The sequence below is a fragment of the Rhyacophila brunnea genome, unplaced genomic scaffold (assembly GCF_057557595.1).
Source record: "Rhyacophila brunnea isolate RB1 unplaced genomic scaffold, BYU_Rbru_1.0 scaffold_16, whole genome shotgun sequence".
Classification (NCBI taxonomy): Eukaryota; Metazoa; Arthropoda; class Insecta; order Trichoptera; family Rhyacophilidae; genus Rhyacophila; species Rhyacophila brunnea.
This window is the reverse complement of record NW_028232816.1, coordinates 11,568,402-11,640,490: the sequence shown is the minus strand read 5'-3', so window position 1 is coordinate 11,640,490 and position 72,089 is coordinate 11,568,402. Positions and strand designations below refer to the sequence as shown.

The 72,089-nt window shown below is 35.7% G+C and overlaps 3 protein-coding genes across 4 annotated transcripts; 1 reads left to right on the top strand and 2 right to left on the bottom strand.

The window, feature by feature from the left end:
• Window positions 1–12,618: 12,618 nt before the first annotated feature.
• puml (pummelig) lies at window positions 12,619–26,629 on the bottom strand. 2 transcript variants are annotated; one of them, XM_085943655.1, is made up of 7 exons: window positions 26,495–26,629; window positions 22,398–22,477; window positions 18,910–19,116; window positions 17,884–18,058; window positions 16,771–17,043; window positions 16,378–16,567; window positions 12,619–13,533 (listed from the first exon to the last, which is right to left on the bottom strand). In XM_085943655.1, the coding sequence occupies exons 1-7, from the start codon at window positions 26,530–26,532 to the stop codon at window positions 13,336–13,338; spliced, it is 1,161 nt and encodes a 386-aa protein (XP_085799781.1). In that variant the 5' UTR covers window positions 26,533–26,629; the 3' UTR covers window positions 12,619–13,335. The 2 variants fall into 2 exon arrangements, with proteins under 2 accessions (XP_085799781.1, XP_085799782.1); XM_085943656.1 differs by lacking the exon at window positions 26,495–26,629 and adding an exon at window positions 25,805–26,174.
• Window positions 26,630–27,082: 453 nt separating this feature from the next.
• On the top strand, window positions 27,083–56,371 carry LOC147074380 (BBSome complex member BBS2-like). The gene is made up of 11 exons (XM_085943654.1): window positions 27,083–27,380; window positions 28,448–28,631; window positions 40,083–40,312; window positions 43,396–43,578; window positions 46,029–46,251; window positions 46,627–46,886; window positions 47,777–47,959; window positions 48,599–48,997; window positions 49,933–50,096; window positions 52,396–52,544; window positions 56,240–56,371. The coding sequence occupies exons 1-11, from the start codon at window positions 27,264–27,266 to the stop codon at window positions 56,338–56,340; spliced, it is 2,193 nt and encodes a 730-aa protein (XP_085799780.1). The 5' UTR covers window positions 27,083–27,263; the 3' UTR covers window positions 56,341–56,371.
• Orc1 (origin recognition complex subunit 1) lies at window positions 55,530–69,583 on the bottom strand. Its single transcript, XM_085943652.1, has 10 exons — window positions 69,253–69,583; window positions 67,537–67,780; window positions 66,156–67,161; window positions 65,295–65,424; window positions 63,999–64,180; window positions 62,520–62,617; window positions 61,957–62,117; window positions 61,295–61,399; window positions 60,249–60,471; window positions 55,530–56,751 (listed from the first exon to the last, which is right to left on the bottom strand). Exons 1-10 carry the CDS (start codon window positions 69,357–69,359, stop codon window positions 56,509–56,511), a joined length of 2,499 nt encoding a protein of 832 aa, XP_085799778.1. The 5' UTR covers window positions 69,360–69,583; the 3' UTR covers window positions 55,530–56,508.
• Window positions 69,584–72,089: the final 2,506 nt, after the last annotated feature.

Sequence of the window (72,089 nt, the reverse complement as noted above, 5' to 3'; positions counted from 1 at the left end):
CGCGGAATGGCCGCGAATATTAAAAATCGGATTTAATATGAAAAATTAATTACGCGGGATCGTGATTATAATCGGATCGATGATTGCCCTACGTGTTGCTATGCTTTGTGATTGCACATACGTACAAATGGGAGCTTTCGCAACAGGCCTATGAGCATATGTTAACAATTATTGTGCCGTGTACGTGCGACGCGTAGCGACATCGAACTATATACCTTAATATTACGTACATCTTAACTACCTTAATTATTATATACCTTCAACGCCCATCCATAGTCCCCCTTTATTACTTGGTTATCCTTTGCATTACATATTTTTACATTTACCTATTTACATTACAATTTATATTACATATTTACCTTACATCCCAAATTATATTTTATATCCAATTAATTTAACCTTATTCCATATTACCTATATTTACATGGTCTGTGACCGACTTAACCATCCACAGTTCACTCTGAGAAGTCGTGGGACCTGTCAGAGCAAACCGCGGGACTTATATATATGAAATATTTTGTTCGGCTTTGCCAAGGGTCGTCATCATTCCATCGGTGGCACATGGACTACCAGGGTCAGACCGAGCGGCTGGGGAGCACTACTCCTTATGGGAGCGCCCCCCTCAGGGGCAGAAAAACCTGTCGGTGACACTCATCTAATACCATCCAAGTGCTACGCACCGCCTGCATCTTTGAAGACATCGCTCAACTTTTCATTGTTATTCATACGTGTATCACTTACTTCGCGAACTATGAACAATACTCCGTTCGTGCGCAAAGCGATTACGATCCAAACACATCTATGATCCAAACAGATTTTCAGTTTGCACAGGATTACAATGAGGTCATTATATACTTCTTAAACCGTGGTTGAATGTTGCCGTAATGACGTTTTGTGTAGAATTTTTTACACACTTTTAGATCGGCGCATGAAATTAGGACTCTAGAAACAAAAACGCCAGTTTCTGTTTTATAACAATGTTGGCGAGTTAATTTTTAACAATTTCACATTTAAGCTTTAATGAATCGCCAAACTTTTACGAAAATACAAACTACCGCATTTATTTCTAAACCACTCAAATACATTCAATAAACAAAAAAACACATCAGCGGTTATTTATTTGGCTGAAGCATTGTTTTCCCAGAGCGTAAAGTCGTAAACCGTGACATTTATTTTTCTTTATTGATATTAAATCATTTGAACTGTTTAAAAACTCTTTTTAAGAAATTTAATAAATAAACAAAGACATATTTATTGTTGTTTTTATTTAATAAAACGCAATTTTTTTATAGTACTTATTCCACTTTAATTAATATATTAGGACCGGTTTCGTCCGCCTCAGTGGGACATTTTCAACTTGTCCCACTGAGGCGGACGAAACCGGTCCTAATATATTAATTAAAGTGGAATAAGTACTATAAAAAAATTGCGTTTTATTAAATAAAAACAACAATACAATGCAGTTCCACCATGAATTGACAGTTAACAAAATAAAAGAAAAAAAAGACATATTTAATTTACCTTCTGAGAAGTTTAACGTTTCGGTCTTTTTACACTAAGATATTATCTTAGCTTATTGACACGGCAGCCTTCGGTGATTAGGGTGATCATGGAGAGACGCTTTACGACCTTTACGTGGCTAGGACAAGTGTTCCTGATGCCGCCAAAGAGTGTGACACTGCGTACCCTTATGGCACAGCCTCAAGGGTTCCGTTGCCATGGCCGGCCCTCCCTCACCCTGCAGCGGTGCTACAAAAGCGACCTACGTGCTGCAGGTCTGACATGGCGGGAGGCGCAAGAGTTGGCGTTGAACCGAGGGAAGTGGCGTGAACTTGTGCTTGCCCTATGCTCCAATGCTGGGTATAGAAGGTAAACCATTGCGCACTACCAGAAAATGCTATTCTGAAGACCACCGGCCGCCACTGGTTGTGGTACTGAGAAGTACTCAGGTGGGGGAGCGGAATAAACGATAGACTCGTATGGCAGGTAATAGATAGGCAGATAATTATCAGCAGGTAATACGTCATTGCAAAACTAGGTAGGTAATAAACAATAAATTCAATATTTGCGGTAATGAGAGTAATAGCTAGGAAAATAATTTCACTAAACTATTATAATATAGCGAAATAGGGGTAATGCTGTGGTACCTATGCATCCCGGTGAAAAGCCTAAAACAATTGAAAATATACATTTTTAGTCGATGGGTGATTTTATAACTAAGTAATTAATTATTTATTCTGAAATAAACCGAACATAGCGAATACCGCATGTTATTATTACCTATTAAATTAGGTATAAATTAGGTACACTGTTGTATGCTAAAATTGCTTCGCATCTGTGTTGGTATTATTTGTGTGTATGCATTAAGCCCTGTAATAAAACCTTACTTAGAACCGCCTGCAATTATTACCTTATCACCAATTGGTTATCCGTGCAGTTTAGGGGCATAAAAGGCGGAGTTTCTATTGTTAAAGACAGTTGCTGGTTATAAACATACCATAAACTCATTCTTTGCAATCGTCTACAGTGTGTTCATATAGTGATTGTTATCGAAACGATACGCATACTGAATTATAATGTCCCGTTTAATTAGTCATACTATTAATGCCCAAACGAAGGAAGTTATATATAATATATATACATAAGTAAAAAATAAAAACCAAATGTGTAGTGAAAGTAGTGTTGTGACAGAAGTTTCGAATGCATCAGGAGTTGGTTTAAGAACGGTTTGGCGTGTTTTAAGAGAAAAACAAAAAACAGGGACCTTTTCGAGTCCTAAAAAATGGGTAGTTAAAAATAAAAAAAATAATATTGATGACTTTGATAAATCTGTAATTCGACGGTGTATTCATGACTTTCATAAAAATCATAAAACTGTTGCAACACTGAAAAACATTCATGCCGTGTTGAAAGAAGATATTAATTTTAAGGGTGGAATTATGTCATTAAGGAAAGTTATGAAAGATATAGGATTTAGATGGAGAAAAACAGAAGACAATCGGAAGCTGCTCATGGAAAAAAGTGTCATTGTTTTCAAAAGAATTTAATATTTAAGAAAAATCAAAGAATATCGTGTTCAGGGGAAATCTATTATATTTACGGATGAAACTTACATACATTCCACACATACCACATCATATTCTTATTCTGACGGATCGAGTTCTGGTTTTAAGAAGCCGATTTCAAAAGGTACTCGCTTAATAATAATCCATGCTGGCGGTGAAAATGGATTTGTGCCAAATGCTTTATTAAAATTTAAATCCAATTTAAAAAGTGGCGATTATCATGACGAGATGAACTACAGTAATTATGAAAAGTGGTTAAGTGAAATGTTAATTCCTAACCTACCACCTGAATCTGTTGTTGTTATAGATAATGCATCATATCACAATAAACTGTTGAACCCAGCACCAACATCAAATAAAAAGAAGGGTGAAATAATTCAGTGGCTACAGGATAATAATATACCTTTCTCATCGACGATGATCAAACCGGAGCTTTACAACTCTCTAAATCTCGGCATGTAAAATACAAAATAGATGCTATTTTAAATCAGCACGGGCATTCTGTACTGAGATTACCTCCTTATCACCCAGAGTTAAATCCCATAGAGAACATAATATGGTCTGTTGTTAAAGGTTATGTAGGAAAGAACAATATTGAAATGACAATGGCATCTGTAGATAGATTGGTGGCAGAAGCCTGCAATTAATTGCCTATAGAGCAGTGGCAAAATGTCTGCGGTCATGTGGAAAAAAAAGAATGCAGTTTTTTGGAATACGACATAAGAACGGATGAATTGACCAGTGAGATTATAATCCACACCGCAGATACCTCTGACGAAGACGATATGGATACGCACACAGACAGTGACTCAAATGGTTGACATCAACGAATACCTTCAATAAATTATGTTCTTCCTACTATTTATATTACTTTCACAGCGTATCATATTGTGTACTTATAGTTGAAAATGCCATTTTTAATTGTTCTCCGAAGTCGTAATGACTGTATGTATAATTAAATGACATTGCCAACAAAAGTATGTCTGCGGTATTATAATTGTCTTTAATTGTTTAGTTCTCTATACATTTATAACTAATCTGTTAAATAACGATAATGATATCGTTAAGGCTAATTCATAAATTCCAAAACATTGTATATTCCCAATCCTAACTAAATAATAATAATACACGATTAAATTATGTTCTTCATATTATTTATTTTACTTTAAAAGCATTATACTTATAGTTAAAAATGCCATTTGTAATTGTTCTCCGAAGTCCTAATGATTGTATGTATAATTAAATGACATTGCCAACAAAACTATGTCTTTACGGTATTATAATTGTCTTTAATTGCTTAGTTCTCTATAAATTTATAACTAATCTGTTAAATAATGATATCGTTAAGGCTAATTTATAAATTCCAAACCATTGTATATTCCTAATCCCAACTAAATAAATAATAAAACACAATGTTTTCATTGAATTGTAACTATCGGTATAAGTAAATAATATATAGGTACCTATGTTCTAATGTACGCATTTTTATTACATATTTTATTAAAACAATAAGTCATAAAAATATGCTTATTTACCGTAATTCTTCATGCACACCCTGTGTCAATACTACCAAAGAACACCAACACAACTGCAAATCGTTTTTAGCATACAACAGTGCCGATGTAGAACGAAACACCTATAATTAGGATCCTTCATACAACATAATTAGGTATTTATATAAGTAGTAAAAGTAATTATTAACATTTATCTTGTAAATAAATATAACATTTGAGGTTCGTACTTTTTGACCACTCAGTACTCCGTCGGTCGTGCCGCATTACGCAATGGTCTTAAATCCCGAATATCCGCTATTCTGAGAGCGCTAAAAATTTCCCGAATATCCAGAGTGAGTACTTGTAAATAAAACGCATTTTCTGTGAATTTAATGATTTATACCAGTATATTATTCTTGGAATCTATTCTTAGATAATGTCGCAATCATTTATAGTGTAGAGAGAATGATTGATACATCTACTGATATTAAAATATACGACAATGAAGTTTGTTTTTCGTCTCCTGTAAAATTGACATTTGGTCTATTCGGGAAACAAATCCTATAGCGACGAGTTGTTCGACCTTGACTCTTTTCAGTTTAATTTAGTGTTTTGAAGTGTTTCCATCTAAAAGTAGTCATAAGATCCCTGCCGGCGATGCAAACATATAATTCATTGTAAAAATATACAAACAGTTAAATTAAACTTGTCGGAACTAATATTCGTTGGAATGTTTACTTTTTGAGTGCAAGTATAAAGTTTTTTAAGTCATACTTGTAATTTTGCTATTATACTTACAATTGGGCGTGTGTCTTTAGTCTTCATTAAAAAGCATGGCGGCAAAACCGTCATGACCCAAAGATGTTGAAACACCTTCTTATATAGGCTATACAGTCGAAATTAAAATTCCATGACCTGTTTAATATCAGCAGTAGCATATTAAGAAAAATAAATAAAAAAAATGACAATTTAACAAAAATATATTTTTTATTAGCCATTGTAAACGTACAAAGATTAACACTATAATTACAAAAACATGTTGATCACAATAAAATTCATTGTTAGATATTATGAATATTCAAAAATCTTATTTAGTTTATTTTCACTATTCAATTAGGTACATTGTTGCTATTTTGTTATTAATTATGGTAAATAATGTTAAATATTATGTCAACTCAATGACTGATGAACAAAGGGACGTTTACTGTGCTATTGAAGTGTGACTATCGACACAAGTCATAATCGGACAAGAATGTACCTAAGTGTAAATTGTCTTATTGTAAATCTTTTGTTACACTCCCCCTTTTATTCTTCAGTAATTGAATAGAAAACATTTTAAGGATTTCCTTTACACTCTATAAGAATATTGTACGTCCAAACAGGCTATTATTGTTTCATTCAATTATGTAACACTCAACAATTTCACCTTCAATTTTTAATTGATTCAAATCTTTCTAATACAATTTTCTCAAAACATACAACATCGTGTACACCAGTGGTTCTCATGTGCACCAGCGTTTTACAGAATATTTCAAAAATTTATTTATAAAATTATGAAACTGGTTATGAACACATGACCTGTCTTAAATTTCTTTCCACGCTCAAATGATCCATAATGTGTTTTTGTGATGAGATCATGTGTGAATTAGTCCGTTTCTGAGAATAAAATCAATTCAAAGAATTGGCAAGAATTGCTTTATTTATATCGATTTTTTCCTACTACTGTATACTGTGAAAGATCATTCAGTGTAATGCACTTCATAAAAAATAAATATCGAAGCCAGTTGACAGAAACAGCCATGCGGCTTGCATTGAGAAATTATTATATTGAGGCATTTCCAATTGCATTATTTTTAAATAAATAGATATGTACTAAAATGTTCAAATGTCTTTAATTAAATGGACTTGTCTATAAATAAATTAATTGATCCATTTTTTTAGTACCTACTTAATAAAATTTAGCTTTATTTTTTCAATCACAACAAAAGTGAAATTTGGTGCGGCCACCAGACGTTTTCATAGAACTGTCAATGTCAATTGTGCGGCCACAGTTGAATTCCACATGAGAACCACTGGTGTACACTAACCCATTGATGCATCTTCCATTTTAAGCACCAGCCGGTTGCCGGTTTGAACTTCACAGCTGGATCAAATCCAAATCCTCTCTTTTCAATGTGTGTTTAGACCTAATTCGTTGAGAGAATGGTTGCCATTTACAATTAAATATTTAAAAAATCTTTGATCAATTCAAAATAATATTAAAATTAAAATCGCATATTTGTGTATAATTTTGTCATAAAAAAACTCGATACACTTAAATTCGATTCTAAAAGTTAAAAAATATATATTTCTCAATTTCATTTTTTTTTTACTTATTGCTACACTGAAATATTTCTCCAGAAGTCATTCAAAATGATATCATTAAAACAAAATATTTTACCTATCTATTAATCGTAATAGATTTTTGGATTGCCATCGATTGCGGATACTTCATCCTTCTTTCCTCCAAGAGATAATGTTTGTTATGTCAAATCTACCCAGTGACGTCCCTGGACAAAATGCTGCCCCATTTTTAAATACAGTATTTTTTATCATTCTTTCATGAATTCAGTAATTCAATATATAAAAAAATGTGTTGAATAGATACACTACTACAAAATATATACCACTAAAACATACAAAATTAAATTAATAAATATTTTTTCCCCTAAAGTGGGTATTTTTTTAACGTCGGTAATACAGTGACTTCTTAGATGTAATTTTTGCGATATATTAATTTGCTCCGTCTTGAGGAATTAAGGATGTTCCGTGTCGCTTTACTTCATCACAAAACTTGGCAACATTTGTAGTAATAATATTTTTAGCCTGAGATTGTAAAAGTTTAAGCATTATTAAATCGATAATCGATATAATGACAGCACGACGCTTCGATACAGACTAAAATCGCGGATCAAGAGTGGTAGGTGGAATGCTCTGTAAGAGGGGGGTGCATCTTTAGTTTCGACTGCCAATGTAACTTCCGTGCACACTGGTTAATGAGTCAGACTGTAATTATTTGCAAATCTGCACGTATCGTTTCTGGTCACCAAGAACTTCGAAGGGAAACAGAAGTAAACTAGAAATCACAAACCCGACAAAAAGACCTGTTAAACCTTTTATGTTAAGATGTTTTCGGTATTACTAAGTTTAGGTAGCTATTTCTATAAATACCAAATGAATCTTCTCATTTGCCGCCGCTAAGTGACGCTCAATCTGCCTACCCCCAAGGGACGTCACTGAATCTACCCCTACGCCTCGATTGATATCGTCAGGTTAAAAATGTCATGGCTTCCGCACTTTCTGCAAAATACAATAACCGATCAGGTATCTCTGGTCATCGCAACTGACACAGTACACCGTCACCCCCCTTTCTTTACTCTGAGCAACATTTGCTTTCAGGCAGTGGTGTGCAGTCCATAGATGCTGTAGATTCGAAGCATCCCTAAAAATAATTGATAAAGTACTACATAATACTATTATGCAGGCATTCATTGGGCGATTGTATGGTTAAATTTACTAAAAAAAATCTTTTGAAGGTTCCATATCATTGATATTACGTAAATATTTTTAGAATATATCAGACCTACTGACACTGCAATGTCAAACATAACAATTCAGTTAACTACAAATCCTAAGTAGATAATATTATTAGAGACAAAATAGTAGATAACTACTATAAATATGCATTATCGTCACCGTTCAGGCAAAAGTCACCAACCCTAAAAACATAGTTTTGAGATATAGCAATTTGAAAGTTTGAAAATGCAGGAAAAATCAGATTTTAATGTTTTTAAGGTTTTATCTACATTAAATTATTTTCTCATGTCTTCTTAATAATTTCTTTAAGGTACTTTTACTTTTTGATGCTAATTAAAACATCTGGAAGGTTTTAAAGGAGGCAAGGTAGCTCAAATTATGGTTTGCTTGTTAATAATCTGAACAATGTTAGCCAAAAGAAGCATCAGTAAAACTCACCATCCATAGTATAGTGACTTTTGCTTGTATATTTATCACGAAGGATTTTTTTTTTATAGAGTCAATAATGTCTATTCACCTATAATGACTTTTGCTTGTTAAGATTTTATCGAAAGTCATTTAGTGAAAAACAAATAATTCGGATTTAAGCAAAATTTTACTAACTAATGTACGGAGGTGAGTTTTGCATCCTAAAGAACATAATTTTACGCTTCGGGTGACATACTCAACTCAAAACTGCCATTTTCAGGGTTGGTGACTTTTGCCTGAACGGTGACGATATATTACATTCAAAAACATCCCTACAAGCGAGTCACCGCACATCACTGCTCTCAGCTAATTCACGAAACACAGAGAGCAACGTTCGCATTCATACCTAGTAGTACACTTCGATACATTTATCTCTTGAAAAACGTTAAGGCTATACTTCAGTTGAGGCATGGCCTAAAAAGATCGTAGCTAGGCGATGCGCGGATTGTGCAAATGACGTGTGCCGAACGAAATATAATTTGTCATAGAAATCCAACATGTGTCCATTTAATGTTATGTTTATTGTTATATTACTAATAATAATAGTATATTCATTGACATGTTTTCTTTTTTTAGTCATCATTACACAATTTAAGAATATTTTCATCCGACGCCATGACAAAACAAATGTGCGGATACCTCGACGGTCAGTCTCCGATTGGCGAATAGTGAGAAATTTCATCGCACTTACTGTTGAAAATTATTTGCCGTTTCACTGAAGTACGCTCTTAAGGGGGGACATGCTCGTCGAAGGTCAAAATTGAGTTTTTATTGTATTTTCAAACCATGATCCTGGACACTCCTTAAACGTTGTAGATAATCTATTTATATAATTTTGAAGCCTTATTTTCCTTTATAATTATTTTAAACATTTGATGACTGCATAAAGTATTTTTGTTACATAAAATAGTATTCTTTTAAACCTCTCGCTCTAATGTTTTAGAATATAGTCATATTTCGGTACATAACTGTGCAGTGGTGTTATGATTTTTTACATTTATTAATTTTTAAACGCATTTATAAAACCATTAGTATAATTTATTACGAGATAATTTTTGTAAAATATTCACGATAAAAAATTATATTGATAATCTCTGTGATCCCAAATTTGACAAGAATTAGGCATTTTATTATTCAAAAAATCGGCAAGATTAATACATTTGAAGATGATTCTAAAGATATTTATTATAAGCTATGTTTTTGACCATTCAAGTGTGATAAACATCTTATGAATAATGATTGCTTTATAATAATTATTGACCTAAGAATAAGGTAGTGTTTTTTTGAAATACGCCATTTCTTTTGTCATTCCCCAGTGGTTAAGCTACAACATACGGCCGTAGCCATAAATTGACAAACTATAATTAAAGTAGGGAGTAAAATTATGTTAACGCGCGTGTTTGAACATGTACCTAACCGATTTTTTTTAAATTTTTTTTTAAACGGTACATGTTCAAACACGCGCGTCAATATCATTTTACTCCCTACTTTAATTATAGTTTGTCAATTTATGGCTACGGCCGTATGTTGTAGCTTAACCACTGGGGAATGACAAAAGAAATGGCGTATTTCAAAAAAACACTACCTTATTCTTAGGTCAATAATTATTATAAAGCAATCATTATTCATAAGATGTTTATCACACTTGAATGGTCAAAAACATAGCTTAGTGCCCATGCGCACTTGCGGCAGGCCGCCTCGCGGCTAGCCGCATGTCGTTTTTTGTATGCAAAGAGCCTACACCATACGCACTTATGCGGTTACCGCAGCGGTTGTCATGCACACCGCGGAGAGCTACGCACTTGGCGTTATAATAAGTATCTATAGAATGTCTTCAAATGTGTTAATCTTGCCGATTTTTTGAATAATAAAATGCCTAATTCTTGTCAAATTTGGGATCACAGAGATTATCAATATAATTTTTTATCGTGAATATTTTACAAAAATTATCTCGTAATAAATTATACTAATGGTTTTATAAATGCGTTTAAAAATTAATAAATGTAAAAAATCTTAACACCACTGCACAGTTATGTACCGAAATATGACTATATTCTAAAACATTAGAGCGAGAGGTTTAAAAGAATACTATTTTATGTAACAAAAATACTTTATGCAGTCATAAAATGTTTAAAATAACTATAAAGGATAATAAGGCTTCAAAATTATATAAATAGATTATCTACAACGTTTAAGGAGTGTCCAGGATCATGGTTTGAAAATACAATAAAAACTCAATTTTGACCTACGACGAGCACGTGGGCCGTTAAGGAAAGAAGGAGAAAGCACATGTGATGACAACCCGACCCGATAAATAGCCGTGAAAGTTTCAAAAAACCAACTTATTTGATAAAATAAATTAAATTTATATTAGGGTCTGGTCCCACACTTTCTAAATTAAACGGTGGGAATTGTACAAATCGATTTTCGTAATTCATTGTTAGGTTTAACAATTATTCATGCTTAAATTGTAAAATATTTCAATTTGTTCCTTCTGATTACAATAAATAATACAGAATAGACAATCATTCGACCACAGAGAAAAGAACAGTTCCTCAAGCATATTTTTAGTTTTTTTTCTCTTTGAATCCATTTGGAAATGGAATATTTTGGTTTTCAGTGGATGTTCAAAAAGATATTGATTTTAAAACAAAAAAACATCAACAACTAAAATTTATCGATTTGAATAATGGGGGGGGGGTAGTGAGTAAACAAACTGCATACATACTAATGAATCACAACCATGGCTATTACAATCCATCAAAAATTATAAATAAAAAACATTACAATAAATCTTCAGATATTTAAACCTTGTATATTATTATGCTTATTTAATATTATTAAAAACTAAATCAATAACAAATCTTAGATCATAGTTGCCAGTGCGCAAATGTTTCTTCCCTAAAAATATATTTGTAATAAATTATTTTTGAACAAAATGTTGCCGGCAACTATTACTACACTATGCATAGTCTCTCCGTGAGGCTTTCATCGTATCAATAAAATAATAATTTCACTAAATAAATCACACATTTTGTCAAAACATGTAAAAGTACAATCATTATTAAGTTAATATCACCAAATAAATAAACATCAGTGCGCCATGTGGAGTACAATAGGAATTAGAGATATTTGGCTTTAATTTTGTTGAGAGATTCTTCAGCTATCGTAATATATTTTTGGGTTTCCACCGTGTGTACTTCTTCCTTCGTGATGATATCATCTCTTGGTAATGGCCTCTGCAACGATCCCGAAACATCGAGGAAAGAAGGAAGAAGTACACACGGTGGAAACCCAAAAAAATCTATTACGATAAAAAACAACCGTGAAAGCCTCAAACATTAAATGATTCTTCAGCTTATTAAAATTCACCACTTCTATTTCAGCGCATTTAAAAGTTATTTTATACAGCATGTGTTTCATGTATATAGTAAGCTTTATCAAGAGTAACATCTGTAATTCACCTATGACTAGTTGTGCGTGGCACCAAATAACGTGACTATTGAATTTTTGTTAGTTTTGGGATCAAAGTCAAAATAAATTCATGGTGGATTGTCGAGAGATGGGAAATCACGGGAGGTGGCACTTCGCAAAGAGAGCTCTGGCTTTACGAGTAACCGGGTGATGTGATCCAGGAAGACCGCTAAATACCATTCACAGGCTGTATACAGCGGAATTACGGGGTGCCGGCATGACCTGGGAAGACGCAAAAAGAAAACTGGCGAGCGACAGAGATTCGTAGCGGCCTCACGTGGTGTCCATATGCTACAACTGATGAGCGGACACGGAGTAAGAATTGTTGTGGTATAGTCGTGATTATTGGCGGTAGCAAAAGTAGAAATATGTACATACACAAGTAACAAAAGAATTGCTGATCATAGGTGTAATGTATAATAATGGTAGTGGAATATAGGGGTTTTAAGTTCTGATCAAATTGAGGTGCATGTAGCTTACTATCACGTGACGTCACAGTAAGCTGCCGCTACGGGGAAAAAGTATGTAATGTTGTTTTTCTTGATGTTTAAAATGTTATCAGACTGATGTTCCCATCCCGTAGCACATTTTGAACCTTTAAACGAACATTGTCAGTTCGAAATCCGAAATGACCAGAACAATGAGGTCACTTCAGGTTGAAGTACACTGCATCGACACCTGCATAACTCAATGAACGTTGTTATCATCTTCTACATGCCTACACTTTTCGACTGTCATGTCAAAATCAGGTTTTTTTGTTTTTAGCGGTTGGCACCATGTATTTTCTATAAGAATGTTGTCTATGGATGTCATATTGCACGCACGCGCACGTTGAAACTGTTAAAATTAATTGAAATTACCATGAATAATTAATATTAATTCAAATTATAGTTGGCACTCTTCATCAGTGTCATTCTTCAGTGAATTTACAGAGATGGTGATAGTTCAAAATATTCTGCAAAATGACGAAACCATAGATTAAATTTGTCGCCGCGACAGTAGGCGACATGCACCTCAATTTGATTCGCACTTTAATACCAAAACATTATATTTTAGTCTATGGTATGTGATGCAAAAGAATGCTTGAAATGAGACGGGGGTAATTTTTAGTTCCAAACAGCCTGCCTACCCATGTCTATGCATTCCACTGGCCATCAGAGTAATAATGTTTATCTTAGCCGCTGAGTAAGTGGCCACATAAACATGAAATGCAGACGTAATCATTATTTGGTGATACGGTCAATAGGTATAATTGTGGACTATCTATTCGCTACAGCGGGGGCTACAGTCGGGGGCGTGGGGGCTCTCTTGTCCCTGTCACACTCCTGGTCGGACTCCGTGTGCTCGATGCTCCTCCCGGTGAGGAATTTGTCGGCGTATTCACACGCATCCAGCACGTGCTTGTTGAAGATCTCAGGTTTATCTAGATACACGTGGTGACCTGCGCCGTTTATGATCTGGAAATTACAAAGAAAAAAACTATATTAAATTCACTCACACAACGGTAAGGTGGCAATGATTAATAAAAGGAAAAAAGGTATAACTGTCATATCATCTGCAATCTACACGCATCACAGTCAAATGGCCTAGTCATGCTGCAGTCGACATTGAAGCCTCCGGGCCAACCCGATAGTTGGAAGACATTCTACATAACAGTGGCGAAGGGTGGAGATAGGCTGTTAAGATTTTACATTAATAGTGCATACTAATGTTTTTCAGTCAAACATTTTTGTTTTCATTGAACTTTAATGTGTAGATAGTGTTTGTTAGTTTTTAAAATTAAATTAAACCCTGCCTATTCCAAGCCATAGATGATAGTAAAAAAATATTCGTTTATCTATAAGATGTCTAAAATTATGCCATTAAACCATACACAATTTTTGATATTTTATAGATTGAAGAATATCTTTTTTTTATAGATTATGGTTTGTTTTAGGCACGACTTAACCCCACCATCTGTAATGTATTCTTTATTCAACGAAAACAAATAAGTATGACTGACAAAATTTAGTGTGCATTATTTATGTTGAATCTTAACAGCCTACCTCCACCCCTCGCCACTGCTACATAGCATCTAGCAGCTAGCTTACTAGTATACAATACATAAGGTGCAATTGAAAATCATCTTCTTCTTCTTCTTCCACGGCGCTACATCCCGGGGTGGGATTTGGCCTCCTTCACAACCGCTCTCCACTCACTCCGGTCTCTCGCCACACTTCTCCAGTTACCGGGTCTTACTATATGAAGCCAGTCCACTTCTACGGCGTCAGCCCATCTCCTTCTTGGACGGCCTCTGGGTCTCTTCCGTTGGGGTAGCCACTTTGTCATGATCCTTGGCGCTCTAACTTCAGGCATTCAGGCAATTGAAAATACAATATTATATTAATAATTCAAGAGTATATGTATTTATAATCTGGAGATAATTCTCTACTGTAACAAAATTTATATAAACTGTAATTTTCATTGAATAATAGTGAAAATTGTTTACTAATACCTAAATAATTAAAATGAATATAGAAATAATTGCACCTAGACTAGCTTAAAATTATATTGATTGATTTTTTAATTTCTAAAACTAAGAAATTCCATTGAAAACGAAAATTAGATGATTTTTTCTGTCTCAACGAGGCGAGATGATCACGAAAAGACACTTAACATGGCTGGGAGATGTGTTCCGGATGCTGCCAGAGAACCATGGTAACGGAAACCTTTCGGCACGGCCGACCCTCCCTCACCCTGAAGTGGTGCCACAAAAGCGAGAGTTGGCAATGGACGAATGGAAATGGTGCAAACTCATGGTATGCATTGGGGCATGAGTTTGGGCGTGACAGGGTGACTGGGTATTAGATAGATGGACTCTGGATGGAGTTTAATCCTTACTTGCATGCATCGTGAATCGATATCGGTAATGTGAATAGTATTTTTAGTAATGTTCAATATCTTCAATGGTCATCAGTACATTTATAGAAATGTAATAATTTCAGATCATTTTAAATTAATTTTATTACGACATAGTAGTTGTAATCATTCCAAAGTCCAGCATTACTAAAAATACAATAATTTAATCTAGGTAGTTTACAAAAATAAATTATTTATTTTCAAGTGGTATTATGACAGCTGATAAATAATGATATCGCAAAGAATTACCGATTTACTTAGTCACATTTCCACTTTCTATCAAAATACGGAAGTCAATAATGTGAAGGTCGATGGATTTCATCGATAAGATAAACAGTTAATTTATAATTTTGAAAAGTTTTTCTATGCATTGCCGAAATGTATATTGAGTTAATCCAATATAGATACCTCTCTTCGTATCTGTTAATGAGGATGGGAATCACACCATCTGCAATTGTTAATTGGACCGCTCCATCTGGAAGTTTCATGATCTCCTTCCTTTGATACCACCACACCAGTGTTCACTTTCGTGGCTACTCGGATCTCATCTAACAATGTGGCCGAAGAATTGAAGAACACATCTCTCAAAGGTAAACGAGACGCATTCTTTCTCGCATCAAATTCTCTGTGAGACCAGATTTCGACACAGTATTGAAACATTACATTGAAAATATCAGAAATTCAACTAGCGGTTTCTACCTAATATACCTGATTAAATTTAGTTGCATGCCGAGGACAAGTTTGTCAGTTCGATAGATATTAAGTAATATTTATATGTATAAAGTATTTATACAATGAACCATCATTATTTAGTAATCGACTAGTAATTTAACAATCACGTAAAATTGTAAATAACTATACTTTAGTAAGAAAAACATCAACGAAAAGTCATCATTGTCATTTTTAATTAAAATAATGCGCTCAATGTTACTTCTAATGCAAATATAATTTGTTATATAGAAACCGATACAAGCAGATAAACATTCAAGGTTTACTATCATTCGTACAGTGCGCGGTAACAGTAGGCTACGGCCTACATTTCCGATACAGTCTGTATGGGAAGAGTGCACATGCAGTATACTGCATGTTACAATGTGCGTTGACCGGATGCAGCTATCTGCGGCATTCACAACAATCCACAGTTGCGACAAGCCACTAACTTCCAAACATACCATATCTCGTCGCTTCACTGGCAAAACTTCCCGCGGCTTCCTCATAACAGGTTGCGTTTTGATTCTAGTAATGAACGCCTGAACACGATGTGCAACTAAAACATATCGGTGAGACGTTAAATTTTGAGTCGTTGACGCAACTTGACATGCACTCGAATGGTTATCGAGTAAGTGTAGTCTTGTATTAATTTAATTGCTTTCAGGTAAATTATTTAAAAAGTGATATTTCACCTGAACGTTGACATAAGAGGTGGCAGGTCGATTGCTCCGCATGGTCTCTGCTGAGAGGGTCTCCACCCAGGAGCGGGACCCGAAGATGAAAGTGATAGGGATATCCCCTCGCAACTTGTCCATTCGCCTGATGATAGGATGCTTGGCCCACCCGAAGCCGTGCATCATTGTGTGGAATGCACTTTCGCCGCTGCCGGAAAATAAATCGATTATCAATTGCACCGCAGAAAAGATCTAGTTAAAGAATGACGATTTTTCTTATTTTTCATATCATGAGAACCTATAATATATTTATTCAATGTGAGAACATGTAAAAACAAGTAGAAAGCAATTAAAACAACGTACCATATACAATAAAAAAAATAAGTTGCAATCGGTATCAGATATAAGTACCTAGGCGTCTGCGAGTTGCACTGATGGATGTACTGTGGGATAATAGCCTCCGCTTCGGGCACCTTGGGAGCGAACTTGCGGACGAGGTCGGGCCGCGCCTTCTCCACCACCCACTGGCCGAAGGGGCCGGCGGCCCGGAGAGCCCACAGGGGGTTGAGCGGTTGCACGATCGTGACCACCGCACGCACCCACAGCGGTAGATGGTAGCGCTCTGACACATTGGCTGGACGATCCGGGAAGCCCCACGGGTCTGCCAGGATCAGGTGCTTCACTCTGAAAAAGCATAACCGTCCATCGTCACTAGGAAAACCTCTACGGTGCTACGACAAGAGCTCGTCATTATGTAGTAATTTGATGTCATATGCCATCATCAGAGCGTACTGGTAAAAATTTATCATAAAATATGTACTTTCCTATATTTAATTTCATGCAGTATGTTCCAACACCTAGCAGTCAAAAGCAATAAATTAAAAAGATTCAATTGTGTTTCGCAAATATTTATCATAATTAAGACATGTTGATCGGCAAATTTGTATTCATTTGAATATACAGTACGATTGGAAAATAAAACTGCAATTAACTACTCATTTATGCTTGAAACACAAAAACATCATTTGCCACAAATAAATTATTATGACATTAATTATAGCTAAGACATAATTAGTAATTTAAATATAAATAATTTGAATTTTGATCATTTTTGTCATTCCAGATTTCGGCTAATGTGCTTTACTAATTTAGCCACCTACACCCATCTAATTGAGAGAAAATTAACTAACATGGAACTGAAATGTTTATAAAATTATGTAAACATTGGCGATTGGCTTTTTATGGTTTGAATCAAGACACCGATGCCATGTTGTGTGAATCTCGATTACTAGCCGACGTCTGGATCTCTCAAAATTTCAGTCGTAACGTAATAGCACTTGGTAATAATTTAATAAACTATTTTTTTGTTCAAGAAATAATTCACGAACTTTAAGAATGTAACATTGTTTATTGAACCAAGATTAATTATGTACGTTCAATAAACAATGTATATTCTTAAATCTCGTAAATTATTTGATGAATAAAAAAAATTGTCAATCAAAGATTGAATGGTAGAAATTGTACCTGTCGGGGTACTGTATGGAGTAGGAAGCGGCGAGGAAACCTCCCATGCTGTGGCCGAGAAGAATGAACTTGTCGATGTTCATCTCCTGGCGCCATTCCTCTACCGAATTGATGAGCTGCAACTCAACCAACTTTGCGTCCGTGCTGAATAACGGACGTGAGCTCCGCCCAAAACCTAACAATTAATTATACAATTAGGTGACGTTATACCTACATCTCTCATTAACTAGGTTATCAATGGATAGAAACAAATTTCATGAACGCGTCTAAAATGCATCTATGTACTTAGATATCCGGTATTCTTTATATTTGCATGCCACCAAAATTTGCAAAAGACAGAGAATAGACACAGTGAGGTGCTTGAGGTGACTTTTTAGTTTAATGGGAGACCAAGATTAATAGGCAACGAGCTGGATATTCATGACAGTTTTTCTTCGGTCTGCTTGCTCTGGTCTTTTCGCCACATCACCTGCAGGAAGGTTCGACGGCTTGGAAAAATTCATGGTATTTGGTCAGATCAGGTCAGCGAATATTAGGAAAAGTAATTACAAATAAGGGGCTTGACGATTATTATCATTAGTACGTTGTATATACTGTCATAATCAACAGCTGGCGTTGATTCTTTACTGGATGAAGGCCTCCCCTAAATCCTACAGCTATTCTTGGTACCTAGTTCTTCAGTGCAACGTACTTTAGTCTAATTTGACGATTTTGCTGGTTTTAAGGCAGTCACAGTTCACTGACTGTATTTACCCACTCGCCAAGAACATGTCTGGTTCATTATTCTTCCATCACATCGCGTACTATTGTCCATCTTCTTATCCACTGCATTATTTTGCAATATACTCAACATGCACGGCTCCATACCGAATTGAGCTACTCTTCATTTTTGTATTTCTCTCGCATTAAGGGTTCCTGCTTCACATCTTGGTTCAACAATCTGTCATACAGTTCTCTATCTATCTACTCGACATGCCGGAGTAGATCTAATAAATGATCTCTAATGAAATAAGTTTTGATATTCACCTAGTAAATCGATGGCGTAGACAGGTCTATTGGCGGCGAGGGAGTCGAGGTTCATGACCCACATGGCGACGCCCGCTCCCAGCCCGTGCAGCAAAAGTAGGGGCATCTTGGGAGACTCCTCATTCAGAGAGATGGTCCAGATCTTGTCTGCGTTGCCCACTACGGGGCCAATGTCCACGTACCATCCTCTGTACGCCGTTTTCAAACCTGACAATTACAATCAATGTTGAAGTTATTTATTTAAAATGTAAACTGGTAATTCATGTTTATATTTTTTACATCATACCATCTTTTGAAGGTCGTATAGTATTGACATAAAATTCATGTCTAAATAAAACACGGTTCTTGTCGGTTTACACGTCTTTACAGGAAGCCAGCAGCAAACAAATTTTGAAAATAGCCGATATACTCGATTATTTGTTACGTTAGGTTTTCATTCTTGAATTCATGAATTTTGCCAAAATAAGCTATGAAAATTGAATTAATGTTCATATTGAATGTAATAAAATTGGAGACCTTATAGTATACGGTCATCTCTTTCTGATAAAAAAGCCACAGCAAACTGTGCCACGATGAAATGTAACCCTTTTGAACAAGGTTTCGGTTGAAACAAACTCCCGCAGAACCTGGATGGGAATCACTGATCTAAATACGGCCACAGTATTAATGGCATATTAGTACAAGTTTTCCATTGTACAAAGGAAGGGGTTGGATTAACCCGTATCTAGGTTCATTTCTCATAATCATCAAGTTTATTTGCACATATTCAATAGATTTTTAAATTACTTAATAACTTTCGATATGTGATTTTATCACTCATCATCTATGTATAAACGAGACCATTATGACAATTAGTTATAATATACATATGACTTACTATAGTTTGTGATTTATTTCATCTATATATTATAAATAATGAATAAATAATGATGGTTCATTATATAGAAAAGCTGTATTGCATTGCATGCATTGTATTATTAATTTAAATAAGAATGCAAATTTTATGGTACTGATTCCACTGTTATTAAATAGCTGGACCGGTTTCGTCCGCCTTAGAGGAACATTTTCAACCCTTTTAAATACATATACAAATAATTCCATAATGTTAAATGATAAACAGTTAACTTAGACGATATTCTTAGTAACCGAGATTTTATTCAACCCCTTTGGTATGCATTCAGTTTGTGACGAATCGTTGACTCATAATTTTATTATTACGTGAATATGGCGTGCCGTGACAAAGCGAACGGTTGTACTTTGACACGGGATTTACAAAAAAAAGATTAACAGGTGAATCAATGAAAGTATTCAGGGCACTGATAAAATGAAATAAAACAAACAAAGAATGCGTCGACCGACCCATTGAATCTATAATAAGCGAGGAAAAATCAGCAAAGATCAGACACTGAGACATGACTAATTCAATATTTGACACAAAGAGATAAGAGTTCTCAGTCGTTACACAAACAAATGAATAATGCTTTAGAGTCAAACTGATTGTGGATTGATGAACTTTTAAATATCCTGCCTATGACAACATACTTATAAGTGTCCAACACTTCAGATTGCAATCCTTTATTTAGTAATAATGTTAATACGGTCTTATCAAGTCGGTATATTCATGATACTTAACAATATCCTGTATCTGTAGTGCATTTGCGTGTGCATAGTGTATGAAAATCAAGATCTTAAAAATAATTCCAATGGAATACAGTGGAACCCCGATCTACCGTTCTTGCATAAATTGTTTTCCCGCACGGATCGTTCATTTTTGAAAGTCCCGCCAAACACCCATAAGAACAACGCATCAACCGTTCCTCGATTTATCGTTTTCCTCGATCTATCGTCTAAATATTATGGTCCCGTCACAAATATTGTCCCGATTGACCGTTTTTGCTGAATATTTTTCATTTTGCTTTCGTAAAATTATTTATGATACATACTATTACAGACGTTTCAGTCGCGTCGCTTTGTTTGCACAGGTCGGCCGACACTCAGGCTTGCCTCGCATCTCGTATCATGAATTTTTATAAGTCGCAACTAAACTGCCCCCCATGAAGAAAACTAGAACTCTAGCTGAGAAACTGAAAATAATTCAAGACGTCGAATAAAACAAGGAGAAAAACGAGTTTTTTTTTTAAAAAAAAAATTGTATATTCCGCATATATCGTTTTTTTTCTAGGGTCCCTTGAAAATCGTAGAATCGGGGTAACTAAATTAATTAGAATTTAAATTAATGTAGTCGTTTCTATTGTATTATAGATCTACTAGTGCAGTGGTGACAAACATATGACACGTAGGGGAATTCTGGTGAAGAAATTGTATAATCTTGTAATGAATCTATCACTGGCATTCAGGACATCCTGGCATTACCATAACACCGAAAACAGCTGTAAAAGTAATGGAAAGAAGCCAATTTACAATAATTAAAAAAGTTCTCGAAAGTTTAAAATGCTTTTTCAAATATTTTTTTTAGTTTTCTGGCAACCAAACATAAAAAGGTTTACAACCACTAGGTACTTCTTTGTGACAATAGCCTCAATCCAAAGTACTAACTTCGGTTTGCTTGCTTGCTAGCCTTTCGGTAATAAATTTTATTTTTGCACTAATCTTGGGATCAACGTCTGTTAATCAAGCTGTCAAACATCTAGAAAAGGTTAGTGGTTTTCACTTGATTTTGTGTAGCATACAAAATTATAATATTTATAAATAATGTGATTTTCTCGAAACGTGTATGTTTTAGGCCTTCCGCTCACGAGAATACTCAAAAAAGACGTGACTGAAACTAAAATTCCAGCCAGTATCTAGCTAATGTACTTCAATGGCGGCTCATCGACGGCAAGACTGGAATCTCTCAGTTTCAAAACGTTCGCGACCGAAACCGAAGAGACGCGACATGTTAGTTTCCCAGTCTCTCAGTTTCAAAACAGTGGTACCAATATCAGTAGATTCGATGAAAAATCATATTTTCTTACGAAAATTGGTAGCACTGAACTGAACTGAACAAGCAATAACAAGTCAAGACGTCAAAAGTAAAAAATGGGCGAACCGGTTTTTAATTTAAAATATGTGGCAGATGTTGAGAAATACTCTGGCCTGTATAATTACAGGCTGCCAGAATAATCCCGTAAAGATATTAAGTACGGAAAAAACTTAAAATGAAGTAGGAAAGACAATGGGTTTGACAGTTTGAGGTTATGAGATTACTATTGTAAGTGGATTTCAGTAGCGCTGTGTGGGAAGCATCAGTCATCGGTCAGTTTATGAGTTCCATCAGCAACCAGTTTGTCGGATTTTAGTTTCTCCGTGAGCGAAAGGCCTTACTACACTACTACAATACTGCCAATGGGTCTCATGAGCTGTTGTAGTGTTAAAAAGAAAAAAAATGTATGTTATTTACTTATAAGAAATAGATATGTTCGAAAAACGTGCTGGGACTGTTGACGGGATGCACAAAGTAACTATATAATAATGTTTTACCAACGTACATGAGAGAATCTTCTTTTCAGCAGCTCGCAACATGACGGTGGAAGTCGCTGACCAGCTCATCCAGCTTGGTAACCATCCACTGGAAAATCAACAATCATTTATAATAATAACATGACATTATGTATTTGCCGAATGGACTACATTTCTACTGAATTGAGACAGTTTCTACTTAAATATCATGTCAATCGAGTAGCCTTGAATTATTGTTTTTTCTATTTCAATAATTGTTCTTAAGAGGACGTTCTACAGAATTGGCCTTATAATATATTGGCAGAATAGGATTTTTTAACATGTGGTCCATAATATCTGGTCTACTAGTTAATATAAAAAGGTCATGTCAAAGTTGTTTGTGTTAATAAATTTGCTCTGTGACTGATCGGACTCATATTTCACATTTATTTCATCAGGGCTGTCGAAGACATAAATCATAATATATATTTATAATTTTAAATTTTTATTTATAATATATATTATTTAAGTTTTGTGCATCTAATGCCGGGTCCACACTGGCAACAAGTTAATTTTCTGGCAACCTCGTTAGATTTTACGATAATTATTGTAAAATTTCTTAAGCAATTATGGTAAGTATCGTAAAATTTAATGAGGTTGCCAGCAACTTGTTGCCAGTGTGGAAATGGCTTAATATCCACTGTGGTTCACGTAGTGGCATGGACCTGGGGTTAGCTAATTCAGGAAGTCAACACCAATGATAGAATTTTTTTCCAGTTTTGGTTGCATTATATTCCAAAACTCTTCTGTAAAAATCGTTTCCGAGTTTATAAATGGAAATTTCTCGGTGTACATAGTAAACAAACCTACGAATAAAAAAAGACAAAAAGGAACATACTGATTCATCGCAGTAAAATCTGGTAATCATATTCGCCATTTTGAAAAGCGACGATTTTGCGTAAACAAATATCACGTGGTCTGTACGTGTGCGGCAAACTTCGAATGTGTTTGTAATTTTGTGCAAAGTGCGAATGTAATGTTTTCAAATAATTGATATGGATTAATTATACCATCGTATTATTTTCTCGAAATCATAAACATACTATAATAGTATTTGAGTATCAACCTATGTTCAATTTGAATTGGGTTACAATAATAATATACCCGTATATATATCAATAGTATGTTTGCTACAAAATCCACCCAAGTTACCAGTACGTACTTGCACAGGTTTGATTAAAAACCATGATGAAATTAACATTTAAAAAATATGAATGCTTAATATTATTTTGACAGCCCTGTTTTCTGATCGGCTTCATCTCGCAGGTGTTCATAAAATAATAATAATTCTCTGCGCAGCAGAAATTATCAGTAATAATAATAATATTTCTTGAAATAAAATCTCCGATGATTAGTGATTTTTGCGAAAAGATCGATTTAAATATTTGAAAGGCGGGCTCTTCAGCGGGCCCTTAAGAAGTTAAAGGTTTATTAGCAGGTAAATGAGGAATAAAGGAGAGGTAAAGAGAAGTGAAAATGAAAATTTTTTCAATCAGATCAAAAATCTAAATTAAAAACACATTTAACATTATCTAACATTCATACCATGTTATACATACCTTACTAGGGAATGAAAACAGGAACAGTAATTCAGTTATTACTGTGATTAAAAAACTGTGCTCTTCACTGACGACATTTATGACCCAAACACATTACCATCACGTCACGTGTTGTCACATTGAGATAGAGATAGGTACGTTGATCAAAGTTGAAAGAAGTGAATCTCTATCTCAGCATGACAGCACATGACTTGATGGTGATGTGTTCGGACCTTTACATACTTAGGTACCTATCTGTCTCGTGATCTGTAAATGCATAAAGCAGTCTAATTGAAGCAGTTACAGGCCGACACGCCACATAGTACTGAGAATATGCAGTATCTTTGGGAGCTGAGTCTGAATAATCTGTCTTTATAATATGAAAAATGTATATGTCTGTTTTATATCATTCTAGAAATTAACATTTCAGTATTAAATAATAAAATATATTAAGTATTAATACCATAAAAGTGTATAACTTATTTGAGAATAAAGCCATAGGTATACCAGACAAGAAAATATACAAATTAATCAGATCTATGTCCCAAAGATACCTGAAACTATTCATTTTCAACCATTATAATCATGGCCCCTACAAGGGGGCTGACAGGGCTCTAGCCTGGGGGCCCGGGTGACATGGCGAGTCCAGCAGTTAAGTGAGAAAAACACACCACAAATTTTCTCTAACAGTAAAAAAATTCGCCTGCGGCGCTATTTTCCTTCATAATTATAAACATTTTATAATATGTGGCTGTGCAATGTAATTTGATGCGATATAATGATTGATTGATTTGTAGAATTTTATTTTATAATTATTTTGTGTGTTTTCTGACTTACAAAATGGCTATTTATCCAATATGGCGAAGGGTTGCATGTTACTTGGCTACCACAAAAAGAGGTCGCGATCAGTGCTTCATAATAATATTATGATGACTGCGGACAACTCAATAAATCAATTGGATTTATTTAAAAATCGCCAAAAATACACGGAATACTCTTAACACTGGGGTTCCGTAGATACCAGTGGCGAAGGGTGGAGGTAGGCTGTTAAGATTCGCTATAAATAGTGCACACTAAACTTTGTTAGTCATATGTAATTGTTTTTATTGAGCTAATACTACAATTTACAGATTGTGTTAGTAAGTTTTTAAAAATCAATTAAACCCTGCCTAAACGAAACCATAATAGATTTGGTCTAATTTGGGTGATACGACAAAATGGTGCACACTTTTTCATTCATAGTTATTTGTTTTCGTTAGATTAAAACTACATATTAAACATATTGTGGGTTCATTTTTTTAATTCATTAAGCCCTGCGTAAACCAAACTATAATAAATAAAAAATATTATTCTATCTATAAAATACTCAAAGTTATGTATGATTTAATTGCATAATTTTAGATATTTTATAGATAGACATGTATTTTTTGACTATTATCTATTATGGCTTGGTTTCTCAGGGTTTAATTGAATTTTAAAATTTAACCAACACTATCTGTAAATTGTAGTCTTATTTCAATGAAAACAAATATGTATGTCTGAAAAAGTTTAATGTGCACTATTTATGGCGTATCTTAACAGCCTACCTCCACCCTTCGCCACTGGTAGATACCACTTGGAGAACATTAAGAAAGTCACACTGTCCTTAACCTTAGAGATAGGTAGGGGGGCCCGCTTCAGGATGTAGGGCCCATGATTATAATATACGGTACCTGGCACACTAGATTTATTCAACTTGTTCACCGGGATATCACTTTGTAGAACACAACATCTCCTCAATGATGCACTCCATAAATAACATAATATTTATGTTACATTTTTACTTTCACTGCTTTAAAAAGGTATATGAAACAAGTTACGGATACTATCACATGTGAACGGTTGTCATGTTGAATTTTACCTACTAATCAATGTTTCTCGATGAAGACATTTTCAGAAAACAATGTTAACACACGAGATATAAATTATATTATCGACACTTTCGTAAATGGTACATTTTATAAAGAAGATTTAGGAAGATGATAGAGACCAAAAATTGCGAAGAGGTATAAAAACTAGGTCAAAACTTCGAGTAGACAAAATTAAATCTTAAAAATAACAGACAAAATAATGTAGCTTTAATATAAGTAGGCGGATACAATTGGTAAATATTATGAATCCCGCAAGTGTACTAGAAAAACAAGGAAATCTAAAAATATTCACGTGCAAACTTTTAACGTTCTCATTAATAGATACGCACAAAAATTAATGTCAAACCTAAATATAGGTTGTGTCAAAAACAAAACACGAGCGATCAACTTGTCAATTAAGTATAACACCGTTACCAAGATGTTTGATTCTCTATTGTTTTAATATAAAAACATTTTAGAGACAATAAAAAACTAATTCCCGCGCTCCAAATGCTGTTATTATATTTGATTGAATCAAAAAATAAGTTAAATGAACAATAATGACAGATAACATGAGATGTCAAACTTGACAAATGACGTTTTTTGCCCTTTCATTTAGAAAAATGTGATGAAATCAATGAAGATGATAATAATATTTACCCCTTTTCTGGGTTGACAATTTCGCAATCTTTAGACATCAGTCAGTTATTTTTAATAATTCTACAAAAAAAAAATTATAAGTCAACACGAACGTACTATTTACACACGTATGAATAATTGTTCAGTTTCGACAATTAATATTGAAAAAACATATTACGTATTGGCGAGTGCGATACATTTAAAATTCTTAGAATACTATTTAGAGTTGAAAACTAGAAATTTACCATTTCGATCGATTTAATACACAATATAAATCAATGCGTTAGAAAGAGAAACAGTTATTTTGTGACTACCTGTCAATAAATTTACAATCATATGTTTTGCCAAGAGTTGCCCTACTTCACAACATAATTTAATAATAAAATAAAAAAAATGTTATATACGAGTATCACTATATAATATTAAATTTATTTTTTTGTTATAATAATATATGGAGCAAAGAGATTGACCGTTCAATCTCTTTGAAATGGAATAATTTTATTGCTCACATACACCATATAAATAATTTTCCTATGTATAATAAACGACTCTTTATCCTAATTATATATTGATTTTTCAAGGTTGTTTTTAAATCATTTATAATAATAGGTACAAAAAGGAACACAACATATTTTTAAAACAAACATACAATTTACAAATTAAAAAAATCGGGGTATTTGACATAAAGACGTTGCCATGGTGACATGCCATACAAAAACATTCACTATCATCAATCATCATAATATTTTGATTACTACATGATTACTACCTACTGACCAAAATATTCATTATGATCCAGCCCGTCTTTATGCTAGAACTAAATCATAAAATAATTCCTGGAGCCGTGACAATCGGCAAATACGATGGCTTGCACTCCTGTTTGACTGCCGCCACAACCGCTGACAAAGTATATCATCTTACAATATTCTTTTTATGTTAAGTATATCTTGTCCAGGGTTTCCTTAAATTTTTTTTGTTTTGGTTAATACACTCATTAGGATATGAACACCACGTGGCACCTCAAATAATTCCTGTTGCTCACTGGGCTTCTTCTGTCTCCTAGCTCCACCATATATACACCCTGTGAATATTATTTGGTAGCCTTTCAGGACGCTTTAATCTGTTTGCCTTGAAGAAGAGATAGACCTAACTGAGACCTCACATTTGTACAATGTGACCTAACTAGGTTGAAAGCAATATTTCCACTATAGATCCTTAGATTTTATGAGAAACTGCATGTTAACTGCTCTGCAAAGTTACAATATTTAAATTGATTGGACGTAGAAAGTTATGTAGATAAGTAAGCAATAGTACTGGATAGAGGAACTAGAGCGCTAACTGCTAGAACCGAGGGCCACAAAGGAAGTGCCACCCACTAGTGTAGTTAATGTCGTAAGCGCTGTTTTTAGCTGCCGTATGACAAAGTAATACTCTTGCAAAAAATGCTGGTTTCCAAATCGCTATACGGTTTAAAATTAATTATCCTATGTTATAAAGCTCATTGTAATTTTATTTGTTTGGCAACCCATGTAACCAGTGTCTTACGATCAATTTATGATACATGTAAAATAAAATTGATAATACTATCAGGATAGTAAATAATATACAGTTTTATGAACTCTTTTGATCGGTCATTGAAATAGTCATGAGTATTTGATGGTTATTTTTTAAAATTCACCATTGCAGCCATGACTTTCTACTTCTCAAGGTCCTCTGCTTCTCTCAGGGCAGAGTGAAGGTTGCCTCCAGTAAGTTCCTTCAGTTGCGTCATTCCAATGCGCCGACGCATGCGTCTCAGGCATAAAAATTAATGTTTCAAAAACAGAAAATACCAGTTTTTCACTTAGTTGCTCACCAGCGAATTTATGAAAATTGCCAGGTGAGCATCCTGTAATACACCCGATTAAAACCGGTTTGGTGAGGCCTATAATTTGGCATAAATTGACCACAGATATATTTGTTTAATTATTTTAGGTAATCATCCACAGTCCACACAAGCACAACAGCATAAGCTCTGGACGAATACAATGGTCAGATGCCCACAAAGAAGTGGCGCTGTTGAACATGAGCCAGGCCATCACGGCGCTAGAGGCGGGGCAGCTACTGCCGCAAAAAGACAGGGATATCTTGCTCATCGGATCACCCTCACAACTTTTGGGTAACAATTGACGTTTGTAATTTATGAGAATTTACATTAGGTAGCTAAAATGTGATTTCCTTCTTTTGGATCGTTTCCTATTAATGGCAATTTGGAAACTATCGTTTCTATGTCCTTTGACATTGCGGAGTGTACTCACCTTCCATACATCCTTATAAATGACCGCATCGACAGATCAGATAAAAATATGAATAGGGTTACATCCAAAGACGTTGAAGAGAACCTTCTTTACCATCATCATCATCAGGGGTGTGACAACCCTGTGTGGGTCCTGGCCTCCTCCAACAGCTCCCTCCACCTGTCCCTATCCAGTGTGGCCGCTTTCCAATGTGGTACCCCCAGAATACGGCAGTCACTGGCAGCTCCATCCAACCAGCGAATCTTTGGCCTCCCTCTTCTTCTACGTCCTATTGGATTGCTGCCTTCTTTACCATATGGGGTCTAAATATACGGAAGTGAAGTTGAAAACCGGACTAATTTTTCAATTAACTGCAAGTCCTTTCGTATTGCAGGTTTACATGTTCATTCACTAGTTTCAACTACAGGAGGACCTCGACTTTCGCACATAATTGGTTCCTGAAAAGGAGTGCGAATGTTGAATGTTCGAAAGTAGAGGGAAGTAAAAAAAAATTAAATTGTGGGTATTTTGAAATATTTATTTATCAAGTAAATATAAGATGTTTAAGAGACATGTTTAAGTGGGGTTTGCGGGTGTTTCCCTTAAAAAGTTATCATGAGTTAACTCTTTGCCACTCTTCTTTTTCATATTTTAAATAAAATATTTTAAATGGTAAATCATTCACTTTACAATATTGCTTAACTGCTGGCACGAAATGTAAAGTGAACCAATCTTTTAATATTAACACAGTAAACCCAGGCTTTTTTATTTGATTACTGGAAGCAATTCTTTATCCTTCCCTTTCAATGCTCGGGGATTTTCTGGTTGATAAATTAACATTGGCATAAATTTTAAATCACCAGCCAAGTTTCCACCAAGAAGCAATGTCAATCGGTTTTTAGAAGGTTTATGCCCAGGGGCAACTGATTCTTCCTTAGATAAGAATGTACGACTAGGCATTTTTTTCCAAAATAAACCTGTGTCATCTACATTAAATATTTGGCTAGAGGAATATTCTCCATCTTCAATAATTTTGGATAATGAGGAAATAAATTCTTTTGCAGCATCTTTATCCGCATCAGCCGATTTTCCAGTGAATTTCATATAAACCAACCGTTACTTGCTTGAAAAATCGTGTTAGAATCTTCTTTTTCTAGCCTTCCAATCTTTGTAGAAACTAAGAGCCTTCGCTTGAATAATTGAATTATTCAGAGGGACATCTTTTTGATGTTGGTCGTCGATCCATGATGACAAATATTTTTCCATTTCATCCATAACTATGCCGTGTCCTTTGGAAACATCCTTTAAAGATAATACCACAATTTTGAACGTATTCCTTAATTTTATTTTTATTTTTCAAAATTGAACATATCGTAGTAGACTTGTTTGTATCATACGAACGACCGATTGAAGCAAAAGATTCACCGCAATCAGAACGCCATGTGAATTTTATAAGTCCTTGATTTCTTTTTGTTCGTATCAACACTGCAGTTTTTCCGTTTCTCACTTATGTTTATAAATTTTTAGGGTGAAATATTTCAAATGAAGAAAATTAGCAAAACGCACAACATCACACGCCCGCACGTGCTCCTATCCTAGCTAGCTCACAAGCAAAGTGACGGGTGCGAGCAGGATGCAAGTGACGCAAGAAATGCACTTGCCTGTGAGCGAGCGAGAAGGGGATATCTTAACCCCACGGCCAGCGCGACGTTTTAAAAAAACGTTTTTTTTTGAAATGTGCGAAATAGCGAATTGTGCGAAAGTCGAACGTTCGTAAGTCGAGGTCCGCCTGTATATCTGTTAAAACCATTTCACATATCTGAGTTCAATTATCACCGCAAACAACTATAATAAGGAAACAGAATTGTTGTTTTTATTTAATAAAACGCAATTTTTTTATAGTACTTATTCCACTTTTAATTAATATATCAGGACCGGTTTCGTCCGCCTCAGTGGGACATTTTCAACTGAATACATTTTTTTTAAACAATATTTATCAAACAAAATTCAAAGCGATAGAAATAATATAACAATAGGTACATAATAATTATCCGTCCAATAATACCTTCCCAATAACAGACTAATTTAAAACTAATGAGGTTGGACATTAATATTTCACTAGCTGAGCCAGCTGGCTCTCGCCAGTCTGTCTCAGACAGCTTGGCATCCTAATGACATGGTGTTGGATTTGAATAGAATTATTGTGAAGAATGCATAGACGACGCCATAGTTTTCCCTTGTCACTGCCAATACAAATTTGAGGTCATCCGCGTAGTTTAGTCTGGAGTCTGGCCTTCAGAATGTTGTCTGATACCACCTCAGGCTGCTAGGTCTAGCAAAACAGCTGGCAATCACCGATTGCTACCACTGACATTTTGATATAATATGTGTATAGGTAATATGAATGTTTCGTTAAATCATGTGCATTTAAATATGATTAATTATACATCTCAACCGTTCGAATACAATGCAATATGTGATTATCATGAAAATAGCGATCAAATATAACGTGAATATTAATCTCCCGCGGGGTCCATTTAGAGTAGAAGAAGGTACATAAGCAATGTAAAAAATAATTTTTAACATTATTTTGTTTCAATGTCGGTGCGGGACATTTATATCGAAAGAAATGATGATAAATAATGAAGCAATGTATACATCTGAGAGGAATAAATCAATTCTGATTAGAATAGGAATTTATAAGACCCAAAGGTGTGGCATCAGCTTAGAGAGGCCTTCATCCAGCAGTGGATTAATCCAGATGATGATGATGATGATGATGATGATGATGATGATGATGATGATGATGATGATGATGATGATGATGATGATGATGATGATGATGATGATGATGATGATAATGACGATATTATGAATGGGTAAATATAATATCAGCAATTTTGATAAATATAGTAATTCATATGACCAACAGAAATACAAATAACTTAGAGAGGCCTTCATCCACCAGTGGATTGATTCAGGCTCATGATGATAATGGAATTATAAATAGATATAATATAAAATCACTGATTTTGATAAATACAGCAATTCAAATGACAGAAAGGAGTAGAATCAGGCTAAAGATGCCTTTATCCAGCAGTGGATGGGTTCAGGCCGATGATGATAAGGACGATAGAAATAGGTATAATATCACAAATTCGTTAAACCGATAGTAGTAGAATCAGGTTGCGGAACCCTTCATCCAACAGTGGATTGATCCTGGTTGATAATGATGACGATATGAATATGTAGATAAATCTAATATCACCGATTTTGATAAATACAGCAATTCAAATGACAGAAAGGAGTATAATCAGGCTATGGGAGGCCTTTATCCAGCAGTGGATTGGTTCAGGTCGAAGATGATAAGGATGATAGAAATAGTTATAATATCACAAATTCGTTAAACCGATAGTAGTAGAATCAGGTTGCGGAACCCTTCATCCAGCAGTGGATTGATCCTGGTTGATAATGATGACGATATGAATATGTAGATAAATCTAATATCACCGATTTTGATAAATACAGCAATTCAAATGACAGAAAGGAGTATAATCAGGCTATGGGAGGCCTTTATCCAGCAGTGGATTGGTTCAGGTCGAAGATGATAAGGATGATAGAAATAGTTATAATATCACAAATTCGTTAAACCGATAGTAGTAGAATCAGGTTGCGGAACTCTTCATCCAGCAGTGGATTGATCCTGGTTGATGATGATGATATGAATATGTAGATATGATAAATATAATATCACTGATTTTGATAAATACAACAATTCATATGACCGACAGGGATACAATCAGCATAGAGAAGCCATCATCCAGCAGTGGATTGATACTGGTTAATGACGATAATGATGATATAAATGGGTAGGTATATAAAAACACGATTTTTAAATATATAATATAGCAATTTCTATCACCAAGAAAAGTAGAATCAAGTTGGGATAATCTTCATCCAACAGTGGATTAATCCAGATGATGATAATGACGATATGAATAGTAGATAATTATCATAAATTTTGATAAATATAATATATTGGTTCAAAAAAATAGTATTTATAGCCATACTTAAAAAAAAGAACACTATGTGTGTATCCATTAATTTATGATGACGTTACATTTATTTTGAGGTTATGGGTACCTATTTAATTTTTGAGACGATGTTATGAATTAATTCGGATTTAATATCTCTCGGGAACATGATTAAATCAAATAAAGTATGTGTATCAGCCGATCCGATGTGTGTGAAAAATGAATTTAAATTTTAAATTATATTTATATCCAGGCTTTAAATAATTTTCATTGGTTCAAGAAAATAGTATTTATAGCCATATTCTAAAAAACAAAAAAGAACACTATGTGATTGACGTTACATTTATTTTGAGGTTATGGGTACTTATTTAATTTTTGAGTCGATATTATGAATTAATTCGCATTTAACATCTCTCGGGAACATGATTAAATTAAATAAAGTATGTGTATCACTCGATCCGATTAGGAATTGTCTGTCAAAATGCATTTTAATATAAATATCGCACTCAAAATTATATTAGTACTACATTGTTGCAAACATTTAAACGTGACAGCCGTAAAAAAATATTTAAAAAGAATCAAATTTGGAACAGCAGTAGCGCACGCGGCTGTCAAAAGGTAATTTACCAAATGAATTGTACCAAAATTATGGTTTTTTCACCGGAAAAAAGTGCGCCAATTACGATATTTGAATAAAAATAATCAAATCCGTTTGTCAAATAAAGGATTAGAAGGTCTTAAGCGACGAAGACGTCATTCTGTGAGGCGTAAACAGTAAATATGGCGATTGTATACGGTGTGTAAGAGAATATCGGATATAAACGTCACGTACATGTAAAATCATGGAAAATTTCTGAAATGTGTTCAATTCAATCGGTAGATGAATCAGTAGCGCACATTTCGAAGTGAAGATGTAAAAATAACAATAAAATGTCGCTTAAATGAGCTGTTAGTGCATTTTCCAAAATCTCTTAGGATAATAATATATAGAAGATACTACGTCAGGGGCATTAAACAAATTATTTAAAATATTAACAAACCACAAAATATGAAACAATCTACACTTACAATAACATTAATATCAACAAATAATTATGATTAAGGTAAACGTACCAGTAGTTGACCACTTAAGAAAAAAATTCAACAAAAATAACGATTAACGTTTAGCATTACACCGAATGTTGGCAAAGCAAGTCTACTCATAATGGATCAAATGTCTTAATTAATATGACAAGACAAAAATTAAGAAAGGGTCTGTTACAAAAAAATTTTGTTCAATTTTTCAAGACCATGTTTTTGTTCCAGTAGTTGACCATCCAAAAAATTGAAAGTTCCAGTAGTTGACCACTATATGTTTCAGTAGTTGACCATGTCTAATCAGGGGTTCCAGTAGTTGACCACTATATTTTTCAGTAGTTGACCATGTCTAATCAGAAGGCTTTATGGCAGAGTTGCCTCAGGGCTTCCTGTCAGACCACTCTAGCCCATAGCTACTTGAATCAACTTGGTAACAATGGGCGGTTCAGTAACAAGTTACATAGGAGAGGATTTTGTTTGACAGCCAATCATCAGCTTCGGGTAACAAAAGGTGCAAAATTAGTTACTTAAAACTAAAAATTCAAAAATATATTTATTTTAGCAACTAAGTACATACATACTACATAGTAACGCATAGGCTCAGTACTAATCAAAATATAACTTAACATAAAAATCCTTAGATATTCCAAATAAAGTCCAATTATTCCGGAACTAAATAAACATTACGAGTTTTGCTTACTTGTGTCGGATCATTTATGTGGGATACTACCACCTTCCATTCATAGCTAAGTACATCGGGTCGCTCTGGCCATTTCCATAATCTCCCGCACTTTTGCATCGATGAAATAGTAGCTTTTACTTTAGAAATATGGACGATTTTCCCCGGGAAGTATTATAATATAATGTTCATTAATGACTTTCATAACGGGCAGCCACCGAGTTTTAGGCTTAAAGCTTTCATCACTAGACTTATGCCATTCACTCTCCGCTGAGTCTGAAATGTCAACACTTGGGTTAGAAGACTCGGAAGAAAAACGCATTTTCTTCTTGACTGCTTTCAATTCCCCCATTTTTTTTCTTACTTTGCATGCTCATTTAGTTCTTTCTTTCTTTGCCTCTCTGCAGCTCGTTCTTTTTTCAACCGTTCCATTTCTTCTTTCTTCCACTTTTTGTTTACGAAATACTCCTGGCAAGGTTTCCCGGAAACACTGGTGGGGGTTTTTTCCCTTTTTTGCTTTCTTCATGAATTTTTCTTCCCCTTCACCGGGGAAGAAAAAATGTCTCTAGAATGGACTACGAATATTTGATGGACCAGCCACGGGTTCACTGGCGATTGGAGACGAAGTATCATTACAAATCCTTATACCAGCCTGCACTGGCGATTGGAGACGAATCACCATCACAAGTCGTTAGACAGCCACAGGTGCCCTAGCGATTGGAGATGAAACATCTGATCTGATCATAATAATTCATAGTATTCCAGGCGGCCAAAGACATCATATCATCAGATTCCTCTTCTTGCAATGCCTCATCGATGAGTCTGACCGGGTCAGGTGGAGTGATATTTTCCAACTTATTTTTTTACTTTTCGTCACAGTGCGAACAGTGACTTGTCATCTTGATCAAGTTCGTTGTTTTTGCGGAATGATTCAAGATTTTCCTCATCAATGTTTTTACTCAGGATCTCTCTCTAAATACCGCTTGGGATCCTCTGATGAAACCATTGAAGGCACACTTTACGATTCTCCTGGTACTGTTACAGTTTAAGGGCTCCATGGACAAAGTCCACATTTTCGGAAATTTCTTGAGGAATTCTTTTGTACTTGTAGAGGACTGTCGTTGGTGTGACAGCCCCACCGACACTCCCTGTTACTATGACGGTTATGCATTCTTTATCGTCGGCATTTACCTGCTGGTACACTGTCTCGATTCCTTTTTTGGCTAAGACCCTGCTCCCCTAGGGGCGGCAGGTTATATGAAAGTATGGTGAAGCAGGCAGGTTATATAAAAAGTATGGTGAGGTAGGCTGATAAACAATTTGCGGCAAAACTAACGTTAACATTATTAATTATATGGGTACGTTATAATGACCAAAGTAAATCCTCCGTGATGCCCTGCATTTTTTTATCGCGTCGCTATTTCTCGTAAGTTGTCGGCTATTGTTGGCTTGCTTCATTCAGTTGCTATATATTCAGGGCTATAATTCAAGAAATTTTTGTTTTCCGAAGAAAAAATACACAAACCCGTTGCTTAAAAAATAAAAAGTTGACACCTAGGTCATCTACTGGACAGAACCACCCTAGACACTTCTAATTAATAAATAATCATCGTTCCATACTTATTAATGTAAAAATGGTTCAAAACTAAGTGAAATAATTTTATTTAATTTATCTAGTCGTTGACCACCCTGGTCAACTACTGAAAAAGTATTAAAAAAAGTTTGAGTAGTTGACCCCCCCACAAACTTGCTTCCTTGTAAATATAACTTAAAAATTACAAATGATATCGATACTTCAATATTATGACTGCCCGTAATGCATTAACTTGATATTATGAAGTCAAAAACATTAAATTGCCATATGCTTACATCCACTGATATCCTTAACAATTTACTTAAGAAATTAAAAATAAAATGCTTACGGCGTGATGTGTTGTTTTCAAATAGCTGCTATGACGCTCCTATGACATATGGTGATGTGTTAGTTTCTCAATCCGACCACAGATGGCTTCACTTGTCTCAACTTTACAATTTAGAGCAATCCCGTGTCTACGTTTCTTATTTTGGGCATTTTATTGAAAAAAGGTCAACTACTAGTACATGGTCAACTACTGGTACATTTACCTTAGTCAAAATTTACAATAAAAATTTTATAAAAAATAAAATAAAATTATCAATTGAAGTGAGATCGAATAAAAAACAAATACAACCAAAATATGAGTCAAAATTAAATAAAAATAATAAATAATGTACAATATATAAAGTGATGTTATGACAATCCCAAATATTAAATAGGGTATAAAATTGCGTTTTATTAAATAAAAACAACAATACAATGCAGTTCCACCATGAATTGACAGTTGTGACAATTGACTACTGACATGATTTGAATTGACAATTGACTTGTGACAGTTGACAAAAATGAAAAAAAATGGAAATAGAAGATGAACAGTTTCTTTGGAATCCGCAAACATCTAAAATTTCAAGTGTTATCTCGGAACACGAAAATTCAGATATACAAAACATTCCTGAGGCCAGTCCTCACATATGGATCAGAATATTGGGTCATCAGTGACAAATCTGAAAATGGTATTCTGATTTTGGAACAAGAGATCATGAAAGCGATATTTGAAGCAAAGAATTTAGATGGAGTGTGGTGGATACGTCACAACCGCAAAGTACTTATACGGGGGATTTGCAGAACCAAACATTATCCAAACCATCAAAATTTCTTTACTGGAATGACTCAGTCATGTTCAACGAATAGACCCGGGTCAACCGGTCCGGAAACTTTTTAATGCGTGGACGTCTCGTCTGAGGAATATTGGGATCATTTTCCCTTATACTTTTGGCATTACTCGCAATAAGCATGGGTTGTTACCAAGTACAGGAGGACAGCTTTTTGGATTCCTCCCGGGAAGCGAGCAATCCTCAGCTCCCCAGCGGCTTCGTCTGTAGAAATATGCCTTTGCAGAAATTACTAATGGTTTTATATTTACTTTTTTGAGTGCCACATTTTTTTCAATTTTACCATCTAGCTCCACGCAGGTACATATTAATTATTATTATCTTCTCTGGTTAGTTGTAACATTATTTTTGCATAACAGTATGTCAAGTTGATTGGTCAATATTGTTTGAACAGTAATGATAGAACGATCCCAGTAAAGTTTGAGCAATCATTTTCCAGAACTGCGATCGGTTGATGTTAATCATTGTTATATGGGGTATTTTCATCTACCAGTCTAGTGTATAAGGCTGTTTCCATGACAAAACAGAACAATGATAAATATAATTATGACCTTTCAGGAAAAATATAAATTTAATATTGAAATTGTCCTATCTCTATTATGTTGATAGATTTTTAATAGCACAGATTTTCAATACGTCATAATAAATCAAATTACATACCTAATTTCTGCATTCCTAATCGCTAGAAAGCTTCAAATAAACGGGACTTTGCCGGCAAGCTTAGGATATCTCATCTTAATCAATATAATATGTTCAAAATGATTGGGTGACTAGGTACAACGAAATAATGACTTAACCTAACCTAAGCTAACCCCCTTGTATGAAAAAGCAAGGAATTCAATAATCGAATTAAAAAAAAAACCTAAGTTAACCTAACCTAAATAGATTCCACAAAAATTAATGTTTCATTTTTCCCCTGGCTGTTCTGTTTTGTCATGTTCTGTCTGGTTACCATAATGCTAATTAATTGCTGGTGCACTTTTTTTACATTATCATAGCGATTTGTACAGTCCACACCGGTTAGCTTTGGGCAAACCCTAATTATGCGGTCTAAGGTTTTATGTGTTCTTCTACAGCATGGGTGGCCAACGCGCGGCCCGCTGGGGGTCAACTTGTGGCCCGCGGAGCAGAGAGAAAATAAAAATAATATCAAATGCTGCCGCTAGATGTGTAATTTTGCAAATTGAGATTCGATATTGGCTCAAGATTTAAAAAAGGACCGTGTGCTTTTTGCTGCATTTGCAACGCCATTCTCCTTGCAACGCCATTCTCCGTAGACGTGAATTTATTACTGGGAAATTTACAAATGGAGCATTGTGAAATATGTTGCGATGAATAATTAAAGGAGAAATTCCACCAGGTTGGTTTGGAAGAGTTTTACAAAACATATTTGGACAAGGAGAAATATCTTCCACTTTACAAACATGCTCTAATGATGACTTCTCTATTTGGGAACACTTACACGTGTGAACAGCTTTTTAGTCAGATGAAGCATAATATCAAATCCCGAGTGAGAACACGAATCACTTAGTTCTGCCACACAAAATCAAACTTCTCACTAAAATTTATTATTACCACGTTTTTATTAGCTTGTATTCTTGTTTGTCCGGTACAGATTTTTTCTTGTGTGTCCAGTATACATTTTTTCTTGTTTGTCCAAGATTTGTATTGGACGATTGAAGACTTTTAACTAACTTCCCGACTAGCTAGACATTTGAAACTTTTAGAATATATCAGAACCGACGACAATGTATTCTTTTAGTACTTTTAGCCATTTTTAAGCAGAATTGAATTCATTTTCAGTTAATTCTGTTTTGTATAGAAAGTTATTATTGTTGCTTGCTAAGGGGGTCCTAGTAACTAAATTATTAATATATACGTGCGTTTCTATGGAAATCAATATGAAATGTCAAAATGACATTTCAATATTCTATATTTATTCAGTATTTCTATCAAGTACAATAAAAAGTTTTTATTAATACATAGAATTGTCGAGTTTATAAGATTCAACAGAAAATTTAAAAACGTGGTATATAAAAAGTTCTTTTTATCTTGTAATTATTATTTTGTTTATTTTTATTATTTAAAAAAAGTCTAATCTAATAAATATATTGTTTGATTCTCATTTTTGTTTTATTTTATTAATATCAGTGGCGAAGGGTGGAGGTAGGCTGTTACGATTCGCTATAAATAGTGCACACTAAACTTTTTTAGTAATAAACAAATATGTAAGTCTGAAAAAGTTTAATGTGCACTATTTATGGCGGATCTTAACAGCCTACCTCCAACCTTTGCCACTGATTAATATATACTATATATATATATATATTTCTTTTTTGTTATGAACAATAAAAAAAATCGGTTGTGCGGCCCGGTAGGAAATTTCATTTTTCGAATCTGGCCCGGCTGCTGAAAAGGTTGGCCACCCATGTTCTACAGTCTTCACCACCTGAATTTATCATCTTCTATAACGTCTTATATTATTATTATTGCTACGTCCAAATGAACTTGCCAAAACAAATGATATTATATGACAATATGTGGCTGCGATGATGAAAATGTGAGAGAGGTATACTGAAATGATCAGATGAGAGATAAAATTCTCAAATAGGTTTTCAATATGGAATTGAATTATAAATAGATAACTGATTTAGCAGAATACTGTTACCTTATTACTTTGTTCGTGTGAACGTCTTGACTTTCTGATTTGTAAAGTTTACTATAAATATGTACGTTAAATAAATATGAATTGAATTGAAAGCCACACAATTAAAGTTTATTATATTTCCCAACAGCTTACGATGTCCAAGAAAATGCGGACTTGTTCTACAAAGACACTCCGAACGGCGTGAGTAAGATTGTGGTGGGGAGATTTGGGAAGTTCAACCAGACTCTGGCCATCATAGGTGGAAACTGCTCCGTGCACGGCGTGGACCACCTTGGCAACGAACTCTTCTGGAATGTGGTTGGAGACCATGTCAGATCTATGACACTCATGGACTTTGACAAAGACGGAGCCAATGAAGTGAGCGCTGATTTTAACTACCCCTTTACGCTGGTAGCTTTTCATTTTTAACAACATATTATTATTTACATAATTTTGAACCGCAGAAATATGCCTATTAGAAAAAATCCTAGAAAAACAAATTGTTCCGAACGGGACTTGAACCCAAATCTATCACATTCCGTACGGTGAGTTGTACCAAAATCATTACTGCAAATCGCTATATAGGCACCAATATGCTGACCAATGAATGGCTCAGCACATTTATTCTATACACAAGACTGCTATCGGCAGCTATCGAGGGTAGTTTTTTGTATTTTTGTATCAAAGTATTAACACTTATTGTGTCAATTACAATAAGTTAGTTGTAATTGTTACATTAAAGGCCCATCCATGGACTGAAACCGTATGCGGTTTAGATCCGTGTGCCATACTAAGCTTATGATTTTTGTTCATGAAAATATATTTTCACTAAATTTGTAAGTGTAAGTGTACGGTATAAACGCATACGATCAGATGCTTATAATATACTTTGTGGAAATATATTTCCATGACCAGAAAAGATATGCTTAGAGCACACGGTTCGAAACCGCATACGGTTTCAGTCCATGGATGCCCTATAAGTGCTATGTTTTAACAGCGCCTCTCTTGGCTGTGATAAATTTTAGAGTGAGACAGACAGTTTTGACGTTATAATTGTTACAATAAGTGCTAATACTTCGATAAAAAAAATGAAATACACCTTGATAGCTGCCAATAGCAGTCTTGTGTATAGAATAAATATGTGCTGAGCGATTATTGGTCAGCATATTGGTGCCTATATAGCGATTTGCAGCCAATGATTTTGGTACAACTTGGTATATAGAATAGATGCGCTGATAGAGGTTATATTTACGAGGGATACTTGTTAGCCATTCACCCAATCAAACGGGTGCTTAGAGCGAGATAGACAGTTTTGACTGTTTGGACGTCTAACTTATTGTAACAATTTATAATATTTCGATACAAACATATGAAAAACTACCCTTGATAGCTTCTGATAGCAGTTTTGTGTATAGAATAGATGGGCTGGTTTCCTTATGAGATGTTAGAAATTATGTTTGCATCAAACTTTTTCAAATTTATCTAAAAGAATATATCGTTAATCAATGATGACGTCTTTTTGGTTCCACCTGGTGGTTTATTAATTTTATGTCATTTAACCAAACTTGATCAGATCATCAATCCAGAGCAGTTGAGTGAATATGGAGATGTACAATCTGATTGTATTTAGAGGGGCGGATAAACATTGTACCACCTTCAGGGCGGACAACAAATGTCACTTCAGTCTAATGAAGGTGCTACGTTACAGGGTATTGAACCGACACTTAAAATGTATGTTATACCCCATTTATCAGTGGCGAAGGGTGGAGGTAGGCTGTTAAGATCCGCCATAAACAGTGCACATTAAACTTTTTCAGACATACATATTTGTTTTCATTGAAATAAGACTACAATTTACAGATAGTGTTGGTTAGTTTTTAAAATTCAATTAAACCATTAGAAACCAAGCCATAATAGATAATAGTCAAAAAATACATGTCTATTTCTAAAATATCTAAAAGTATGCAATTAAATCATACATAACTTTGAATATTTTGTAAATAGAATAATATTTTTTATTTATTATAGTTTGGTTTAGTCAGGGCTTAATGAATTAAAAAAATTAACCAACAATATGTGTAATATGTATATTTAATCCAACGAAAACGAATAACTATGAATGAAAAAGTGTGCACAATTTTGTCGTATTGCCCAAATTAGACCAAATCTATTATGGTTTCGTTTAGGCATGGTTTAATTGATTTTTAAAAACTAACTTAGTTCAATAAAAACAAATACATATGACTAAAAAAGTTTAGTGTGCACTATTTATAGCGAATCTTAACAGCCTACCTCCACCCTTCGCCACTGCCATTTATACATATATGGATTTACTGCTGACAGTATGTATTATCACGGCCATAACAAGAAAATGCACGTGTAAACATGTATTATCAAATTATCATGCAAGTTGCAAGATTGCATGCATGAATCAAAAAAATTCGGAAGCTTCTGAATTTTCACGCGACAGTTGGTTGGTTCGATATCTGCGACTGCGCAGTAGAACGATAGTGGCGAACCTGCCAGTAAAAAAATGAACTACACCGCGCAGAGACTCATTTTGGGGTTAACCGATTTTCACTACCTGTCAAATAGTACTATAAAATGACGTTTACTCTTGAAGAATGAGATTGGCGAGACAGTCAGTACTTTTACATGTAAACAGTTATTATCGCAATAGTTTAAAATACACACCATTGCTGCAAGTAAATCCATGCACGTGTACATGCGCTATTATACTAAACACTAATAAGACCAATATTATTGTTATGTATGCTCTGGAAACTTGATGGATGACCAAAAACATAGAAAGAGTGTCGGGCTCATTCGAGTGGAGCGTGCTGTGTGGTATCTTTGAACTCAAACAATAACGAGCTGCACACTTTGTACATAAACCCGCACATCGTACAGTCCATTAAACTGATCCATCTTAGATGGCTGGGCCTTGTACACAGAATTGATTAGTTACACATGACAAAGACACTGACCTTTGGAATACCGGAAGGCAAAATAAGACCTGGTCGATCTCCTACAAGATAGAGGGATAGTGTCGAGCTGAATAAAGATTGTGGACATCCAAAACTGGAAGGAAGCGGCCAGGGCTCGAAATGGACCGGAACGCACCGGAGCGCCGTTCCGTTTCATGTAAATTCCCAAAATTATAGCTCCGTCTCGTGGAAAAAATAATTTAACAATCTGGCCATATAACAGTGATTTTTATAAAATATACAAGTAACTGTGTTAATATTTTCAGAAAACTATTGAGTGCTCCGGTTCGTAACATTTGCCATTTCGAGTACTGGAAGCGGCTTTAGACAGACCTGGTTGGAGGCACGTACTATAGATGGGTTGTAGTGCTAAGAAGAAAAAATGTAGATACAACCGGCAAATAGTAGACGTGTTGTAATACAAAAAGTTCACATGAATACCTCGCGGTATAGTGCAAACTCTTCGGTTTCCAGTTACTGGTAGGCTGCGCTGACTACACCATCAGAGTGCTGAAGGAAGACCAAATTCTGGTGGAGATGTCGGAGACGGAGACTGTTATCGGAATGGCGATGATGCAGGAGAGCCGCTTCTCTTACAGCCTCTCCAATGGCACCGTCGGAGTTTACGAAGAAGGCATTCGTCTGTGGCGCGTGAAAGTAAATCAATTTAGTTTAATAACCGATTTTCAATAGTACGTAACTCAAAGACAATGCAGCTGGATAAAAATTGGCTGCATTGTGGATTCATTTGTAGCAAACTTCACACTATTATCGCCTCTGTCAAAAACCACAAACATTTCCACACAATAATTAACGATTCAGTCAATTTCATACATTATTAGATGTGCATCTATTGCCAAGATAAACCCTGAAACTTGCATTTGTTGTGGTGGATGTTATTATTTAATTACCACATACATGACCGTTTCGAATATTATGAAACGTGTTTGACTTGTATCAGAACCAAAATATTCAAATTGTAATGCAAAAATATAGTTGTTTTCTATTAAACCTACTACACACCTATGTATACCTATATATACATGTGTCCAAACAACAGCAACCAATGTTTTTATGCGATTGCTATGCCTATTGTTTTTTTTTTATTTCACTGCGGATGGAGAGACAATTAGTGTTTGTTTTAGGGCTCCAATTTTGGTGTGTGAAAGTATATGAACACTCGTATAAATTGTTTGTGAGATATAATGCAAATGTAGTCCATGAAGGGATAAGCCTAAAATTTCAAACGGACTCTGGACATACTGCGTGCAAATACTACAAAAACTTTAATTGTTTAGAACGTATATTTAAATGAATTGTTACAAAAATCACATAGGTATATCATACATCCAAAATACATCTAAAATGTCAATTGCCAAAGATAGTGACTATAAAAAATGATTACATGTAAATATTACATTAATTCACCGTAGCACAGTTCGCCATGAGCCTAATTTCTACTGTCTTTCCCTTGTATTACGTAGTTTTAGGTACAAGTCGGTTTATAAGAAGCTAGGCGGGAACTGCGCAAATTTTGGCAAAATTCATAAATTCAAAAATGAAAACCTAACCTAACCGAACATATAATCCAATATATCAGCTATTTTCAAAATTTGTTTGCCGCTGGCTTGCTGTGATCCAACATGACCCGTGTTTTATTTAGACATGAATTTTATCTCAGTACTATACGACCCGAAGTGGTTGGACGGTTTTCAATGTACGACCATTATATTTCTGATGCAACATTTCACGGTGTAGTTTGATATGGTGAACTGCATACATATAAATTTCCAGACATGATAAAAAATATCGCCATGTTTCAATGCACCAACTTACAAAATATTAATTCTTCATTCCAGAAATGCCGTCAATAATACTGAAATATTACGCGTTCACAAGTCTCCGTCTAGTTCTAGTACAAAGTACAACCCAAGCTCTTTGGCTCTTACTGTCTAATGCTCAAGGCAATGGCTTCTCATACCAAAGTTTCTGAATTCAAATCCTGGTGAGGTCACAGTACATAATATACGTGATGTTCTCAGGCCTGTGTTTTCATTTGGACAGTACAAAGGTTTCTTCAACATCTTTTGTATTGCTATAATATTATATTATAGCATTATTTAATAAACAAGTACGCTGAAGAAATTTGCAGTTACAGAACATATTGTATGAATGTATCAAGTAATTGTACATTTCAGAAATGAGGCGTCTAATTACAAAAAGCGACAAGTCCACAATTCAATATTTTCGGGAAACAACTTTTTATGTTGAAACATAGCTTCAATTATTTGTTTTAACGTTAGATTATTTTTTCCCTTGTATTCTATGTCGAAATTAGAACCAAATGGCAATTTGTTTCAGCCGATAAACTCTTAAATGTAATAAATATAGGCAAAATAAAATTGGACGTAGCGCTATTTGTATCTCACTTTTTAATTTACTCCGCATAAGGCACATATTTCCGTGGCACTGTCATGAGTTTACCAGATGCTACAGCATGGGAGAGGCTCTTTTCAATATTGAACGTTCCCTTATTGGTTGACTTAAGCACGCGCGAAATCAACGAAGCTTTAAATAATATGAAACACGGACTTGGCGCTTTTTGTAATAAATCGAGACTTAAAATATTTTTTTTCGTAGGGTTATGTCGCGTTTTGGAATTTATAGATCAATACATATTGTGTAAAATTATACAAAGAATACGTGCGTATTTTTTTCTCGATTTTGACCAAATGTGGACTTATCGCTTTTTGGAATTAGACACCTCAAATATAGAATATTCAAAACGAAATCAAAATTTATACAATTGATCGTTGTTTGAAAGTTTGAGATATGAGATGATGATATATGTAGACTGCTGACTAGATAATTACTTTTTAATTACGACATTTAAATAGCATGCTAATTACATCGAATGGCCAACTGATTGTTACGCGCTAGGTGCATCTTTAGCGTCCAATGACTTAATATATTCACTGCTGACCAGTTAATTACTTTTTAATTACCACATTTAAATATCATGTTAATCATATCCAATGGCAAACTACTGCAAACGCGCCAGTCGCGATGTTAGCACTAAATGAATTAAATGTATTTTTGATTTTCAGTCTAAAAATACTCCAGTGGACATCTACAGCTACGACTTGCTGGGAACGGGAAACAATCAGCTCGTAACGGGTTGGACGAACGGCAAAATCGACAGCCGGGACGTTAAGTCCGGGGAAGTACTGTGTAAAGACAACATGGGGCATTCCGTGGCCGGGATCGTCCGAGGGGATTACCGCGGACAGGGGAAAGAAGACTTGATCTGTGTCTCCGTGGAAGGAGAAGGTATGTATCATTAATAATAAAATTCATTACAATGGATATTGAATTGAAAATGACAATTTGTTTTATTTTTAAATCATAACAAATGGTCATCATTAATAATTATCATTCTTGATCATGATGAAATATATTTATTTTTATCTTTGAATTTCGTAAAACACTGCACTAATGTATTGAAAATGTCAGTCTCAAGTTTCTACTGGGTAAAACATAATTATTGTATGGATATATTAGATTGATATTATAAAAGTCTGTGCATTAAAAAACTCATTTTTAAAACAAGCTTGTTTGATATCTGTACATCATTGTTCTGGGGAGTTTCTCAATTACGGTTGATTCAATAAATAATAAATGAAAGATGTCTCTCGCTTCCCCGAGTTCGAGGGTACACAACGTCAGCCAGCAACGCATCCAGCGTGAACACGAAGATGGAGCAGGACACGATGAGCGAACTGTTTTCGCGGAAGCAGGCTCTCATGCTGGAGCTGAAGCATTACGACAGCAATGTTAAGTTCAACGAACAGTTCGACAGGAGCCGCGAGTCGGGTGATTCTCTACCCAGCTCCATGGGTGTCATCCCCGCAAACACTCGACTGCAGATAGGACTCTCTACTAATCCTGGAGAAGGGGATAAAAAGGTCGGTAATAAATAATGAAAGAGTTTGAGCCGTACCTAGAGGGAATCGTTTAAACGTTTTTTATCATATTTTGTGATTCTTTAGTTTTGCAATTTATATGATTTTTCATCTAAATAATGATTGATTGTATACAATACCTACTAATTCTGTAACACTAACCCTTGGGAAACTGGGGCTAGAAAACTCCAGGGGTGGTAGCAGAGAATACAAACGTTATGGATCATTTTGTGTTTTGAAGCCATGAGGCTGTACGCATGTGAAAGGACACATTTTATGGTTTTCTACCATTTCGACTCACTTTATGCAGTACACCCGATCCTCTTTTTGCACTGTTTAAAAAAAGTACCGATTATTTTTTATTTACACTGATTTTTTTGCTTTAATAGTTTAAAAAAACTAAAAAGAATTAAAATACGTAAGTACATAATTTTATCAAAAAATTGTATTGCATTTCGTATTTTGAGTTGATTTTAACTACCTAATGGAACCTATCTACCATTTTTGTATGGGCACCTTATCTTTTTTACACGGTAGTTTTTGGTACGTATCCCCTACTACATCTCTCTATCCTGGACCAGACCATCATATTGCGTTCTTTTGGCTTATCTTAAAACCTCCTCATTGGTAATGTGATCAGTCCAGGAAATTTTACATCGGTAGGTGCGCCGATACAGCCAAATATTGAAAGCCTCCAGTCTTCTGTTTCATTCTTTTAACGATAAGGCTTTGACTCTATGGATCGGTACTGGTATGACGTACCACCTGATCGCTCTCGGACCTATGTCTGGATTGCAGAAGAGATATTTACCGGAAGGCCTTATTAAATTTTAGTTTCAGGGTTCTTGCCAGACTTTGACTTGTATTGCGGATAAAGTTTTTACATTTTCCAGGCGCACGTTGAAGTGTCAGTCTCCACAAACAACTTCACTATCATCAAAGTGGTGATGATCTTCGCCGAAGGGATTTTCGATGGGGAGACCTTGATCCAGCACCCGAGCGAGTCTCAGCTCAGCAACACCATGGAGATACCGCTCTACCCGCCGAAAGATGTTGCCGTAGATATTCACATAAAGGTATCGGTTTTGTAAATCGATTTCATCATCCCGACTGAGAGTAAATAAATATGACAGATTGATTTTCGAGGATGTTTAATTTAAATACGGTAAAACCTTTAAATAACAAATTCGGGAGCATTCGCTAAAGCCGAAAGTACATTTTGTAATTAAATAGGTTTTCTAAATGTATAGGTATGTTAAAAAAATTATAAATTAGTTAGTTTATGTATCTGTTTTTAATTATTTAAGTATTAAACTATAGTACTGATAATTAACAATGTTCTTAAAAAACACAAAAAACAACCTAATTATCACATGGCCGGCATGTGTCAAATCTACTAATACCATGCAACAACTGCGGCCAATGCTGTGTGCTGAAATTTCGGAAAGGCAGAACTTACTGGAGACAATATTTTGTTTTATTCAAAATAGCCTATTTGAGTCAATGTAATTTTATTGTCTGTTAAATACACAAATGAGATGTCGTATATTTATTTATGAGAAACTAGGTAGCCATTTTTATTCAAGATATTCTTTAGTTCACAAAAATAGGTTATTTCTGATGTAAATAAATCGCTAATTAATCCTCACATCTCGTGATGGGGATCACAAAGCCGAGACACGGTATGCAACATATTTTCCTGTCGCCGGTTGCAGGCTTTCGTGGGCTACCCCGATAGCCGCCAGTTCCACGTGTTCGAGCTGACCCGCCAGCTGCCGCGCTTCTCCATGTACGCCATGCCAGATGCGGAAGGGGGCGAGCTGCGCCAGTCTTCCCTCAATATCCCCGGCAGCCACGTTGCGTTTATGGTGACGGAGCGCATGCAACGTATTTGTATCTGGATCAACCAAAATTTCTTGCTACCCGATGACGTGGACGTGAGCCTTGAAGAGTCACGTGACTTGCACATCCTGCTGCACTGCCTCCGGGACGGCTCCGACCTGCTGATGGACTTCGAGGCGGACGGCCGAGTCAAGTTCAGCACCACCAACATGGGGCTGGCGGGTGATCTCATCCAGAGTTTAGGCGTCTTTCTCAATCTCGAGCATTTGCAGGTTCAATATTTATAGTTGTACTACTACTATTTTTCTAGTATAATTAGCTGCTAATTTCTTTATATTTTAGGATAATTTTTGACGGATCAAATCAAAAACACAACGGGTTTTTCCCGGACTACACTGAGATAAAAACACCTTGCATTAGTATTGCGAACCGTTTTACTGAGACTTTTTTATATGAGAAAATCATGTCTGATTGCAAATAATAGCGCGTAACTGAAGTAAAATGTCAAGACAGGCCACCATTTTCTTTTTTATTTACAAACAATGCTACCAATGCAGAGTATTAACTTTACCATAAATTGCCCATATTATAACCATACAAAATTGTTTTGAAATCAGCCATCAAAAATAATACCTGTAATGATTCTCTCTAAGTATAGCCTAAAATCTGCTGAATGGACAGTGATTAGGTTGCCTGATTATAACTAACATTCCCTTTCGCAGTCGAATGCGTAAGGCACTGGCTTCTCATCCGGGGTCTTCGCCTTCGATTCCCGGTGAGGTCATAATGCATTTGTGTTATTTTCTCACAGCCAGGGTGTTTATGTGATTGTTTCACTACTACTACTGCTACACTATTTCACTACACTACTGTCATTGGCCCATATGCCATGTTGTAGTATTAAAAAATAATAATATTTATTAAATATTATTAGTATTTATTTAATTAATTTGTGTGTGAGGATAGATTAATCTGAGCAGTAAAAAATATGCGTATAAATATTTAATATTTTTTTGCATAGATAAACGACTTTGTTAAATCATTGTTACAAAAGAAAGTACCCACCTAACGACCTTTAGTCTATTGAGGCAAACCAAAAATCTGGCATCACATAATATTTTCTACTATGCGGAGGTTGGAGACATTTTTGCAGAGAAAATTTTACAGAATGTATACGTGAACGTTGGCGATTGTCGATGTTTTACAGTCGAAGGGAGACTTTCCGGCGGAGGAGGCGAGGCTGCGGGAGCTGGTAGAGCGTCTGGACAACATTCAGAAGACGAGGATGCGCCTCGACACGGACGTGGCTGACAAAATGCAGACTATACGACACCTCGTCACCATGGCAGAGGAAAAAAGAACACACGATTTGTGAGTCACACTTTGATACATCATTCTTTCTTCTGTGTTGAATGACCAGGGGCCTTATGTTAGAACTTGCGAGTCGTGTGAAACATCGTAGTTATTCGCGAAAGTGACGTAGGTTATCGAAATATGGCATGTCGAAACTTATCACTACCTGAATTAGTCATAATCCGTGTCGACATTATTGCCCATACCAAAGGGTACTTGTGACCAGAGGCGGCCATACGACTTGAGTCTCTCTCTCTCTCTCATTAATGTCTCGCGCCGATACGTAGGTAGTTTAGTTTTCAACTGTCAAAGGTGAAGGGGCTAAACTGCGATCAGATACTATTATCTTATCTTTACTCGCGAGAATAATTACATATTATTATTTTATATTTCGCCAAAGCATTGGTTTTAGGATCACGTAATCATCCGCGAAACAGATCAAATAATTATGCTAACTTATCTGAAAATGCTTTTTTACTCAGTGATGCACTATTTATACGTAATTTCCGCTTAAACAAAGAGCTTTTGCTACTTTTGCACGAAGAAGGACGTGAATTCATGTACCTATTTCCATGTTTATTTTGATATTTCGTTTCGTATGTGACAGTGACCTTGAAAACAAAACGTCAAAATGAATGAGTTCGCCACGGAAAGAACACGGCAATTACCAATTTATAAACAATAAAGATGCCAAATTATTATATTATTCACAATGTTACTTAATACTATGTTATCTTGAGTTCAATTAATTATGTTAATGTTTTATAATGGTTTGTAATGAATAAATACCTACATAAAAATAAATGTTATTGAAGACCTGTGTTTATTTTGTTAAATCTTGTTTTACAGTGTAATAATATTATATGGTTTCGCATTTATGTAAGGTTATATTCTACGTACATATATCTATATCATATTATACTAAATCAATCGAATATTATAGGAATTATACACAAACATAACCAACAAAAATAATGAATTCGTTTGACATTTCATTTTTGACGTTTCATCTCGTACCATAGACATCGATTTTCTCGGTTCTGGCGATGTTGCCAATTGGTCACTCGCGAGTTAAAATAGTCCGTAGCGAGTGGCTTCAAAAATAGGTATTATGGTATACGGTATGAAACGGGCGATACTAACTTGTCATACCGCACAGTTTTCGACCACACGAGTCGATAGTTACGAATTCGGGCTGCTGGCCAGCATTGCTAACTTAGCATATTTCTTGCTAGATCTAGCATTTTTGAATAGCCTAAATAAATATCTATATGGCGTTAAAACTAAAAAACTGGCATTTTAATGCACCCTGAACAATGTGAAATTTTCATAAAAAAAGCTAGAATTTCCTGATTATCAACTTGTGGGTATTTGGTACCTTATTTTTTTAACGATATAATTTGTAACATACAATATTAAAACACTTTGTACCTACCTAAATTCATTTTTAGTTTATTAATATTGAACAATGATTTTTTTTTTAAATCTTTGTTCTCTTGAAAGCAGTGATTACAAATTATTCATGTGCCAGTTTCTAGATATTTCTTTCTAGCATTTTTTCTGCTAACTATGTAACTTATTTTCTTAGGTACTGTACTGGTAACACAACGACAGCATTTGATAAAGAGGATTCTGTGGTGCACGTGTTTTCATACATCCGTCTGTTTTTATACAAGAAAAACCATTCACAGATTTATTGATGTTATTTTGCAAAAGCAATATGTTACAATTGAAATGACAGGACCTTCTATAAAAAGTTTCGTGAATTTGAATGATGTGGGCGTCATACGTCAATTTAATTAAATTCACAGTTTGACATACATATCGGTATATGTGCCGCGCACTGATGTACAGCAAGGGAAATAGAACTCTATACTGCAGCATACATTGAAAATTATGAATTACAGATGAAAATATTTTACCAGGTTTCACCGAATACCCAGTCTAGGTAAAATTAGCGTATTCATGTAGTGGTGAGCCACACTAAATCGCCTGGAGAACATCACGAGTCCTGCGGGTCGTGCATCGCTGATCTAGATAATAATGGTTTATTGTATATGAGACTTCTTTTAGACTTGTAGTACTAATGTAAAGAGATTTTATCACAAGTCTGCATGCAAAAAGTAACTGTAGTAGTAAGGTAAATGCATATTATATAAAACAAGAATAATTATATAGTGTTCAAATTTTAGTTTATATAATTTTATTATAAATGACTTTCAGCTAATTTAACTATTCATACAGATAACTTTTATGGTCAGCTTCATTTTCATATACAAAAGGTGTAAAATAAATTGATGTCGAATAACATTTCCAGGCCAGACATGCTGCAGTGTTACCGAGAGTTGATGGACATCAACGGCGATCTGATAAGGGGAAACAACATCAGACTGGCTAACCACTCCGAGGGATCCGACACTCTTAAAGAAATCAACCTCATCATTCAGAGGGCGTCCCGCCTCAGAAGTGAGTGACGTACAAAGAATAATAAACCTTACATAATACGAGGGTGGGTCAATAATTCCTTAGAAAAAAGCATTAAAACAGTTTTTATTTTTGTATTTTTTTTTTATTTCTCAACATAATCTCCTTGGAGCTCAATACACTTGGTTAGACGTTTCTCAATATTTTTTAAACCGTCAGAAAAATAAGTTTTCGGAAGGTCCTCAAAATAAGCATTTGTCCGATCGATGACTTCTTCATTTGAAAAAAAACGTTGTCCACTTAGCCATTTTTTTAAGTTTGGGAAAAGGAAAAAGTCACTGGGGGCTAAATCTGGCGAATACGGTGGGTGGTCGACCAATTCGAACTTCAATTCTTCAATTTTAGCCATTGATCGTAAACATGTGTGAACACGGGCATTGTCCTGATGAAAGAGGATTTTTTTCCTGTTTAAATGAGGCCGTTTTTCTTCAATTTTGTTTTTTAGCTGGTCCAATAAAGATGCATAATAATCCCCTGTTATTGTTTTTCCTTTTTCCAAATAGTCAACGAAAATAATTCCACGTGCATCCCAAAATACAGTAGCCATAACCTTACCAGCTGATTTTACGGTTTTCGCCTTCTTTGGACATGGTTCGCCTTTCGCAATCCACTGCTTTGACTGTTCTTTCGTCTCGGGAGTATAGTGGTGTATCCATGTTTCATCTACAGTCACAAAGCGACGAAAAATTTCATCCGGATTGCGTTGCATGAGCGACAACAGGGCTTTAGAGGCCACCACCCTATTGCGTTTATTGTCGACTGTGAGCAAACGCGGCACCCATCTTGCAGAAATATTTTTCATGCCCAATTTGTCATGTAAAATAGAAATGACGCTACCTTTTGAGATCCCTGTAACCTCATCTCACTCAACTTTAATCTTCGGTCACTTAACCTTTCTAACGCGGCAACTGACTTTAGTCAGCCTATACGCGCGAGTCATCCGCGCGTCAGCTGACTAAAGTCATTTCGATTTTCGTTTGCCTAGTACTGCTTTCCGCCAGGCGCGAATAATTCGAATATTGATTTAATTTATTCAAAAATCATCCTTCTCTTGACATCTGTCAATGGATAGCCTAAACTTTTGTTCTATCTAATTTAAATAAATATTTTTCGGGAGCGTGTCTTGAATAAAAATATATCAGTCATCGGGCCAATTCAAATTTGCCGCGTATATAGTGTCTTATCGCTTCTTAGTGCATGTGCGCCGAAGACATTTGACTGACGTGTTTGTAACGATACGAGTTTGCGATATAATAAGTTATATTGTTTTTTAGTGATTGAAAAACTATTTGGTGCGTAAACTGTTAAATAGAATATTCGAAAGTTACATTGATCAAAGTGAATTTACAAAATATTTTTACAAAAGGAATGCTTTTGGAGATTGCATTCATTCGCCTATCTGCCATTATATTATCCGCGAGTTTATAGTTTCGGAAAATAATTTGAACCAGGTGTCATTTAAATATACCTAGAAGTCCGCGATTTAATATGTCTCTTTGTTTATCATTGATTAACATTTTTAAATACTATTTTCTGGTTATAGTATTAGGTGAAACAGACAAAAATTATTTATTTACCCTAGTTATCAGCCATTTATAAAGAAAAGACACGAACACTCAGACGCCCGTTCCCGCATAAATGCGGAAATTGTCGTATTACGCAAACACCAGGTGCCGCGCTACTGAATTTTTATACACTGCGCGGCAAATCATCGTCTGCTGGTGTGAGACAGACACTTGAGAATTATTTTTTTCGTAATACTATTCAAAAGGGTTTGATTCATGACTACTATTTTTTTTATGTAGAATTCTTCTTATATTTATAGTCGAAAATAACTCGAGTTACTTACTATCACGTCATTATAATAAAATAAGAGATTACCTATTCTAGTACCAGGTTATTGAAGTAATATAATAAAAAAAAAACAAATGAACTTGAAAATAAAATTGTGGTGACTATAAAGCATTTAGAAGTGCAAAAAGTGTTTGAAATTTAATATTTTACGAATTGTAATAGGTATTCGAAAAATAAACCATTTTGTTATATAAACTATGTGTCATTCGATTCCATTCAGTTCGGGGTCAATGGTAGGTACAAACCAGGCACTGGTGGTAAGTACATCACTCTCAAATAGCCAGTAGTTCTCAAGGATGATTTATTTATACTCGGCCTGCAGTGCTGCAATGTGTATGCGAGTTCAAACAAAAGTTACACAGTTTGAGATGTCCTGGATGCTATAAAAATGAGTTATTTATGACTGATATTTTTTCAACACACTCAACAAAAATGCTCATAAAAGTCATAAACCATATTATTATTCATTATGTGTATGACATATTTGTCGAAATGGTAGCCGGTAGACTATAAGAATACTGAACTGTTCTTACACTTGTTAATCTGTCATCGACGCATTAGTCCAGCACCATTTCGTAAGTGTCATGGCGCCGCTCGAGTAAGCTGGCATTTTTTCAATGAAGAAGTCTTGTTCGTGATTTCTTATCAGATTTAGGCGACGAATGTTTATTTTTAGAGTCACATAAAATATTAGGTTCTGTCATAATCATTTTTGAACTTGACTCCGATTTTTTACTACTCTATTTGTGTATGTTTGACTGACATTTATTACGATTTATTGATGCTTGAAATCACAACGCGCACTGTTGTACTAAGTCGGGATTCGTAACGCTTAGAAAGGGTTAACACCATATCGTGGATTTTATTGATCATTTCTGGTGTAGTCACCTCTACAGGACGTCCTGAGCGTGGTTCATCCTTTGTTGATGTACGACCATGTTTAAATTCATTTAACCAGTTATAAATAGTTGCAAGTGAAGGAGCAGATATGCCGTGAACTAAATCCAACTCATTTTTTATTTCCTTTGCTGTTAACCCTTTTATATTAAAATGTTTAATAACAGCTCTAAACTCAATTTTCTCCATTTTTGTAAACAAGCAAATTTTTTTTTTAAATGTACGAGAAACACACAACAACCCGACCAATCTGATTGAAACTTCGCAGCATACTGAATCGGTAGTGCCGCTGCATGAAAACAAACCGCTTACAGTACTAGTCGCGCCACCTGTCGGCTTTTCTAAGGACTTATTGACCCACCCTCGTATTATAAAACTTGGTCAATGCTCTTTATTTCACATTTTTGTACACTTATATAAGATTAACATAATATTATCAAACATGAACAGTACGTATTGGTTATTCTGTTTTTCCAATTGCTTACTAAGATTATTTGGGGTTACCACAGTTTGCATTCTATATATTGTTAGTCCACACTACAAAAATAATCATGCAAATTAAATATTTCTTCATCACAATAAAATCACAACATGGAAATATTTATTTCATTACATTGCGCCATAAAATAGACCATGGGAGAAAGAAACATTCATCATGTAAGTTATTTCAAAGATCTCAAAATATGTATAAACAAGTATGTTGATCTTCATTTTATCCAAGGAATCTTCAGTAAGAATTTCAGCACTCTAGAGCCTGCCGTTTTAGTGCATTTAAATTCTGGACAAACGTTGTGTTTTATAGTAGTCATATATAAGTCAAAGCTCGATTGACGAATGCGTTAACGCAGTCGAGTTATCTATCAGTGGTTTTCTTCCATAGATGTGAATTGAAATTATTACAATGCATTCTTTTTGTTACTTTACAGTAGGGAAGTACACGACGTCCATGGTGAATCATTGCCGGACGGCAATCAAGAACAAAAATGTGGATTCTCTAGTGAAGATCATCAAGATAGGCGAGGCCTGAATTGGTACACCTGACACCTTAACGCGTACCCACTTATTTGTTTTATATTGTTAATTCTAAGAGTCTGCGAATGTATCAAACTGACTGGAATAAACAATATTTTTTAAATCACTCTGAGTATCATTGCGATGCCAGCAGTACAATCACCTGTCAGCACTAGGAGATTTATCAGAAGACACTGACAGTCTGCGTGGCGTAGTGCACATCGTCGGTGCTCACATTGAGCAATAGCTTCTGGTGGATGTCCTGGCGAGAGTGTTCCGAGATGAGCAGACGGCATGAACCCAAGCGGGCGCACACCCCGAGGCACTCGGACAGTGACGGGCAGCGTAGCCCGCCGAACGCGCACACCGCTTCCAGCTGCCGGAACACCATTGCGAATGTCGTCTCTTCTATCCCCGTCCGCTGTACCTGAGTAATCCAAAATCAAATAAATTAGCTGTTATATGATTTGGTATGATGATTTCACATGGTAAAAGTAAAATTTAATAAACGATAAATTCAAAGAATATTATAAAAAAAATGTGTTTTTTTTGCTAGGAAAATCTTTTTTTACCAAATTAAATAATAAATTCATTAGTTTGACATGTAAATTATTCACTTTGCTTGTTTTGAATGTTCTTTAAAATATGTTCATCAATCTATAACATCCTTGCATATAGTGCTGCCCTGATGCTTAACCTGGCACTCGCGGGCTATTGTAGTATGACGAATTCACTCTCCGCGGTGACGGTTTTTGTTTAATTTAACTTCTGTGTTTCATAATAAAAATGGTAATAAAAAATGAGTTTTATGGCTCTTTAGGCGCCTAGACATGTTCAGATTATTTTACAACATTAAAAAACCGTAATAAATCAGTCATAATGTCAAAAATATCCGAAGAAATTAATTCTATACAAAGACTCACCATTTAGAAGATTTCCGCCATTTTGTTTTATGTATATGGAGCACTGCAAGGCTTGTATTTTGTTATTCGTCACGCTCGTGCTTGACGCGAGTATAGAAACACTTCACAAATGGTAATAAAATCACACATAATGTTTTTTCCCTGAGTAGGGTCGTAAATATAGCACAATAATTTTAGACTAAACAAACTTTTAGGCAGACACTTAAACAGCTATTAAATATTATTACTGAGTTACATATTTATTTTTACTTTTCACATTTAAAATTGTTTTGAAGAGTGGTAGATTTTATAACACGGACTGAGACATAAAGCCACATTGCAAATACAACACATATATCTAGATAGAGATGTTTTTTTTTTATTAATTTTTGAATTTCCGCACACATGACAGCGTCTTCTGGGCTTTTTATTATTTGCCGTGGGCGGAATGTGTTCCGGCAAATGATCTGTTAAAGTTCTAGGTAACAACCTCAATGGATTTTCACTAGTCGATGGTCTGGGTTGTGGAGTTTTCGTGATTTTCACAGCGTACTTAGCAACTAATTGTTTTATCACGACTAACTGAAATTCTCCTAAAGTTTTTTTACTACCAGTAACAGATTTATACATATAGAATGAATTTAATAAATAGAGGTCAATCATGTGAAATGCTACTTTTTTGTACCATTTCACAGATTTCCTCATGCACGACAAGCTGCTGAGCATCATGTCGGCCTTGTCGACAGTCCCCATATTTTTATTATACTCTAAGATGCACTTTGGCTTCATAATGGGTTCTCCGGTTCTAAAATTAGTTTTACCGGTTGGACCGAAGGAGTCATCGTGCATGGTTGTAAGCATGTGGACATCTCTTCTGTCACACCATTTGAGAGCCAACAGTGGGCTTTTTGACTTTGCCTCTGTCTCCCCCTTTTTCAGCTTTTTGAAGCATGGCATTTCTTTGCGATTCTTACGTACAGTCCCACAAGCATTGGTTTTATTTTCATGGAGGTGTTTGAATAACTGTGGACCGGTGTACCAGTTATCGCACCACAACGAATGCCCTTTGCCCAGATACTCGGTCAGCAGCGTTGTCACAACAGCTCCGGAAATTCCAAAGTTTTGGCTATCCACTATGTCTGTCCCGTCACCACAGTAAATAATAAAATCTAAAATATAACCCGTCATAACGTCACACAGCACGAACATTTTGATACCGAAACGATGACGCTTCGATGGAATAAATTGTTTAAAAATAAGTCTCCCTTTAAAAACAATAATGCTCTCATCGATACAGAGATTTTGATGCGGAATCATCGTGTCTTTGAAAATTTTGCGTGTATGCTCTAAAAGTAACCTAATTTTATTTAGTCTATCTGAGGTAACACTTGTTGGATCGGAAAAATGGAGCATTTGGAGCAATAACTCATATCGGTCTCTAGGCATTGTCTGACCGAAAATGGGTGCACTTAAAAAACAATCCGTACTCCAGTGTTCTTCTAGTGACAAATGTTTGTTTCGTGTCATGAGCATTGACACCGCAAAAAATGCATATAATTCTGATACAGTTGTATCGATCCAATTATGAGAACGTGATTTTGGTCCAAGTTCTTGAGTATTATATTGATAGTGAAAAAAAATGTTTGTTTGTTGGACTACCTTCAACATTATATCACGGTTTAAAAAATGTTCAAAAAAAAGACACTCAGGCGAAGTCTCAGTCAAATCGCTGTTTGCTATGCCGGATTGAAAATCATCAAACTCATACACGATCGGGACATGGGGTCCGGATGTCCATGTTCTCAAGTGTTCAATTGGCTCTTCTGATATATCTACATCACTGAGGTCAGATGGTTCCAATTCTTCTTCAGACATTTCGTAATCGGAGTCCAATTCCTCACTTAAACCAGCCATATTGAAGTTTGAAAAAAGTTTTCAACCAAACACTCACACGATAAAAAAGGTAAAATAGTCCAAAAAAATATAGTCAAAACACCTTATAACAGTTTAATACACATGAATGGAATAGTTAAAAACACATAAACAATAACACAGACAAAATATTTATAATAAAATTCACACAATACAATAGATCGCGTAAAATACGTAATATTTTGTACGGAAAAACGACAAGAGCGATTCCTTGCACAGTCCTCTCACAACAGTGATATTACGCATACTGCGCAAACGCAGTAAAGTGGCGCGATGTTTCAAGCCAAAATTAAATGAGCGTAGATTGACGGCCTGTCGAAGGCATGTCAAACATCGAAGTTTTAGTATTGTAACATAATTTATTTGACAATATTATATATATGTCACCGTTGGTAATGAAATAAGGCAAATTATGGTAGAGATTTCAAAATCATGCGTCATGTATATTCTACATAATCGACCGGCGCATTTTTGCGTACAACATTGGCGACAGAAGCGCTGTAGCCCCGTAGTTTTGCGCAATTTCGCGTACTACTTTCGTGACAGAAGCGGGCGCCGGGTTAATGATATTTTGTGACGAATTTTGGATTCTCACGATGGCCAAGCGGTGATGTGTTAGCTTATAATGTTGTGGGTCCCGGGTTTGAATTCCAGGTCTGGCAATTTCACATGTTATTTTTCAACGTGTGTTCGGAGTCAGAATATGGACCTAATAGGTTGAACAAGTGGCCAACATTTATTTCTGTCAAAACAAAAATCTGTTAATACAACCTCCACGCCGTGGAGGCATACGGGATCAAACATGGTACGGTTTCACATGCCTTTTCTTTACGCGATTTACACTATACTACTAAAGAAGTTTTACTTCATAGAATCATAACAATGGTTTTCGCACAATTATGTAGGATGATTACTATTACACAATAACAGTATGAAATATTCAAAACCACACAATTATAACAATATACATAATTGCTTACTTTTGAATATTTTCCGGTGAATGTTATTTTGGATTGACCATCCACCTTGGTAAATTAAGATTCTTGAATATATATAATATGAATATCTTAACGGGAAGAGAAATAAAAACCTCGGCGGATGTGGCTTGCAGAAAGAGCTGTTCCATCTTGGAACAAGACTTGATGGCCTGCACTTTGGGGCTGGCTATCATTTCACTGAGCGCTCGGTTCACCTGCGACAGCCCCACCTGCCCTGCACACCCTCCTTTGCCTTCGTTCTCCTCGGCTAGCTCAACGGCACGCCGACAGATGTCCAGGGCGCGTCTCGCATCACCCGACACCGCTGCCACTTTGCTGATAACGAAAAAAACTTAATTTTAATAATAATTTTATTATACCTCTTCAAACATGGCAAACAAGGCAAAAACAAAAAATACGGCCATCTTTGTTACATTACAGTTGAGAGTTTCGTCTACTCTTCAGAACCGCTATAATAATATCGAATAAAATTGAAGAGAATCATGTCAGCGAACAAATATTACTTTGGTCTATTATGACTGATTATCTTGCTGAACTAAAAGCACACTTCACAAGACTGTTCTCATCTGTGACTCAGAAACCTGGACATAAAATCTGCAAACGCCAAATGAATGAGCCTTAAATATCTTTGACAGAAAACTTCTCCACCGTATCTATAGGCCAATCTGGGACGGCAATAATTTGTAGAGAAGATACGATGCTGAGCTCGACGGCCGAACATTACAGTGCCGTTCAAAGATTTGTCGATCGAGCCGGCTAGGTCATGTGCACCTCATGAATGAGAATGAACCGGCACAGAGAGTGATATCGAGCAATCTGATGGGGAACAGAACAGATCCTTCGACTATTGAATTGGAAAGCATAGGGACAGTTGGAAAGTTCCATGAGGAAGCCACAAAGAATAAGTACCTGAATAAAGATCTCTTCTAACTCTTCAACTACAGTATGTGAGCGTGTCGGTTGTATTATACGTGTACACACACAAAGTGAGAATTAAATTTATCTTCCATTCTACCGCACATTTATGAACATAGCAATAGAAATGGTTTCCTTCTGAGGAATTCAATTCATAATAAATACAAAAGAATAGGTCAGATAAGATAAATATCGGCAGAGAGAGATGTGATGCAATAATTACCGAGAGACCAGCTGCACAGCGTCCGAGTGAAAGGCGCCCGTGTCGGCCAGCCGCGCCGTCACGATGCTCTGCAACTGGCTGTACGTGTACGGTTGGAATGTCAACCTTGAAGTAGATAATTATTGTTATAGTGGAGACTAAAGAAAAAATATTATGTAACATGAATATATTTTTATTATTTCATATAATGTAATTTTTAAAAAGTGGTGATAAATTAGCATCTGTAAATATGAGTTGGGGCATCTTACTAATCTAAACTAATTTTCATCAAATAATAATCTGAAATGTCACTTTGTCACTCTGAAGTTTCGTTTATCCCTTTATTTATATTGAATATATAAAAAACATGACACCCGATATTCTGGAAAATCAGTAGCCTATATGAGGGCATTACGTGTAAAGGTGCCACTATCTGACTTTGGTATATTTTGAGTTAGCTACTGATAATGAAAGTGTATCAAAAACGCTATTCTATACAATCTTCATTTTATCAGTGCATCTTCAGTGCAAACACGCCACTGAAAACAAGAACGGGTGGGGCATGCGAGACAAGATGATACAATAAATACATATTAACCCTGTCTACCTCCTATCACACTCTTTGTAAGTAATGCGACAAGTTCAAATAGCACGGAGTAAGAGTGAGCGGAAGCGATGCCAACCTGGTGAGTCCCAGGCGACTGGCGACGCGCCCCATGAGCAGCCTCTCGGGCAAGTCCATGGTGTTCGCGATGGCCACCACCACCAGATGAGCGGCCGCCTTTGAAGGCCAGTCCAGCAGGTTGTACAGGACGTCTTGCCGGCGGTTGCACAGCACGTCCAACTGCAAAACAACAACATTTCATTTTGTTTTTCTTTTCTTTCTTTCGACCATGTCCAATCCTAATAGGATCATATGGGCCTCCACAGAGTGGAGGTTTGTATTGACAGATTTTGTTTTTACGAGAAATGGATGTCAGCCACTTGCTCAACCTATTAGGTCCATACTCGGACTCATACACAAATTGAAAAACAATATGTGTACTTGCCAGACCCAGGATTCGAACCTGGGACTCACAACGCAATAGGCCAACGCTTAAGCCGCGCGGCCATCGTGGGTATATAAATTTATGTGGGTATTTTATTTCTCTACCGACACATTACACGGTCCTTTTCCCCGATAGTGTTCTTTTTGGACAAAATGACACTGGTTCTTGGCTTCGAATGTTTTAGATGCAAACCTCACCTCATCTATGAGTAACACGATGGTATTCCTCCGGGGCGCAGGTTTTGTGAATCTGGCCTCGAGAAGACTGCACGCTTGTTCCCACGCGACTGTCTTTCCTGAAACAATCGATATTAAATATTAAATAGATACATACCTATATATTTTAACTATCCATTGAACTTATTATTAACTTCAAGTTTGGTAAACTATGTTTTTATTCAATTCACAAGATAAAAATGTACAAATTAGTGCATACATAATGGTGTAGGTGGCTAAATTGGTAAAGCACATTGGCTGGAATTTGATGGATGCGGATTCGAGTCCCACCCAGTACCATATTTTTTTTCAAGACTTCAAGATGCTTCTGACGTGTTATCGAATTATCGAATAGAAAAAATCTTGTGCCCCCCATTCCTATTTCTGAGATCAACGAATGTGTCAATGAGAGGAAATAAAACTCATACTTAGAAGTCTTATACTAAGTAGCTACTTATATTTAGAAGTATTTTTATTTATATTAAAAGAAGGCTTTGAATTTAAAACTTATCTAATGTGAAGGATGAATCTGATGCATTTTGACGAGTTTTTTAATATCAGGCTCAAATTCACTTAAAAGCCGTAAGTTCAGTAACTTGCAGCCGATTTCTTTTATTAGTTAGCAACTTTGCTACAGCACTAAATCCACGTTCAGATAAATACGACGATGAGAATGCAATCAGAAATCGTTGAACAACCGACCATAACCCAAGGGAGAGATTCACTGCTGCAGCCGAAATTCTTTTACACATTATTACATGTGTAAGCGATTCTAATTTAACCGTCCATATGGGACTCCAAGGATTCGAGTAATAAATCGCATATCAAGTGGTGTCGTGTTTAGATTCCGTCTGATTTTTATAGATAGAATTTGTTTGCCGTCGCCTCTCTAGATTTCCTTAACGCCCCCTAATTTTCTTTGAGCCATCTACTGCCCCCCTGAAAGCCTCCAGCACCCACAAGGGGGCGTTATCGCACACTTTGAGAAAGACTGGTCAACATCAAAGATGTTAAAATATCTTCTTTCAGATGGAACCTTTAATTATTTCCCTATAAAAATCACTGAAGCAACTTTCAGTTTCATGTAAGCACCGTTTTTGTATGGATGAAAGAAACAACAAGCAGCGTAATCCTAAAGGGTTTGTATGAAAATTAGAGATACCAGAGGTTTTTCTTCAACATCTTTAATCTACATTGAATCATTCAAGGTAACTAACCAATTTTGTCAATGCTATAATCAAAACTTCAAATTGAAAACCTTTTGGCTGTTTCACTGTCCTGGGAGCTCTTGGGTATGTGTCCCATATCGAAAAATAGTGACACCACGCCCATTGATTTTCAAAGATCAAACTTTTCCAGGAATTTTTCAATGCGAAGGTATCATATCCTATCAATCTTATTGTAGTACATAAATAAATTTTACTACGCTTTTTTTACAACTCGTATGAGATATCTACACACCTGTGAGTTGTCTGTAGATGTGCACATATGCCTGTCGGGGCTCTGTTAGCCTCATCCCGTTGATTTCGATGAACTCAAAATGCGGCAGGTCATCGGATTTGACCCGTTTGTTGAGGCAGCGGACCACCTCTGTCACTGTAGCAGTCTTTCCAGTACCTGGGACTCCCGATATGTACATGCACCTGAAATTGGAATAATTCAAACTGGATATAAGAACGTTCGGAGATGATATGGTGCACTTCACTAAGGCTCAGAATAATCCTACATTGGGCTTCAAAAACATGCTTACGCCGGATACTGAGTGTGAGGCAGTATGGCTTTATATGAGTAACAGGGAGATAAGAGAAGGGACCGTGAAGATGTCACGTTTTACCTGGCTCGGCCGCGTGCTATGTATGCCTGAAGAAAATCAAGAAGTTGGCCTGATGAGACTGCTAAATACCATCCATAGGAAGATACGAAGCGACTAGTGAGCGACAGGGATTGTGGAGGCAGTACTCAGTCTCCATATGACGCTCTACTTTAGGAGCAGACCATTACTATTCGGCGATATCTACCACATCCAAAGAGTTTGATTATGACAAGAGGGAGTTTTATGAACTTTTAATAATACATACATACAATACTTGATGTCTATCCTACAAACATTTTTAGTATCGTTGAATTAATGGCCATAGCAAAATTAATATTCCATAGGTTAGTGATGCATTGAAAATGACAGCCATATGAGTGGTTCACAGGCACAGTGAACCAAGTCCATTCTGGTTATTTTAATATTATATAATAAATACTCAAATATTATGTTTGAACCTAGCATACTCAAAAATAACCAGAATGGACTTGGTTCACTATGCTAGTGAATAACTCATCGAATCTTGTTTATGACCACCATCTTTGGTGGTTTTTGATATTCATTATTATTAATATACATGAATTACATACGCTAATAACTAATGAAGTTTTGTCCTTTAACAGGCTAGTCAATTTTGCATTACAATGTGAATGCTTTAGTTTCTGTACAAGTAAAACATGTTTCATATTCGAAATGTTAATACATAGATACAATGATATGTAGTAATTAATAAATCTATAACATCCATTCGGAATAAAAGGAAGTTTCAGGATATATTTTGGCATAATCTCCGTCTTCCAGAGAAGGTTGTCTTTGATCAGATCGAGTATTCCTGTTTGCTACCTTAGCCATTATGACCGTGCCACGTTGCATCACTATACAACTTTGGATCCCTATTACATTGGGAGTTCATTACATTTACACATTAGACACAATGTATGTACCCTCCGCTATTGTCGGAAATCTTCCCTTCGATGAAAGTGAAGATGTTGTTGAATTCTTCCTCGCGGCACGGCAGACTGCGAGGCACGGCACACACGTGAAGACTCTCTCGCGCCAGTTGCAGTCCGCCGTCTATAATAGAAATAATGAAAATATACACACATAACAAAGCGGTTGAACTACTATAACAGATCGATTATGATATTCACTAGCAACATTGTCGGTGTGTTGAAAATAATGCCCCAACCTCAGAGTAATGATATTATATAGAGAGAGCCTATATTTAGCAAAATGAAGCCGCGTTTCTATCGTATAATGCACAGTAGAACAACGATTTTATTATTTTCAACTTAACTATGAAACGTTATACCATCGTGTTGCTTCTCAGTACGACTACCAAATTTAAACACAACATAGTTAACCATATTATGTTCTATTCGTGCCGAATGCTTACTCACTTGCACTTACGCTGAATCATGGTATTTCATGATAAATAATAAAATGCATTCATCACATAGGTAGTATAATTAATAATATCAACAAAGAAGACGATGCATACAAGTAATTGTAAATTGTATCTAAAACATTTCACCATGGCACAGTGCGCCGTGAGCTGTCTTATCGTAATGAGATGACCATATACCATATGGTCTCCAATTTTATTAGATTCAATATGAACATTAATTCAATGCATAAGTGACTTGCTTTACTTCCAAAAACTTTTGATGAGGCAGAACCAGAAGATATAATATTGATATTGTTTTGTTTTTATTTGACAAATCAAATTAACACACAACAGGAAAGGTTCCAAAAAAAATGTTCGTTGATTTAATTTATGCATCCAGATTAATCATTGAACCAACCTCGTAGCAAAACGGGATTCTCTCGGGCACGGATGGACGGGGTGAGCTCTTTCTTCTTGGCCGCTTTCACAATGGGAGTTCTCGGTGTGGCTTTTAATCTTTTGGGAGTCTTAGGTGCTAAGCTGTTATCGCTATCGGATCGGTCGCCTGCGTACTCGCTCACGGTTTTACTCCTACTGGGAGTTGTATGAACGGGTGCCTTGGTGAGTTTTTTAGTGGGAGTATACAAAGTTTCTTTGCTTTTTGTCTTTGGCATTTCTTCAGACTCCACAAAATCATCCGAATATTTAAAGCTCTGCTTGACTATACGAGATGTCCTTCTGGTAGGCGTATTCTCAATGTTACGTTCAGATACGTTGTTTTTTTTTGTGGGTGTACTTTTACCACCGAAGTTGAGCGATCTCCTGACGCTGTCGATGGAACCGTTCCCGTCAGAAGCGGCGGATTCATCATCGTCATCGCTCAGCAGCAGAGCGGTGACGTCGGCGTCTGTAAGTTTACTAATAATCTTCTGATTGATAATCTTCCTGGGTGAGGCTCCCTTGCAGATGGTTGACTTCCGTTTGTTCTGTTGAGCGGAAGGGGACGGGTGATCGTAGTTGTTGGTGATGTCTCTCATTAAGACCAGTTTGGAGTTGTCAGAGTTCTTGACAGCCCACGCCTCGCTCCTCTCGCTGATAGAGGAGGAAGCGAATTTTTTGATGAGGCTGTTGGGAGTTTTGCTGAGGGCCAGATTTTCTTTGATCTTTTTGCTGGGAGTCTTCATGACGGGTAGCCTGCTCGAATAGGTGGCCCGCTCCTCATCGAGAATCGGTTCGAGGGAGAACTTTTTTCTGGTGAGGGCTACGAGTCGAAAGCGGCAGATGTATTCCTTTGTTTTGTTGTTGGTTTGGTTTTTGACGATCTCAGCTACAGCGGCCGTCGTGGGCATTTTGACGATGTTACATTTCTTGAAGAAAGTTTCAATGGACACATCTTTGTCGAAAGGCCTGTGGTCTTCCACAACCTGAAAAAGTAAAAAGGCAATCACGCTATTGTAGTAATTGTGTTGATCTATGTATGACATAAGCTTGGCATACTTTCATGAATTCTACATCAGTGTACTGTCGAACAAGATCTTCTTGTCAACTTGTTAAAACTGTGAACCCTCCTACTTTTAACCGCACTTTGACTTCAACGACTTCCGGTTATTGCCTGGATCTTCTTGTCGGACAGTAATATTTTTTTGAGAGTCAATATCATCGAGTACAAAGAAACCGCTACATTTGACCTTCAGCAATACCTACACGGTAATTGACTCCATATATTGGGTATACCCACGCATCCAAACATGGTCTGCGAGTGCATAAAGTCTGTACACATGAGAAAATGTGCTAGTTACCTCAACATCTTGATCCAGATCAAAATCAATGTCCTTGAGGCAGGCTGCGGGTAGATCGGACGCCTTAGAGAACCACTGGACGTGCGCCCGGAACCGGTCCGAGAGGTCTTTGTCGTGACTCTCGTACAACTTGGTTATCTGAGCGACGTCACAGCCTTCCACCGTGTCTGGATCGGCCGAATCCGCGTTGGACACCAGCACGAACTCGCCGACCTCCGCTATTATATTCTTGAATTTGAATTTCCTGATGAAAAGAAATGGATATCAAAAGTGTATAAGTATGCCAAAGAAAGGTTTTCTTTGAGAATTACATCTTCTTATTCTGCCATCCTCTAGCGATCTTAGATCAGTCGTCTGCTACCCTGAACAGTTCAGTGGAGCTGCACTCGTACTAATCACGGAGGTTCTTAAGCCACGAAATGCGGCGCCGTCCTCTGCTACGCTTACCATTGACCTTTCCTTGAATGACATGTTGGGGAATGCTGTACTTTTGTCGTCTCATTATTTGGCCGAAGGTACTGTAGTTTCCTGGTTTTACTATTAAGCATCCTAAACTTCTCGAACTCTTACAGGAGAAAGGCATCGATGCAAGAGACATTTAACTGATAGCTAACTTATAATGGAAACAAACAGCAAATGTAAAGATCAAAAACGAAATCAGTGGAGGTCAAAAATTGTCGCGGTATACGACAGGGGTGTATATTGCCACCTCTGCTATTTAACCTGTACTCAGAAGCTATTTTCAAGGAAGCCTTACAGGGGGAATCGGTGGGTATTTTGGTTAATGGGAAACATATTAACAATATACGATATGCTGATGCCACTGTGCTGATTGCTGATAGCTTAAAGAGTTTACATCAACCGGTAGAAAGGGTGAGGTCAGTAATTCTTATGCTTTAAAAATGAACCTCAAGAAAACAAAACTATTAGGTACTAGTATCAAAAATAGTGACACCAGACGCCAACACAAATTTTGTCATTAACAGCAAACCAATCGAACGTGTGACCCATTATAAATATTTAGGTACATGGGTCATTGAGAAATGGAACAGTCTCAGGAAATAAAAACTAGAATTGAGAGCGCAAGGAGTGCCTTTCTCAAAATGAGACGCCTCCTTAGCAATCGAGACCTTAACCTCTGAGTCTGCGTATGGTACGTTGTTATGTTCTCTCAATTCTTTTCTATGGTATGGAAGTATGGACGCTAAACCAAAAGATGTCACGGAGACTTGAAGCTTTCGAGATGTGGCTGTATAGATGCATCCTCAAAATTCCTTCGACTGACCGGGTGACAAATCGTCGCTGTAGATTGGTTTGTCGAATAGACCAAATGTCAAATGTTCACGAGACGAAAAACAAATTTGATTATCCTTTATTTAAATACATGGAGGTATTTAAATTGTTGTTTTTACAGCATATATGTATACTGTTTTCATTACAAATCAATTTAAAGAAAAGGATGGTTCTGGTCCATTTAGCTCGAAGGTCGATTTCGACAAAAACGGATATTCGACAAACCAATCTATAGCGACGAAATGTTAAGTTCTCATTCGAATGAGAATTACATGGCGCTGTTAAATTAGAGAATACTATAATACGCTTTCAAACCAATATCATAATAATAGAAATAGCCCCTGCTAAAATACGCAATGTTTTCAAGGGCATATTTCTGATTATTTTTATAACCGTATTTTTTTCACCGTACTCTTGACTTACTTGTAAAAATCGACTATTTTATATGTGAAGTTGGGATCATTGATTTGCTGCCACTCTGCTTTCTCACTGAGCCATTCCACCGGCTTTGCTAGTGTTTTTTTCAACATTATAACTTTTCCTATAAAAAGTTTATCGGTAATTGTTTTCCCCACTAGCCGATCACGACGTTTTAATAGCGAATAATCGTTCGTTTGTTTTAAGAATTTTGAATATTCCACTGTTGTTTTCCACTGTTTTGATTTTCATTTGTTTTCGCTGCTCAAAACTTTGACAATCACCTTTGACAGCTTAAAATAATTTTGCCGTATTCTACGTTTGCCGCCAAAACCTCAACGTCATAAAAATATTTATGGCTAAAGAATATGTATGTTTGACTTCAGCGTTAAATTCAAAGAAATTATTAATTGTTATATTTTTTTGCCTGTCTTCATTTTTAATAATTACAACTTCGCCGGGAATGAAACAATCTTAATTTCTCAAATAAAAATATATCTATAATATTTGAGATTTCCACGGTTTTTTATTATCGTTACGAATTTTATGGTTTTCACCGCGAAGAAAGGAGAATGAACACGCGATGAAAACCCAAAAATATTTTTTTTATAAGGAATAAAAATATTTGTAACTTTATAAAAAAATATCATGATACCTATGACGTGAACCCAAAAAAATTCGAATACCTACCTATCTATGTTACAAAATTATGTCAATATAGACTACCTACCTACCGGCCCATGGTTTGCAGTTTTTGTGAGACGTTTGTTCGAAATCATTTTGTAATATTTCCGATAACTTATTATTAGTACCTGTACACACGTATGCGCGTATGCGTCCTGAAGTGAAAGTATTAAGGCTAATTCTCTACCTACCTACCTAGCGGAAAAATACGAAGCTTGCACTTTGAGACATTTTTATAAGAGCGTACTTCAGTGAAACGGCAAATAATTTTCAACAATAGGTGCGACGAAATTTCTCACTCGTCGCCTGGACTCGCCAATCGGAGACCGCTAGTAGAAGTGTTCGCACGTCGATTTGTTTTGTCATGGCGTCGGATGAAAATATTCTTAAATCTTGTAAAGATGACTAAAAAACTTTACGTATGTACTTAAAAAAGAAAACATGTCAATGAATATACTATTATTATTAGTAATATAACAATAATCATAACATTAAATGGACGCATGTTGGATTTTTATGACAAATTATATTTCGTTCGGCAAGCGTCATTTGCACAATCCGCGCACCGCCTAGCCACGATCTTTGTAGACCATGCCTCAACTGAAGTATAGCCGTAAGGCAAAGATAAACTAAAATAAACTGATAAATTGTTTAAAAAAAATGTTATAAAATGTGAATTTTTTAAAGGATCCCATCTTATTATTACCTACATTTATTATTTAATGGTCATAATTATTATACTCTATAATGCCAGGAAGATATTTTTGACTAATTCATAGTTTTAATATTTTTAAAAAACATCGATTTTTATTTATTTATATCAAATCTATTTAGGAATGGTCCCAAAATTGAAGCTCGATGTATTCGATGATTTTGGGTCCGCGGAACATAGTTTGGGATTCCCTGCTAGATACCTATATTCAGGGAACTCAGAAATAATGGGAACTGAAATACACAACGGGTAAGGCGATAGCAGGTAACCGACTCGAGTAAGGAAGAATCCGGGTTAAACTTACACACGTGTTAAGAATACGTTTTACGTCGAATACTAAAATCTGCTCTCGGTTTATGCATTTACGCTCATTTAATGTTAGTGTATTACACACACTATTGCGCGTGCATAATGCGTGCTTCATTTTTGTAGGACACTCACACATTCAAAAGCCTGCTTCACCATGCGGCGTATTGAATATTGCCTATCGGTATTCTATTTATTATCTGTTCTGTGCCTATATTATAGGTACTTTCTTATGTTTTTCTGTATTTTTTCTATTTTTCTTATGGTTAGGTAGGTACTACTATTGTGTTTTTCTTTCTATTTTTTTTAAACCATTTTCAATAACTCTCCGATTATTTATATTCACAGAATCACAGCTGTACCCACCATGAATTTGATTTATTATGCTTTTTCTGTCCGCCTGTTATTCATCATACTATTATATTATTTTTCTATATATTTAATTATTATTATACTTATTCACTGTGATTGAACCTGTTGGATGACCTAAATTATATTAATAATAAAAAACATGTACTTAGGTAGGTAGTTACTTATATATTTTTGACCATGTTCAATCCTAAGAAGATCATATTATGGACCTCAACAGAGTAGAGGTTTGTATCAACAAATATTTGTTTTTACGAGAAATGGATGTTAGCCACTCGCTCAACCTATTAGGTCCATACACTGACTAACTCTTCGAAACACACATTGAAAAATAATATGTGTATTTGTCAGACCAAGGATTCGAACCTAGGACCCACGACATTATAAGCCAGCGTGTTAGCCGCTCGGCCATCGTGAGCGTAAATGCATATATTATTATATAAACTAATATTTAGGTACCTATCCTAGGTTTCCCCAAGGGCCAAGTATACAAAATATCTCTTTCAGTCCCCTGGATGCTACGAGTCATCTCCTAGCCTCGGTACAAAGAGCATTTAGCTAAGGCAGTTCTCGTGGTGCAGTGCGTAAGACGCTTGCCTTCCACCCGAGAGTTCCTGTGCTCGATTCCCGGTCAGGACACTCAATATTTATGTGTTTTTCTCAAAGCCTGGGTGTTTATGATTGTTCAAAATTACTAACAACCACTAATAATTAAAAAAAAGAGCATTTAGCCAAAGACCCGACTCACTCCTTGAAACTGCCATAAATTGAA

What these genes read in the sequence shown, in the direction of transcription:
- Orc1 (XM_085943652.1), bottom strand. Translation starts at nt 69,359, where the DNA reads ATGTTGAAAAAAACACTAGCAAAGCCGGTGGAATGGCTCAGTGAGAAA. An exon ending in ATCTGGATCAAGATGTTGAG is followed by an intron (nt 67,162 to 67,536) that starts GTAACTAGCACA and finishes TTACTTTTTCAG; the next exon opens with GTTGTGGAAGACCACAGGCC. An exon ending in ATTTCCGACAATAGCGGAGG is followed by an intron (nt 64,181 to 65,294) that starts GTACATACATTG and finishes TTCCAATTTCAG; the next exon opens with GTGCATGTACATATCGGGAG.
- LOC147074380 (XM_085943654.1), top strand. Translation starts at nt 27,264, where the DNA reads ATGATCCAGCCCGTCTTTATGCTAGAACTAAATCATAAAATAATTCCT. An exon ending in TGTCTCCGTGGAAGGAGAAG is followed by an intron (nt 46,252 to 46,626) that starts GTATGTATCATT and finishes CGCTTCCCCGAG; the next exon opens with TTCGAGGGTACACAACGTCA. An exon ending in TCAATCTCGAGCATTTGCAG is followed by an intron (nt 48,998 to 49,932) that starts GTTCAATATTTA and finishes GATGTTTTACAG; the next exon opens with TCGAAGGGAGACTTTCCGGC.
- puml (XM_085943655.1), bottom strand. Translation starts at nt 26,532, where the DNA reads ATGTCTAAAGATTGCGAAATTGTCAACCCAGAAAAGGG. An exon ending in TCCATACAGTACCCCGACAG is followed by an intron (nt 17,044 to 17,883) that starts GTACAATTTCTA and finishes ATGCTTTTTCAG; the next exon opens with AGTGAAGCACCTGATCCTGG. An exon ending in CCTCTTATGTCAACGTTCAG is followed by an intron (nt 13,534 to 16,377) that starts GTGAAATATCAC and finishes TGTAATTTCCAG; the next exon opens with ATCATAAACGGCGCAGGTCA.